Source organism: Prunus persica, chromosome G3 (assembly GCF_000346465.2).
Source record: "Prunus persica cultivar Lovell chromosome G3, Prunus_persica_NCBIv2, whole genome shotgun sequence".
NCBI lineage: Eukaryota > Viridiplantae > Streptophyta > Magnoliopsida > Rosales > Rosaceae > Prunus > Prunus persica.
Window position 1 is genome coordinate 17741542 of NC_034011.1, and position 53442 is coordinate 17794983.

The 53442-nt window shown below is 36.3% G+C and overlaps 4 protein-coding genes across 5 annotated transcripts; 1 reads left to right on the forward strand and 3 right to left on the reverse strand.

The window, feature by feature from the left end:
• LOC18782556 (uncharacterized protein At1g66480) lies at nucleotides 22-2768 on the forward strand. Its single transcript, XM_007216380.2, has 2 exons — nucleotides 22-748; nucleotides 2446-2768. The coding sequence occupies exons 1-2, from the start codon at nucleotides 140-142 to the stop codon at nucleotides 2506-2508; spliced, it is 672 nt and encodes a 223-aa protein (XP_007216442.2). The 5' UTR covers nucleotides 22-139; the 3' UTR covers nucleotides 2509-2768.
• Nucleotides 14800-15605, reverse strand: LOC18783089. The gene has a single exon (XM_007217284.2). The coding sequence runs from the start codon at nucleotides 15396-15398 to the stop codon at nucleotides 14952-14954; it is 447 nt and encodes a 148-aa protein (XP_007217346.2). The 5' UTR covers nucleotides 15399-15605; the 3' UTR covers nucleotides 14800-14951.
• Nucleotides 16583-17093, reverse strand: LOC18783979. Its single transcript, XM_007215153.2, has one exon. It carries the CDS (start codon nucleotides 16963-16965, stop codon nucleotides 16741-16743), a length of 225 nt encoding a protein of 74 aa, XP_007215215.1. The 5' UTR covers nucleotides 16966-17093; the 3' UTR covers nucleotides 16583-16740.
• On the reverse strand, nucleotides 24117-40112 carry LOC18783207 (phosphatidylinositol 4-kinase beta 1). Of its 2 annotated transcripts, XM_007217588.2 has the most exons (17): nucleotides 39809-40109; nucleotides 37951-39432; nucleotides 35965-36156; nucleotides 34975-35023; nucleotides 33688-33820; nucleotides 33046-33511; nucleotides 31912-31992; nucleotides 31701-31820; nucleotides 30745-30814; nucleotides 28813-28910; nucleotides 28626-28730; nucleotides 27302-27355; nucleotides 26179-26322; nucleotides 25976-26029; nucleotides 25819-25893; nucleotides 25025-25108; nucleotides 24117-24936 (listed from the first exon to the last, which is right to left on the reverse strand). In XM_007217588.2, the coding sequence occupies exons 2-17, from the start codon at nucleotides 39394-39396 to the stop codon at nucleotides 24835-24837; spliced, it is 3273 nt and encodes a 1090-aa protein (XP_007217650.1). In that variant the 5' UTR covers nucleotides 39397-39432; nucleotides 39809-40109; the 3' UTR covers nucleotides 24117-24834. The 2 variants fall into 2 exon arrangements, with proteins under 2 accessions (XP_007217650.1, XP_020414819.1); XM_020559230.1 differs by lacking the exons at nucleotides 24117-24936; nucleotides 25025-25108; nucleotides 25819-25893; ... (2 more) ...; nucleotides 27302-27355; nucleotides 28626-28730 and having other exon boundaries at nucleotides 28880-28968; nucleotides 39809-40112.

Below are 53442 nucleotides of genomic sequence, written 5' to 3' on the forward strand. Positions count from 1 at the left end.
CCACACAAACCCAATAGAGGAATCTCATTTAATTCCCCATTTTCACACCATAATTTAACTTAACACACACACACACACACACATATATATATAAAGAATTAATCTTATCTTACATTAAGAGATATCTCAAACTAATAACATGGGGAACACAATTGGAGGAAGAAACAAAGCAAAGGTGATGAAGATCAGTGGGGAAACCTTCAAGGTCAAAACCCCAATAAGAGCAAGGGATGTGGTGAAGGACTATCCAGGCCATGTGCTTTTGAACTCAGAAGCTGTAAAGCACTTTGGTGTGAGAGCAAAGCCATTGGAACCGCAACAAGACCTAAGGCCCAAGAAAATATACTTCCTAGTACAACTGCCAAAGTTTCCAGAGGAAGAGAAACAAGTGCCGAGAAGAGTGCGTTCTGGCATTCAAGTGAGTGCCAAGGACAGGCTTGAGTGCCTGATGCTGTCTCGAAGGTCAGTTTCGGACCTTACGAGTGTCCGAGCCGCGTCGGCCGGCTCGGAAGGTCCGGTTAGGATGAAGGTTAGGGTGCCGAGGGCTCAAATGGTAAAATTGGTTGAAGAGAGCAATGATGATGCGGAAATTGCTGAGAGGATTATAGAGCTTTATATGGCTAATAATGGTGGGAAGGTGGAAGCGGACATGGCGGAGGAGGAGGGCGAACAAGGTGTTTTGCGGCAGCGGAAACCGGCCGGCCACGGTGGCATCAGAGTCAAAGAGAACCTCAAGCCGCGGCATGAGGTATTATCTTTTTCCTCATTTGTCTGCTTCCTTTCCTTCAACAAAAAAACAAAGAAGATATTTAAGTTACTTTTTTCTATTTTTTAGTGGGGAAAACCACTCGATTCACGTGATGCACTTGCTAAATAGAAGCACTTACTAAAAATCTGCTTAATTAGAAGCACTTCCTAAATACCAATTTTTTTTTTCATAAAGTGTTGTCTGAATAGGCATCTAAAAGCTTTATAAATTTTTAATCCTCAAATTTGATGGGGTGATAAAGTTAAGAGTAATTTTGTATAGAATGAGCTTTAGGAGGAGGATATTAACAAGTGAAACATTATAATCACACATCAATTCTTTAATACCAATAATACTTCAACAAGTACATGGAAAACGTCACAAGAATATATGGCATTGTTCCTTCTTCCTACCCTAATTAGTTTTTAATACACTCAGATTAGATGGAACTCAAATTTGACTTATGAGGGCTTGTACAATTTTCTATTTTTGTCAACTCTGCCGTTATGAGAGATATGGAGCTTTACTAATTTCTTTATTGTAAAATATATAATAGATTATTAAATAAAAGTTTCTATGTCGTATATAGGGTGGCACCACATTAGAAAAGTGGGTCAATCTCTTTTCCTCCCTTTAAGTACATTCGGATTCGATTCACGTAGGAGACAATCTTGAGGTAATCCAATATAATATTTCCCCTCCCCCTCCCTAGCGAATGACAAAAAAATAAGCCTCTATATCAAAGCCTTAGAATGTAATTAAATGGGAATGTACACATGTGGATAAGTACGTGAAATTTCTCTTTTGGGGTTGCTATAGACAAATGGTTAGGTGACTCAGAGTTTTTTTAAATATTTGATCTCTTTTAAGGGTATCCTACACTTGATGACTCTAATATTGTAGTGAAGGCGTCTAGAGGAGGGGTCTTTACACTAGGAGGAGCCCTGCAATGAGAAGGGGAAGGGAAACATGGATCCCCAGGAAAAAAAAAACAAAAACAAAAAAAAACAAGAGGGGGTTGGGGGTGGGGCGGGAGAGGGAGAAGTTGGTCACTCCAAATAGCATTATTCTATCTCACTCGGCAATTTATGCCAACCACAAATGTTTTGGTAGTTGTACAATGCACCGACATGCTCATAACCTCCCACAAAAATGGTCAAATGTTTTTTTTAATTGGCCGGTAAAATGGTCAAATATTTGATATATTCCCGATCGTTAACAAATACCAGTCACAATTGTCTACGTAGTCTCTTGCTTTATGACATTTTTGGAAAGTACTTGTCTGCAGATTGTTCTACTAAATAAATATTAAATACAATGTCATGGAAGCAAAGTAGCCATGGGGGAAAGAGCAGTACATTACATCATGGAGTCGATTATTCTTGTTGGATCTTTTCTGCCTAAAATTTACCATCTAAAATTCAAACTATTTTTTTAAAATGCATATGTTATATTTTATACTCGTGGCATAATATTATTGAATTTGTGAGCTCCTCGTACGTGCTACTTCTGCAAATTGAAAAATTCTTTGACGGAATCCATCAGCAGAGACAAATATAGTTATTTGTGACTGCTACATTCATACATTTTCTTTCTTTCCAGATACAATCATACTTTTTATGGTTTTATATGAGTAGTTTACTACATCATATTGTTGCAGACAATATATCTTACATGAATTACATATGAATTTGCAGAAGCGAGTGAGTTTTGTTCCTGTGGAAGAAGGAGAAATTCGTTTAGATACAGCTCCTCAATAGCAGCCAATCAGAAAGTCACAAAAATTGCAATCTACCTTCACCAGGCCTTCTTTACTGGTGCCCTTAATTTGTATATATATGAAACATACTTTCTTTTTGCATATATAGTATGATATTATTAGCTCCTGTAAAATTATTACTTTGTTAACATCTAGTGGCTCTTTTATGGAAGACAGGTTTTCTGTCTCAAAAGAGCTTCTCATGTTGGTGGGGATGTATAAATTATAATTTGCCCAATTCAAAGTGATTCTCAACTCAAATGTGTTCCCGCATTTTTTGTGTAGTGAAAGGGCGATTAGAGAACATGCATACACAACATATCAGTGTTCCAAAATATATGTATTTACGCATTTTACGTTGTATGCCATCTCCATTAATATATAGAGAGGAATAGAGCCGGTCTTGAGTTTTCTAGGATTTGGGGTGAAAATCTAAATTGTGCACCTCTATTATAAAAAATAAAAAATAAAAAAAAAATCAGTGACATTCAAATAGGAACTGACCATAAATTTAAAAAACCAAGATTAATTCAAATCAAAAAACAAAATAACATACCTACGTAGAGACTATAGAATCAGATAGAACTTTAACCTGCTAGTCTCAAACATGTGACATGTATATAATAAAAAAATAACCAATAAACTAGAATTAGTTCCTCTAAAATTGTAGCTGCACTCTAATAGTTTTAAAGTTAGTAAGTCAACGGGGTCTAACCTAGTAGAAAAGGGCCTTGATTTGCAAACAAGAAGTCTCATGTTCGAATTCTCATGACATCTTAGTTGTGTGTGTGTGTGTGTGAGAAATCTATCTTCCCTTTAGTTTAGACTATCGCTTGTATTAAAAAAAAATTAGTAAGACCCGTGAATGAACAATGCCCTTGGAACTATATATGTGAATGACAAATTTATCATTAATATGGTTTAACCAATGTAATTTTTGTATCATTTTCATATATTTTTCAATAAAAGTACTCTTCATAGAATCAATGAGTGCTAAATTTAATTAATTAATATTACTTAAGGAAATATTTATATTTGATTAATAGAGGGTGAGAGAATATGTATTCATTATCATAGCCTTAACTACCCATGATACCATTTGGAAACGAACGCATCCATAGGTACCCTCCACTCCCCATCCATCTCTCCCTGCTCAGCACACCTCATCACTGGCCCAGTTTCTCTCTTTCCTCCCTCATTCCAACATTAATCCATGTTCACACCTAATCGCCCTAAACGCTCCCGTATTTCTCGAAAGGTATGTAGAGTTTTGACTAGGATGCTTACATTGCACCGCCTACGTTCATGTTGGTTTATGTTGGCTTTGTTGGTTGTGGGCTGGTTGTTGGCTTTGTGGTTGCAGTCTCTTTGGTGCGATTTTGGGTTCCATCAGTGTGAAGTGGGCTCTTTTGGGGATTTCTAGCTTTTTTGCATGTTCAGTTTTAGGGTTTTGCGTTGGTTGATTTGGGGCTTTTTTGCATGTGGGGCAACCACACTTTCATTGCTTCATGCCAGAATTTGCTAGAATTTGGGCTTTCTGTTTTGTTTTGGGTCATGTTTTGACATTTTCGTTGTTCGACTTTGTTTCTATGCTGGCTAAGTCTTTTGGATTAGAACATCTCCACGTATAAGTTCTTTTCTCTTTCAAGGGAGTAGGCATTCAAGTAGGAAAAAATTTCATATGTTGCCTACTTAAAAAGCAATAGGTATAATATACTGCATTGCAAACTCCCACACAACTATACTTTGGTGCATTGCAAACTCCCTTGAAGTGACAAATTTTTTGATAAGGCAAATCGGTAAGATGCATGTCACCTAACAAGGGCGGAATCATGAATTTTTCAATTGGTGGGCTAGCTAAATTTTTTAACTAAAATAAAACTTTGCATTAAATCATATAAACCATGCTAATAACATATAGTAAATCAAATAAAAGTATAAACCACGCAAAGTATGCATTAAATAATATGTTCAACAACATAATTAAAAGTGTAACTTATTGAAGTTGTGCCCTGCAATCCTTGAGAGAATTGAAATCTTTTGTTATTACATCTGAATTGATATTGTTAGCAAGTTCTTTTTCAATGTAGAGAACCATAGAATATGCTAGAAACTCATTCTCCATCATGCTGCAAAGCGTTGTTTTAACAAGTTTCATAGCTGAAAAAGCTCGTTCAGTAGTTGTCGTAGAAACAAAGAGAGTTAGCACAAGACGGATCAACCTATCAATCAAATGATATTTTTTTACCTTTTTTTTTTTTGTGGTTACAATATGTTTTTTACCTTTTTGTTTCAACTAATCCCCGACATAATTCAGAGAGTGTAGACACTTTTTGAAGTACAAGATGATGATGTACATCTACCTCGTAAAGTTTCAAGTGGCATCTCAAAATATGTAACTATTTTTGGAGTGAAATCTTGATGATAAAAACTCTCTGCAAGGCTGCAAATTTTATCAATGTTAAATGATTTAAAAGACTCACTAAGGTCTAAAGCTGAACTAAGAATAAGAAGTTCCATTGCCCCTTCACTGACCTACTTGTAAGTGTAAGGATTTTGTAATTTTCTTTTGGCTTCCCTTGACAATTTTGTAATAGGACAATTATTGTATTTCCTCAAGCTCTAGTTTAGATTAAGAATTACATCTCTAGGTGTTCTTATATGGCTGCATTATGATGGACAACAATGTGTTTGACAAAGGTAAGTTTTGCATTGCATTACAGTGCATTAACTAAATTCCTGAAAATTATGACTAGTCATCTTTCTTTCGTATGACTAGTCAACTTTTGTATTGTTAGAATTTCTAGCTCACTGTTTCCAGCTGGACCCTACCCTTTTGTATTTTGTCCTATTCTGCGAAATTCTCTACTGCTCTGTACGATTCTAACCTAGGAATTTTGGTGTAAAAACAAGTGCATTCCTCCTTTGGCAGCTGTCACTTTGGTAGGCAAGTTTTGAAAAGTTTCTTTGCAAACTTTCTCTTCTTCCTCAAGAGTAACCTTCATATTTTTCATCTTTGAGTTTTCCAAATTGTTTTTTTTCTGAAAACTACATTTGAAATATGAAAACCTCATCTTGCTAGATCAAACATTCTCTCATATATATCTAGGTCAGATTCAAAATTGATTTCTTCAGGAGTATGGTTTCTTGAAGAAATTGGTCATTCTCCCTTTGAATCCAAATTTCATTTTTGTTTGAGTTGAAGCTAGCCAACTGGTGCCATGGGATGAAAGAGCTGAAGAAGGAGCTGCCATTGCCATGAAGACCTAAGCTGCTGGTTTTGCTAAGCTGAAGAAGAAGATTGCACAAATGAGGTAAAGCTCATCTTCCTAGATACACCTATGATTTCTTGAGCTTGCTAGTGTTTCTTTGTAAGAATCTTTTTGCTTAGTGGATTGCCTGGTCGGTTGATGATCCCCAGTTTTTCCCAATGGTGGGTTTCTGGGTGAACAATTTCTGGTTTGCATCTCTGTAATTTTCTGGGTTTGTGTTCTTGATAGTTGACTAGTCATCGCATGATGTTCATGTATTTCTAGGTTTGTGTTCTTGCGGTTGACTAGTCATCATTTCCTGCTGTTTGGTGTTTACTTGATTACGATGTCTTCACACACTTTCACCATAGTTGTTGCTAGCACAAGGGATGCCTAGATTGACGGGTCCTTCTGAGTGCCTAGGTTGTCACTAGTAATTGTCTAGGCTTGCAGGTACATCTTGGTATGCTCTGTGTATGTTCTTGGTTGTGGTAATTCATCTATGATAGTTGACTAGTCATAAGAGTATCTAGTCAAAGTCTAAAGTATGTGAAGTTTGTTGTGTCTTACTTGAATATCATTTAAATCCCAAACCTAGGTCGGAATGGACTGAAGCAGAATCTTAGTTACTGCCCTATCTAGCAACAGTTTTCACACCTCCAACACATTCCTAAGGCTAAATAGGCTTGGGACAAACTAAGGGTTGTTCATGAAGGGGATGACCAAGTTTGAATACTTAAACTTCAAATGGTGCTTGCACAATTTGAAGAACTTAAGATGTCTGAAACTGAGTCTATCTCTGATTTCTATGGAAGAGTTGAGATGATCACAAATGAAGCTATGAGTCTTAGTCAACCTATTGATGAACTTCTTGTTGTTCAGAAGATTCTACGTGTTCTTCCTTCTAGATTTAGAGCAAAGAAACCCGCAATCATGGAAGTCCAAAATTTGAATGAAATTAAACTTAGCAAACATATAGGCAAACTGAAAACCTATGAGATGGAGTTGAATATGGAAGAAAATGTCACTAAAAAATCAAAGAGTGTTGCACTTCAAGAAGTCAATGATTCCCCAATTAAGGGTGGAGAAAAATCCTTAGCTTTCAAGGATGAGATGGCCTTGTTTGTCAAAAAATTTAGAAGAATTCTCAAGAATAAGGGGAAGTTTGCTAGAGAGGAGAGCTCTGGTAGTGAGAGAAAGTTTAGACCATCAACTAATCGGTTTAATGAACGGAACAAGGATGTCAAATCATTCACTAAAGATTTTAGAAAATCTGTCAAATGCTTCACATGTGGAGGCATTGGGCATTATGTTGTCGATTGTGCAAACAACCAGAAAAAATACTCCAAAGGAAAGGACAAAGCCATGAAAGTGAGCTGGAGTGAGAGTTAAAGTGATGTGTCTCAAGGGGATTCATCATCCTCTGGGAATTAGAAATCAAACCAAGAAGCTAAATAAAGCCCGGGCCTTTTTAGCAGATTGTGAATATAGCCCTAGTCTAAAAATATAAAATACCATTATTGGCCATTTTTAGAAAAAAAAAAAAAAAAATCTCACTCTACCCAAGGAAAAAGCAAGTTAGCAGATCTTTCTAAAAATAGGTTTCTCTCAAGAAATCCCATGTGACTTTCTGACCTTGGAAAAGGTCAAAATTTTCAACTATCACAGAGGAGGTGATAGGGAGTTAATGAAGGCAGGTCTTACAGGAGGACTTCTCCATTTTTTGCAGCCAAGAAACGAATCAAATCCCCTTTTCATATATAGAGAAGCTCTGCACCAAAGCAAGTTACCTTTTAAAGAGATAAGCAGGCTACGTTTTCAAGAGATAAGTAGGGAGCAAGGAGGTTGCTCACCAGAAAAAGCAAACTGACTATCATCACAGACTGTATTCTTTTTTATAAAGAACAAACAAGGAACAAAAGAGAGTTGGTTTTCTTTCAGAAAAAGCAAGGAAAAGACCACCATGAAAGTTGATTGTTGATAGTTCTACTCTGCCAAAATAAATAAACTTCCCTCTTTTATGGCATTGAGAAAGGAAGATCTTTTGAAAGATCTGCAGCCCATTATTAAATATTAGAAACCCCACTCTAGCATTTCCTATAAATATGAGAGGAGGTGAACAGATCAAAAGACAGCCAAAAAATCAATCAAGACAAAAACTCTCAAAGTCACAACTGACAAATCCAAAAAGATCAACTGATCTCAAAAGCTTTCAGACACTAAAGCAACCAAAGCTCTTTGATCCACAAGAAACAAATCAGCTAGAATTCAAATCTCTGATTTTAGTTCAGCTCAAAGAAACAGTTTTACAAAATGAGTCTTCTCTCGTTACAAATTTGGTTCAACACAAGCCAAGTCAAGCAGAGTTCGGGTTTTTACAATGTGAAAACCTCAGCAAATTTACAGAAAGCCTTAGTCAAGCAGAACAGGTACCATAGCACAGTTCCAGCTCAGTAACCATCAATCCAGCCACTTATGTCCTCTTTAGACTAAAGAGGCCTTAATTCTGCCCGTTTAACAAGCCTTCCATGGTTCGAAATAAATTGAAGCTCTGCCAAACTCAAACGTTGGTATCGATTTCCAACTGAAACTCATTAGTTGAATGTGTTGACGATTCAATCCAACATAGACGTATCCAGTCCAGCCTAGTTTAGAGGCAGCTACCCAGGCAGAAATCGAAGTCCAACGTTCTGTTGTCTTTTTGGGAGTTGCCATTTCTCTCTTGAGTCCTATAATAGGCAGTTCTGCCTAGACAGTTTGTCTTTTTATTTTTATCAATTCTAGCCAGAACTACCAGTTTTGTACTGTGAAAAATTATGAATTCCTCAGTAGTCTAAGGCAAGAAAAGAACTTACTTGAGAGATATTCCTCACCCAAATTCACAATTGATTGTTTACGATCAGTCACTTGGGCGCAAGTTATCTACTTTTTAGAAGTCTGCTAGGATTTTAAACTGCTAGCAGTGGCACGCTCACATACAAAAGAAAATTGACTTGTTGACCACCAATGGTTGTCAAGCCAATGGGAAACTTTACCCTACCATCACAGGACTAAATCAAAACGGGTGAACACAACAAATTCCCATCGTTGCATATGTACAACTGTTGTCTAATGATTCTACTTCTTATTCAGATGACCAGTCATACGAGTCTTTAGGTAGAAAATATAATTGCTTGTTCAAAGAGACTTTTTCCTTAAAAGAGGAAAATCTCAAACTTGAGGCTAATAACCATGAACTCCAACATGAAGTTCTCATTTTAAAAGAAACCAAAAAGGAGTTGAGGGACAAATTTAAGTCCCTAGAGAATGAAATTGTTGAGCTTCTGTCAATTAGGAGAAATCTAGAAAATCAAGTAAATGTTCTCAAGGAAAGCAACATTGGTTTCCTCAAGTCAAACAAACAACTCTTAAGTGAATTGAATGAGGCAAAAAGTAAGATTATATCTATGACCATTGGTGCCTCAAAAATTGACAAAATGTTGAATATGGGAACATTTCATGGGGACAAATGTGGTTTTGGATTTAATCATTTTGATTCTTGTGCTTATAGTTCTACCACTAAGTTTGTCAAATCTACTATTCCACCCATTGCACCTCTTGTTGTACAGCTGGTAGTCAAGAAACCAAAGTTTGTTCCAACTTGTCACAGGTGTGGGTTAACTGGTCATATTTGGCCAGTATGTCATATGAACAAAAGATATTAGACCAGAAAATTGTATTCCAAATCTAAAAGGAATTCCAGATCTTTACAAGATCAGGTTGATCATTTGCTAAATGAAGTAACTAAGATTGCCAAACTTGTCTCTCTTAAAATGAACTCACCCACTGTGCCTAAATCTACTTGGATTGCAAAAGGTCAAACCAAAAGTCTTATTGTACTAAATGCCTTTGCTGCTTCAAATACCAACTCATGGTACATTGATAGTGGCTGCTCCAAACATATGTCTGGTGATAAGAGTGTTTTCTCATCCCTCGGTCCTTTTGATGGAGACACTGTGTCTTTTGGGAGAGGTCACAAGTCTCAAGTAGTGGGAAAAGGCAATGTGTGCATCCCTGGTCTACTCGAGCTTAAGAATGTTAGATTTGTTGAGGGTCACACATCCAATCTCATTAGTGTGAGTCAGTTGTGTGATGATGGAGTGGTAGGAGTTAGATTTTCCACGCATTGCTGCAAAATTGTTCGAAAAGAAGGTAATGAGATTGTAAGTGTGACAAGATCAAGATACAATTGCTATTGCATCGATGGAAGTGATGATGCCAAAGATGTGGTTTGCAATAAGTTAGTGAATGAAACTAATGTCTTGTGGCATCAAAGACTTGGACACGTGAACTTTAAAGACTTGCACAAATTGTCCAAAAGAGAGTTAGTGAGTGGTCTGCCAAAGCTTGACAAACTGATCAACATGTTTGTGAAGGATGTCAACTGGGCAAACAAGTTAGAGTGTCACACAAGAAGGTCAAACACATTCAAACCAAAGTATGTCTAGAACTTGTTCACATGAACCTTGTTGGTCCCATTCAAACCTTGTCCATTTGTGGCAAGAAATATATTCTGGTCATTGTTGATGATTTCTCTAGGTACACTTGGGTCTCATTCTTACGTAAGAAATCTGAAATATTTCAAATGTTTAAATCTGTCTGTCATCTTTTGCAAAAAGAGAAGATGGCTAGTCATCTGCCTCTTATTAGAATTAGAACAGATCATGGTTCTGAGTTTGAAAATTCTTAGTTTCTGAAATTTTATGAGGAGATGGGGATCAAGCATGAGTTCTCTGCACCTATTACACCTCAGCAAAATGGTGTTGTGGAGAGAAAGAATAGAGTTCTTGTTGAGATGGCTAGGGTGATGCTTAACAGTAAAAATCTTACCAAACATTTTTTGGCTAAAGCTGTAAATACAGCTTGTTACATCTCAAATAGGGGGCTTTTGAGGTCTGGTACCAAACAAACTCCCTATGAGCTTTGGAAAGGCAAGAAACCAAATGTGTCTTAGATTAGAGTCTTTGGTAGCACATGTTATATCTTAAGAGACAGGGAACACCTTGCTAAGTTTGACTCTAAAAGTGACAAGGGAATATTTCTTGGGTATTCCACTTCAAGCCGAGACTATAGAGTGTACAATTATAGGACCGAAACCATCATTGAGTCCATAAATATCAGTATTGATGATTTTGTTGCCTCTACTGAGATGGCATCAGATGAGGATGGTCTCTTGTCAACGTTTAGTAAACTAGTTGACCTTTTAACTCTTGACAATTCAGGTCCAGTTGACCTGTCAACTCGTCATAATCAACCTCAGAATCCCAGCTCATCTGTCCATGTTGAAAACTCTTGAGCTGATTATAGTCCCATAACTCAAACAGAGAGTGTCATTATTAGTCATCTGAATCAGGGAGTGAGAACTAGAAAACAACTCTCTAAGGAAATTAGCCATGTGTGTTATGTCTAAAGGAAGAACCTAAGAATGTGAAAGAGGCTTTGAACCGTGGAGAATGGTTTCTTGCAATGCAAGAGGAGTTAAATCAGTTTGTTCGCAATGATGTTTGGAACCTTGTCCCTAAACCAACCAACACCAATGTTACAGGCACTAAGTGGATTTTCAAGAACAAAACTGATGAACAAGGTAATGTTGTTAGAAACAAGGCTAGATTGGTTGCTCAAGGTTACACTCAAATAGAAGGTATTGACTTTGATGAAACCTTTGCCCCTGTTGCAATTGCCCCTGTTGCAAGGTTAGAATCAGTGAGATTACTACTTGCCATTGCTTGTCACTTGAAGTTTAAACTTTATCAAATGGATGTCAAAATTGCATTTTTGAATGGTATATTGCATGAGGAGGTCTATGTTGAGCAACCAAAGGGCTTCGAAGATCCACATCATCCTAATGATGTGTTTCGATTGAAGAAGGCACTCTATGGCTTGAAACAATCTCTTAGAGCATGGTATGAGAGGCTCTCTTCTTCCCTTCTAAGAAATGGTTATGTTAGAAGGTCGGTTGACAAAACATTGTTTGTAAAAAAGTTCAAAATTGATGTTTTGATTGCTCAAGTGTATATTGATGATATTGTGGTTGATTCTACCTCTAACTTGCATGTTCAAGAATTCATACATGTCATGACTAGTGAATTTGAAATGAGTCTTGTCGGCGAGCTTAATTACTTCTTAGGTCTTCAAATCAAACAACACCATGACGGGATCTTTGTTTCTCAATCTAAATATGCAAAAAATCTTGTGAAAAAATTTGGTTTGGAGGCTGCAAAATTTGCAAGAACTCCAATGAGCACTAGTGCTAAAATTCATAGAGACTTACATGGGAAAAGTGTCAACCAAACTCCCTATCGAAGCATGATAGGAAGCCTCCTCTACTTGACTGCTAGTAGACCTGACATTTCTTATAATGTAGGAGTTTGTGCTAGATTCCAAAGTGATCCCAAAGAGTCTCATTTTTTTGCTGTCAAAAGAGTCATAAAATATGTGAATGGAACCATTGATTTTGGTTTGTGGTATACCTATAACACTAGTGTCAATCTTGTTGGGTATAGTGATGCCGATTGGGCTGGGTGTAATGATGATAGGAAGAGCATTTCTGGGGGAGTCTTTTATGTTGGCAACAATCTTGTTGCTTGGCATAGCAAAAAACAAAACTCAGTGTCATTGTCTATACTGAGGTTGAGTATGTTGCAGCTGGAAGTTGCTGCACACAACTCCTCTGGATGAAGCAGATGTTGGAAGACTATGGTCTTTCTCAATCATCCTTCCTCATCTACTGTGATAACATGAGTGCAATCAATATTTCCAAAAATCCAATTCAACATTCCAGAACAAAGCATATAGACATTAGATATCATTTTATTAGAGATCTTGTGGAAGACAACATTTTAACTTTAGAGTTTGTTCCTTCTGAGAAACAACTAACAGACATACTCACCAAGGCCTTGGACTTTCAAAAACATGTCACCCTTAGACAGTCTATTGGCCTTTGCTCAATTGATTGATTAGTATGTTTGTTCCTTGTCTTCAGCACATTCCAAAACAGTTGACTAGTCATCTTGCATATAGTTGACTAGTCAAGTCCAATTTTAAATTTAAATGATATTCAAGCAAGACACAACAAACTTCACACAAGCGGGCTCGCATAACATAAATTGTACACATATACTAATTTAGTAAACTACTGAGATATTAATTGTTCATTCTTAGCTATTTCATAAAAAATATTATTTATATAAAAATAAATATAAAAATATATATATATTATAAAGAATATTTCCAAAAATATTGGATATTTGAATATTAAATTTCGATCTATTTCTCAAATATATGTTTATCAATAATTAATATTTTAATTAGCTTAATTAAATAGTAAGATTTTTTTTTTTTACTATTCTATAGTACTATGTTTTTTTGATATTTTATTATATGAAATATATTTTATTTAGAATTATCTTCTAATTATAAATTAACGGAATGATTGTTTATAGCCATTTTATTAGTTATGGCTAGTAATTAAATTTTAAATTAATAATACTCAGACCTTGACCAGATACTCTTATGACTAGTCAACTGTCATAGATGAATTACCACAACCAAAAACATACACAAAGCATACCAAGATGTACCTACAAACCTAGAGAATTACTAGTGACAACCTAGGCACTCATAAGAACCCATCAATTTAGGCATCTCCTGTGCTAGCAACAACTATGGTGAAAGTGTGTGAAGACATCATAATCAAGTAAGCACCAAACAACAGGAAATGATGACTAGTCAACCGCAAGAACACAAACCCATAAATACATGAAAATCATGCGATGACTAGTCAACTATCAAGAACACAAACCCAGAAAATTACAGAGATGCAAACCATAAATTATTCACCAAGAAACCCGCCATTAGGAAAAATTTGGGGTCATCAACCGACCAGGCAATCTACTAAGCAAAACGATTCTTACAAAGAAACACTAGCAAGCTCAAAAAATCCTATGTCTATTTAGGAAGATGAGCTTTACTTCCTTTCTGCAATCTTCTCTGCCAATAGAAATTCTATTGCATCATTGAATATGTCAAAGTGATAATGATGCTAAAATGTAATATTGTCCTTTTGCTAACAAGAACGACCTATTCTCACTTTATATTGAGCATTCATATAAGGCTAGGATACTTTATTGAATGGGAAACTAGGATACTTTATTGAATAGGAAATTAGGACCACACAAGCAATAGACATTGAAAAAAATAATAATAAATTAATAAAAAGAAACAGCCAGAATAACACTGGACCACATAAACACAACAGCCAGCCACCAATTCCTTGGCCACGTAACTCCCACAAGCCCTCATAAACACAATAGCCTCTAATCGCTAGGCTAGAGCCCACTCTAGCCCATATGCTGGTTCCGCCCCTGCCACCTAAGTTGTTAAAATATAATTTTACCTCACCACTCTCATTAATATTGTTTAACCAATGTAATATCATTTTCATATATTTTTCAATAAAAGTACTCTTCATAGAAACAATGAGCGCTAAATTTAATTAATTAATATTACTTAAGGAAATATTTCTATTTGATTAAAAGAGGGTGATAATATCTATTCATTATCATAGCCTTAACTACCCATGATACCGTTTTGATAGTTTTTTTTTTTTCTTCTTCCTTGAAGTTAGGAAGGAGATATGCGTTCCCACACACACAACTAATATGTCATGAGAATTTGAACTTGAAATCACTTGTCTACAAGTCAATGTCATTTTTCCCTAGCTTAAACCTTATTGGCCGTTTTGATAGTCTGATAAGACATATCCCTTGTTTATAAGTCTTATAGCAAGAACAGGCGTTCACACTTTCTCTCGAAACTGAAAGATTATGATTTGCCTTTACTAATGAGGACGGCGTTAATTAATCTATGACTATACTTTGATTAGTATCTCATGATCTACCAATATGCAACTCATGCACTAAAACATTGAAGGTTTTGTGCATCTATATGCAAGTGTGTTCAAGGATTCATGCAAAACTAAATTTAGAATGATGAAAAAGAAATTGAGTCAGAAAATTAAGGGCATATATATAAATACCGAAATTCATTCTAACATGACACAAAGAAGCAAAAATATTTGTGCGATTAAAAAACCTCAGTAGCTGAGTATTTTCAAGAGAGAAGTAGCCATTTGCAAAACAAGGGAGAAACAAGATTAGTGATTTCGGTCAGGCGATTCGGGCTGCAGGTTTCCATCAGAATCATAATCAATTTTCCCTGAAAAATTCAGTGGAGCACAACGTTCTCCCATAATTATGCTTTTCCTCCAAACTGCTTCATCACTATGATCATCATCATCATCATCTTTTTGATCTTCTTCTCCTGCCTCCATCTTCCTCCAAGAAACCATCTTCGCCATCGCCAGAGCTTTGCTACTAATCTTGCTGTTTAACTTGGCAATGAACTTTACATCTTTCGACTCGGAGTTTGTGATCGCTTCCTCCTTTTTCTCGTGTGATTTTTTACTCTTGCGGGAAGTGCAGAGAAATATTACGAGAGAAAACATGGAGAAAAATACAATGAGGGCGAAGAGAAAATGTGATTGGTGTTGAAACAAGTGGTGAGAGGCCATGGAGAAGCTTGGAGCAAGAGGCCTTGCCATGGCTACAAGGAGGAGAGGAGGGATGGATGAGGAAATAAAATTGGAGTTTAATTTATGATTTGCATGAGCTCTTAAAGAGTGCAGAAAGTGATGAAAATTAATACATACTCCGGTTGTCCCGGTGACAAAGTGGGGGCCATCCGGGCTCCCCGTGTTATACAAGGCTACATGGACTTGACCTATTGACTTAAGAGTCCCTCTTTACAAGGTTTTGGAGCCATTGGCCTCTTCTGCATCCATAGGTCCATTTATACAAGGCGACATGGACTTGACCTATTGACTTAAGAGTACCTCTTTACAAGGTTTTGGAGCCATTGGCCTCTTCTGCATCCATAGGTCCATTTTGGCTTCTTTTAAAAAATATCTCTTCTTTTGTTTTTTTCAAAGTCTCTCTAAGTTATATACCCATTCTTAGCACGAGTGATATAGATAAATCATACATCATTTAATTTATATAAACAAATAAAAAAAAATTCAAAAAATGACAACTAACCCTATTAAATTACTTTAATACTTTATTGAGTATTTTTTTTATTTAAAAATACCCTTCTTCTTTTTATTATTATTATTATTTTTTTATCTGGGCCTTACTTTGCTTTGGTTTGAATAGGAAGGAAGAAGTTGGATAGGCTTCTAAGCAAAACCATATTACCAAATAAAAATATTGAAAGGAACAGTGGTGGGGATGTACATCTGCAACATGTTAACTACATAAAATTTATGTTATTACCAGATGATTTTATTATAGTTCATCATCATCTGCATATCAATGTAGGAAAATGTAGGGCACAATGTTGGGTTGGGGTGGGGCATGAGTTGCAAGACCAAAAATGCCCATGGCAGATGTTGGCTTATTATCTTTCAAGAATTCCAAAAAGAAGCTGCAGGTCAATTACCATTTGTTCTCACATTGGAATTTACGAAAAATTCTAACAAAGTACAACTAGGATAGGAGGATCTTATTTTCCAAACATTTCAAATAAAAGAACGGAATAAAGTATTGGATTTCCAACCCCAGTTTATAGGATACGCGAGTTATGCCAGTCGGTTAAGACAGTGATTCTCCAGAAAAATTAAATTAATTATTGCTTGTATTAAAAAAACGAAACACTAACTATTATACATTGTCATATTGCTGGTAATCAATGTTAGAAAACAGATAACAGATAGAGAGCTAGAATTTAGAAGAAAATGATGAGTTTCAATACAGATTAGGAAATCAACTGTGTTGTTATTAATGATAAGCAGATTAAAACTGCAGACATAGACAAAGCTTACACATACAAACTAAGATTAAGCAAAAGCAACCAATTAACCAAAAAAATTTGGATTAATTTTTGCATCAAATTGGAATGGCATTAGAGACCTTCGGATAAACAACAGTGGCCGGATGAGCCATGATTCTTCTCCCCTTGACGTGCTTGAACAAGTAAACACAAGCCCCAATAGGCCATTCAATAATGGCAGCTCCAAGAAAGCATAAACACCCTAAGGTAGGCCCCACCACCTTGCACCTACATGGGTTGCTACGTGTGCCACACTGCACACATCCAATTCCACCAGTCATGATGATGATGTGCTAGGAATCGGATCAACGGAAACTCCAAAGCAGCGGTCGATCGATCAAAAGATTTTGATGGCTGTTTGTTCTGGTTTTAATGGAGATGGGGAGCTTGGTTTTTATAGGGATACAAATTTCCAACTGTTCAAGCATATTTTATGAGCATTGGTAGGGTCGATGAGAGAAGAATATATAAATACGTGTTATGTTCAGCAAAGGCATGTGCGACACGTGTCCTCTGTTTGGACAGGTGTCTTGATTTCATAGTTTGTTATGTCGGTATTATCCAACTGGGTCCAATCAAAACATGACACCGATCGTTTATCGTATATGGAACTATTTGCGATCTTTATTTACTCTCTTAGTATCCATTCTTGGTTTTGGTGGGGCCCTCTGGTGGGATTTTTTCAAAATATCTACTCATCGTGCTTTTGTCGACTTCGGAGGGTTCTTGGGCTCATCCAATCGGGCTTTGTGGAATTGGGTCAACAGCCGACATATGTCGGGTTGAGTCCCTTATCATTTGGGATTCAAATACGAGATTTCAAATGTATACGTAATTGTTCTTAACTAATTTAGCTATAAGTTTAATGTTAATGTACGCGCCTTTTTAGTTTTAATTTAGGGTGAAACAAGGGAGCTAATTTTCTAATTCTTATTTTTTCCATTCACACTCCCTTTTACTTTTTAACATTTTTTAATTAAATTTGTTCTTTCTCTTTCCTATTCTACCATTATATTAGATTAATTTCTTAGCTCTTGAGAAATGTGTCTACTCTTGTATGGTTGAATTTTCTTAGCCACCAAACATGTTTTTTTCTTTTTTTGAGCAACTCATGTTGTATTAAATCTTCTTTTGTATTTGTTATTGAAGTTTTGGTTTTAATTTGAGTTCTAGTATTGAGTATATGAAGATTTTGTTCAATTTAGTTACTCTTTCTTTGTTTTTTGTTTCTTTGTGGCCATTTGGCTATCTATGTATTTTTATTGTCTTTTGCATTAAATTTTGTTTCCTTCTCCCAAAAAATAAATAAATAAAAAACTATGGTTGCAAGGTTTATTCATGGGGAATGACTTTTTGCAGCAGGTGCACCATATAATTTTGCATAGACAAATATATAGTGTCAATTATTTCTTACTTGATTAGTGTGTTACATTGCTAAAGCTAATAAAGCTCCAAGAAAAAGACAATATTAAAAAAAAGTGAAGTAAAAAGAAATTAATGTAGATCTAGTAAGGGTAGAATAGGAAAGAGAAAGAACAAAAAAGAACAAAATTGATTAAAAAAATTATAAAGTAAAAAGGAGTGTAAGTGGAGAAAAGAGGAGTCGAAAAATCAGCTTCCTTAAATAATTAACTAATTAAATGGGAACACTTGACATATTGTGGTTGTACCAAGTGATCAACTATATAGAATTATCGATGTAGGGGCCTTTTTCTTCTGGCAGCTACAAATGGGCTGGGTTGCCGTAAGAAGCGAACTGATGAAATTATCCCCTGTGCCTGAGTTCAGAAATCAAGCCCCAAGAATGCTTCGAAAGGACAGTAGGGCCTTCGGAAACACCTTGGTTATCTTCACCAACAAAAATAATAATAGCTTACAAATGAATTCTTAGTGCTTACATGTAGAATCTTAGCTTGGCATAAGAGGCTTGTGGCATGGGAGCAAAGTTGTCATGAGTTTAGCCTTAAAGGGAAAGAGCTGTGAGTTTCTATGAAAAACCAGAGTTCTAAGGAAAATGAGGAAAGGATTATAAGATGTTTTGGCTGAGAAAAGGAGAGAGGCTAGGCAATGGGTGGCTTAAGTGTTTTTCCGACAGCTCGACAGAGGTGCTGTCAAGTATCAGACGATCTGCTAAGAGGAAAAACAAGGGGGAGAAGGATGAACTGAGCACGAAATTGCTGGGTTTTTGAGGTAAGAGAGGAAGCTTGCTCTCTAGATGTGGTTGTTCCTTTGTTGGGTAGAAGAGGCCTTATTTATAGCTGCTGGAAGCTATTCTTTTCAAAGAAACCCTAATGGTTTCTATCCAATTTGGCCAAACTTTTCCCTTTCTTTCTTCTCCCTTCCTTTGACTTATCTTATAATGGTGAAAATCCCCTCTGCCCAATCTCACAAAATCAGGGATTTTTGGGAGCTCAATGCTCTTCTCACAGCTACCTTAGTGAAGAACTCTTATTCTCAGCCATCCCTTTTCCTTTCTTTCCTTCCTTCTTTCATAGCCAGATCTGATGAAGGAAAGAAATGGGTATACATGCTGGTTTGAAGGGTGGCTTCCTTCCTAGCAAGCTGCGCCCCAATATCTCTTGGTCCCTTGGATGTTTTTGCTTGAAAACTTATTCCTTCCCATGTGCTGGAGCCTCCCAGCAGCCCTGCGCATGTGGTCTTCCAAGCTTCCTTCATGGTTTTGTCTTCCAGCCAAGTGCTGGGGCGTTTGCTGCTTCTCATTTCTAATTGTATGAGCCTTCTAAGATAGCAAGTTAATTTACCAAACAAATGGGTTAACCTCATCAAGTGTTGGGCTATATTGGTTAAGTTAATGGGTCATTTTTGGCTGAGGTAATGGGTTATTTTCTCCTTCGTTCTTACCCACATATTTGGGCCTAAGAAATGGGCTTGGGTTCTGAGGCTCCCAAGCAACCCGGGACCTCCATTTCTGGTCCATCAATGGGTCTCATGACAACTTATTACCTTCCATGCCACAAGCCACTCAAGCAAGCTATGGGCATTCGAGTGGCTTGGGTCCACTTAGGCTTGTAGCGTGGTTGGGCGTGAAACAATAATTTCCTGCTTGACGTGGCATGTTGCTTGTCACGCTATAATTTTATTGTCCTTAAAGAAGAACACGGTGCTTATTTTAGCATGGGCTTGTATTTTATAACCTTATCTCAGTTCCTGGCATGACAAATTATTTATTTAGCATGGCACGTGGGCTGCGACTTGTATATGAATGACCTTCATATACTATGATATGTGACTTTTCTTAATAAATTATCATATTTGGGCCGGAAATTTATTTGAGCCTAACCATGGACTTTTTTGGACCTCAACAATCTCTTACTCTTCAAGTAGGTTAAAGAATTCTTGAATCCTATATACAAGAGGTTGATCACTACATTGCTTATAAGAATAATCTGAATTACAAGATAGATTGAGTATATATACTCAGAAGACTAAAGCTATAACACAGATGACTGCATTGCTTAACAACTAAGCAACCCCCTTAACAATTGACTAACTACTTAATAGAACAACTGACTGGCACATAATTGAGTAGCATGTGAACAAATGGTCTACACTTGAATTTTCCGACCTCTAATTTTGGCTCTCCCCGTTTTGCCTAGCCGGCGCAGGGGAGGGAGGAGGAAAGACGTAGACGACCGCACTTCTATTATAGTGTGACATCTACAATTGAAGATTCTGGCCTGTACTTTTAGCACTCCACGTTTATACCCTTTGCCATTCAAATGTACTTTACAATTTGTTTGGTGTTAATGGTGATGAAATGCATAAAACTCTAGCCTTTAAAAACTGAAAGTGGTTTGGCTGTCCTAGACATGTGACGGTCATCTAGTTTTCATCCTGTTAAAAGAATTCTACTTTTCTTTCAATTCTGCATTGCTTAAAAAGAACAAAAAAGCTAGAGGCATTGTCTTTTTAATCGATCGTTTGCCAGGGCATATGATTCCATTCTTTGTTAATGAACTGTAACCATAGCCTGAGAGTGCTGCTTTTGGAATCCACTTTCAATGCTTAGCATATTGGAATGCGATCTTGATCAAAACTTCACTACAAACTTTTTGGCAGATGGAACATATATTGTAATTGTGAAACATTATATATAATAACAATAATGCTATTTGTACTATTTTTACTGACCATCTCTCACCCCATTAGTGTATGCGAGACTCACCTGTATTAGAGAGGAGGTCAGCAATGTGGTCGATAAAGGCGGTACAAATAACAATACCCATATAATAATAGTTAAATTGTCGAGAGTGGCAAAAGTGGAAGAATAATGCCATTGCCAGCCATAGACTTTATTCGAAGGGCATGGAAGCATTCTTGCTGGAGAGATATATAAAGCAATCTTAACTATCAAAATGCCTAAAGAAAGTTAATATGCTTGACAAATCCCTAAAGTAAGTTAATTTGAATGTCCCCTTTAAGCAGAGCATGCTAATTAAGTTACTTGGATTTGTTAATTAATTCATTAAATTAATTATATACCCATATTTAATTAATTGTAGAGCTAATGATTGGAAACACTTGCTAATTAATCCATTTGTTTAAATTAAATTAAATTATGTATGTGAATGATTCAAAAGGTAGTTGTTGACATAATAAATAAAGTCACCTCATGCATTTACAACATCCACATGCTATTCGCTTTCAAAACATTTCAACACAACATCTAAAGCGGGGTCCCAAATGGAGCGCCCCTGCTCTCCCCCCCAATTAGGGGTTCCCGGAAAATATATAAGTAACCTGAAGGCCCGTGCCCTTTTTTTTTTCCCCTTTTGTAGAAAAAAAAGGAGACCCCCACCCCCCCCTGCAGAGGTAAGGCCCCTCAGGTGGATTTTTTTTTTTTTTCTTTTGAGGGGGGGGGGGGGGGGGACCCCCACTAAAAAAAAAAAAATTAACGCCCAAGGCAAAGGGGCCCAAAAAAAATTTAAAAAAATTTTTTTTCCTACCCCTTTTTTTTTTTTTTTTTTTTTAAAAAAAAAGCCCTTTAATTTTTTTTTTTTTCCCCCCCCCCCCCCCCCCCCCCCCCCCAAATCTCTCAAACCCCAGCCGTATTTTCACTCAATCTTTCTTGAAGTTAATGGCATTGCATCCACATCAAACACTTCTTTTCATCATGCTTTTGATTTGGTCTTCAAAGAGTGTCATGACCACTTCTGATCATGAAAACCAAAATGATCATCATCAACAAACACTGGTATCTCAGAAACAAGAAGTTGATACGGGAATAAAATGCGGATCATGCCCTTGTGTGAACCCATGTGAGCAGCAGCAGGTGCTTCCACCTCCGCCACCGCCGCCTCCTTGTCCTCCTCCTCCTCCTCCTCCAAAGGCTCCAACAACAACAACTCAAGATTGCCCGCCAAACCCATATGTACCGCCACCTCCTCCAAGGTTTGTTTACGTGACAGGTCTGCCAGGGGATGTGTATCAGTACCAAACAGATGCATATGCATATTACTCACCTGCTCCACGTCATCTCTATAACTTGTGGCTGCTGCTTTTGGTGACATTTATTTGGCCAGGATTTCAATATATATTACTTCTATAAGTGCTTATGATACGAAGGCTGCCTAATTCGATCCAATTATATATTAATTAGGTCTGTTGTTAGAGATTATGCTGTTATTAGTAACTACTGTTGCTCTAATTCTCTTGTCTTGTTCATTTCTATATATCTTTTATTCCGCTTCTACTGCCCAAATTAATAAAAATTTTTTTTCTTTCTGAATTACTGTTTAATTACAGCCCATCCAACTTCCTCTCTTTAGATTAAACATTTATTAGTAGAACTTTTTTATCTTTTTTTTTTTTTATAGGACATTTCCTATTGAAATGGGCGATAGCATATTAAACTCACACACAAAACACGGATGCTACGACTCGAACCCAGGATCTTGCCTAAGGGAGTAAATATTCCATGTGTTTTCTAAAATGCTTTGTAATTTAAAATATTTACTTTATAGTAGTTTATTTTCATGATAATAAATTGTGGTTTATTGGAAATTAGACAAGTATAATATTTTTAGTAAATTTCTCTCTCCTTTGGCCTCTTTTAAAAAATCTCTCACTCCTTTAGCTTTTTCCAAAATCTCCCTATTTTTTAGGATTTGAATATTTCGTCAAACTTCCCTACTCCCTCGAAAATCGTTATCTCATTCCTCTTTTTTTTTAATATAATTAATTTAGACACATTAATTAGTTGTCCCACTTCAACTTTTCTAGCTATATTGCAATAGTTGACGGCTTTTCTGTTTAGTCTAAGCTTTTATTAAAGAGTTAATTACACTAACATTCATGAGTTTTTTAGTGTTTTCACAAAATTTATTGAGGTTTTATAAATTACACGAATATTCTTTGAGATTTTAAATTATTTTCACAAAAACCCCTTTTATCAAGTGTTCGTCCAAAAAATTGATGATTTTATATATAAAAAAAAATCTATGCAAATGACAAATTAACCTCTATGAATGTATGTGTAATCTAATCTCAAAGGCTAACTTTGTCATTTAGATAATATTTTTTTTGGGGATAATTTTCCAACTTCTCTTTTATCTACTTACACTTCCTTGTATGTTATAGTAAAAAGTATTAAAAAACAAAAATGAGTATAAGTAAACAAAAGGAGAGTGGGAAAATCTTCACCTTTTTTATATATATAAAATCATCAATCTTTGGACAAAAAATCAACGAAAAGATTTTGTGAAAGCAATTTAAAACCTCAGGGAATGTTCGTGTAATTTATGAAATCTCAAGGAGCTTTGTTAAAAAAACATAAAACCTCAAGGAATTTTAGTGCAAATAACTCTTTATTAAAAGTAATTAGGGTTTAGACGTGGTGATGGTGCTAGAGATGCGGTGATGGTGATGGTGATGGTGGTCCACCCTTATGTATAAGAGAGTGTGAGGAATTGACAAATGTCAAGACATGGTAACTATGGCTTGGGAACGTGACACCTCACACGTACAAATGTCTTTTTCTTTTTTCTTTTTTCTTTTTTTATAACAATCGATGGGATGTAAACATACCCGTAATAAAACTACATCATTGTAGGGTTAGCCAAAATTTATGTAAATGTCTATCAAGTTAACACCTACCATTAAACCAAAGGCTACTTGGTACATGTACAAATTGTCTTTGCATTCTAATTGACACCCAAATGAACTTGTGTTGTTGGCCTTCTAATTGACTAAATAATTATACGTGTAAGTCCACACCACACCATAAAAACCGAGTATTTTATCTTCCCTCAACTTGGTTTTTTTCCTAACACCCATCTGAATGGTTTGCTTTCAGCCCCTATGAGGCTAAATCCAAATAGCTTCCTTTAACCTTGCATGCCTGATGGAAACTTAATAGACGCGTTGAGCTGTCACAGAGCTACCAATACGTTCAATCCAACGATACACGAACTGCAGGCAAACTTCAATGCCACGAAAACTCCATTAATATGATGAAACTGGAATCTACAGATTTCACTATGTAAATGGGATCAGTTACACATGATACAATCGCATACAGAAGATTCTCAAGCATTTTGCTAACAAAGCTTTCTGATACAAGAATATGGAAAAATCAGACTCATGTATGGATGCCACCCAGCTGAGCCAAGTCACGGAGATTGAAACCCGACCACACTTTGAAAATGGAAGATTTACAAAACGAATAATGCTGGCTCATCTGGATCACAAACCAGTGTAAAATATGTTGCAATGGCACTCAGTAGTAAATATGGCTGTCATACCATTGGATTTCTACTCTGTCCTCAATTGCAATCACTCTGTACAGTATGAGTCGTCCAACGAACGGGAGGAGGGTCCGTAGGGTAGAACATGTTCCCGCAAGAATAAGTGAATTCCCACCAGCCAGCAGAGTCTCATATTACATGAAACAAGGGGAACAATGAATATACCCTTCTGAATTAATTTTAGCCTTCTAGATGCTGAATATGTATTTTTGCCGATACAATTACAAATTCCTCACCCAGAAAAAACAGGCCAAAACCACTATAAACAATCCCCTTTTTCACCTCCGAGGAAAACACAGCCAGCTCGCATATGCACTTTTTGACCAACACTTACTGAGCTGGCTTTTCCAAACAAAACCATGTGATTATCAATGAATTCTAACCTCACAATATTCCATTCAAAACCCTTTGATAATAATCATACTGTCTTGTTCGCCATGCATCCAAGCTGCTGCTGATCAAAGAAAGCACCAAGGACACACATTGCTGATGGAAAATATCAAGCAACACTGTTACAACCATAGCAATGAAACATAATACAGTTCAAGAACAAAACAAGAAAACAAAATCAAACCTCCTCTGTCAAACTCAGGTGAAATCGTTTCCGTAGGTTCTGTATTGTCCGTGTACCACCTTTAAAGCATGGGAAACCAGAGTCCTGGTCCAAAAACATTTTCAAACAGTAGCCTGAGTCAGCCAGCCATAAAAGGAGGCATTTTTAAGATTCTTATTCTTTTTGAGAAGAGATTAGCCATCAATAGACTAGCACATGCACAACTTTGGGTTTCGTCTCTTTTTTTTAATGAAACATTTTATTGAATTAAAAAAACCAAAACCAGTGCATCCATCAGTGGTCAAGATGTCCACTACAAACAGTATAACATACTAAACAAAGCTCAAACACCAATCTTCAAGAATATGGTAAAATAGTAATTCCTGAAATTCTGAAGCCACTGAGAGGCCCATAATAATATATAATTATCCATTGTCTGGTTGGGTATACAGGACACCCACATTACCCTGATATAACATAATGGGTCCAAAATTAGAACTAGGGAATACTCTCTCTCTCCAAAAGTAGGGAGAGAGAGAGAGAGCAGGGGCAGGAGAGCTAGGGGATTACTAAACCGTCCTAGCACCTAACATAAGAAGGCTGCGCCCAAACATTATGTCCAATAAGAGTCATTAGGGGCCGGTCCAAAAAAGAGTTCTGCACTAAACATCCAGACCAAAACTATGAGACCATAACAGAAACTGGCCATCTCGCTACAACAGGAATATTTGGGCCACAAATACGCTTAACATTACATCCAACGGTCATAAAATATTTATATATATGAGTTCATTGACAGCTAAAGTTGGTGTTACCTGCAACATCTCAACAAGAAGAATAATGCGCTCCGCATGCTTCCGACATGTAAGGAATCCTTGAATGCACAAAACCTGAAGACAAAAAAAGAGATTTACAAGACATCTAAAGACATACATCTTTACAAAAATTTAAAAAATACACATAAGTGTTTACCTTAAAATAATCAAAGAACTCGCTCGGAACTCCCTCGGCATCAGAGTCCATGACCTAGCATAATCAGAATAGTCCATTAAATTCCACATTTAAAACTTAAAAGGCAAAATGATTCACCCTAAAATGTTCAATACAAGCAGCAAGGAAGACTGTTGCACACAATATGGCAAGAAAGATAAACAAAGCCAGCCTCCATCTCTTACCTCAAGAAGTTCACGTGTTAATTTGAATGGAGCACTCTCAAAATTTACACCCCCAGGTGAATTGGAGAGCATGAAGCCAAAATCAATATGTATAATATGACCCTCTTCGTCCATTAAGAGATTTCCATTGTGCCTATCCTTTATCTAAACAACAAACACGTAGATGGAAAACAATTACACCTCCTTCAAAGACTAAACCAGGAGAAACTAAGGATAGAAAGTACATGAGAAACTAAATGTCTCTCTAGCACATGCTTCTGAAAATGAGAACAAATGTAAAATATTTAGATGTATTTCAATCTGCATCATCATATATGATTTTTTCACACACATCTATATCACATATGGCAGATGCCGGTATTAACTTAAAAGACTCTCTCATGCAAATAATTACCAATTCCACACTATTACTTCTCATGCACGTCAATATTAGATTAATGTTCAGGAAATAAATAACTTTATTGTGAGAATCAAAGTACTGAAATTTTAGGGATTACAATCTTGCGTACAAATACCAGCATACATTTGTTGTCAGAAAGCCAAGTAATTCTTAATTACGTTGTTATTAAAACCGGTATACCCTTGTACCAGTGACATAAATGATTTTTCTAACAAAAAGGAGTTTGCTACATTTGAAGTACAAGTTAATAAGCAACTAACATGAACAATTTTTTACCAATTCCAAATTTCTCTAAACATATTAAATCAAGAACTGATAAACGTAATGGTTGACTAGCCAAGCAGCAGTGACATGCATCTGAGATCACATATAGCCAAAGTGGGATAAACATAACATACAATATATATATATATATATATCAGATGTTCTCCTATGCGGATGGCCGGACATTATTATCGTGTGGACGCCATGTATTTTCTACTACCCCTCCCTGCTTTCCTCCCTGTTTACAATGGCGTTCGCGTCCACAGGAGAATATATATATATATATATACACAACAAGCCATTTCTGAAACTAACATTTGCTTTGAAGCTTAATTTCATTTGAGTTGCCCTCTACACAACCCCATAACAGTAATATCACATTAACATGCTTTTGTTATACAGTTGAAAAAAGGAGGGGGAGAGAGAGAGAGAGAGAGAGAGAGAGAGAGAGAGACATACTTGCAGAAGGTAGCACACCAGGGAATATCCGGCCATACTTTCAACAAAATTCCTCTGCGGAAAAAATAGAAAGAAAGTTCAATCCAAGCCTCTTTGTTCACTAAGAACGTTAGGTTTCACTGAAACTAACTATAACTAACTAAATGTAACCCAGCGGCATGATAAAATTGGCTCTGAGCTGTTGCAGTTCTTGGATCTGCACATTTTTTCCCACATGTGTGAACTTTTTTCTTTAGATTCATTTAGATGACCAAAAAACTGGTTGGGTTATTTAACTTGATATGAGACTCGGTAATCTGGTACTTGAAAAAGAACTGAGAATACCTAAGATTTAATTTATATACAGACCAAGATGAAAAACCTATTTCAACATTTGGCCACATCACAGCGTCTGAAGTTCTTTTCTGTCAAGACTAATCAAAATCTGACAGAATAGGAGCAGATGCAGACTTTCCACAACTTACATATGAAAATAGACCATCAACCCAAACTTATAATAGTGATCCATCTCATCAATATCAAATAAGCCGTTATTAGTATGTCAAAAGCTGTACACAAGTCATCCAGAAGTAACGATAAAGCTTTTTAGAATGGACAGGGTAAAGGCATGTATATGGCAAAAACTTCGAAAAGAATACATGGCTTCAGATACTGCCGAAAGAGCCTCAAACAGATATACATTTCCTGTAAGTCAGGTAATTGAACAAATGACATTACAAGAGCCACTACAATTTGAGACCATATGACATGCTCTAGAGATTAAATATCTACAGTTTATAGGTAAAAAGGGCATTCAAATGATACCTCAATGTGAATTACATTTCTTATTTTCATTGTAAATGCTATGCTTCAGCAACCAATTGATCCAAGTCCTACAATGTCATCTAAGGTACAAACAACCTGAATCTGGACAACTCTCTATTCTCAGGACCTTTCGGAATCTATGGTCAAATAATTAAACGCTACTTTATTTGTTGAAGAACGGCGTAGTGACCATGCTTAATATAAAGATCTTTCCACCCACAGATATACCATCATTTCACTTCTGGAGTTGCGAACAAATAACCATAATAAGAGAGGAGAGAGAGTGATTAAAGGCAATTCTTAAAGTTCCCAATTCCACTGAGAGTTTCCAAATTCTTCCTATCAGTACTTCTAAATTTTAAATCTTCCTATCAGTACTTCTAAATTTTAAAATAAATAAAATAAGAAACGCAGCAGGCATTCCCCCATTGCAATAGATTGCAAAGAATCATGATGAGGATAAAGCTGACTTAATCAGAAGACATTTTTAAAGCAACCTGCTACATCGGGTTGAGATTACCTGGGCAAGTTTAAAACTGGGAGAATTTTCTTGATACTTAGCAACAAAGAAGTCTCGCAAGCTCGTGATGTCAGGATATCTACTTTTGATAGAATGAAGTGAAGCCTATAATACAACAAAGGACATTATGAAAGAGGTGGTGAAGTTTTGAAATTATTAGTTCACTTACACAAGGGTACAGGATTACCGTATCTGGAATTGTTTCAATGAGAGCTGTGTAGGAAGAAGTAACTAAGACTTCATAAGGGCGCAACCAGAGGGGAAGACCAGCTTCTTGGAATATATCTGCCATCAAATCCAATGATTATAGTCTTCAACTAGTTTTGATGAGTGGGTTCAACTACTGTGAAACAAAATGCAACAACGAAATGATTTGGATAAATTTGGAAACATACATAACAAGCAGTAATCAACTACTATTGCCAACTAGTCTAATTTATGTCTAATGTGGGACCACTAGAGATAATTAATTGAACAAATATGTAAGTACTGAGGTTGATGGAAATAATAGTGGTCATATGAACGAAAATATCAACGAACATATCAACATTGGTTGAACAGAAACGACAGATTTGGTTATGTTTTTTTTTTTTGAGAAGAAACAAAATTTATTGAAGCAAAGGCAAAAACACAGATTTGGTTATGTTAAATCACTCAATTAACACATCAGTTGAACTATTTCATATAATAACATATCTATAATAAGGCTGGACCTCAACTGGCCTTTTATAGCCGATCGAGTTCCATAACTACCTATTTGCATCCCACTCCAACAGCTTTTTTTTCCCTCTTAGTATCTTGTTCTATTTTAAGTGTTTAAAAAGAAAATAAATTGGGTTTAGGAGTTCTATGTGAAATTGGACAGTGTGATCTCTGTCTTAAGCCCCAAAAATCTGTGGTAGCCAACTCAATTTAATAAGGAGTCAAAACAAAGGGGCAACTCTCATCCATGGATTACACAACACAAACTATGAGCATTTCCTGAAACACTGGGTGCCCAGTAGAGAGTTACACAATCAAACCTATTGGAATGGTTGGTCCTCAACCTGGAATATCTGAGCAGGAGCTAACTCATTCATTATAGTGCAGTTGAGGAGACATGAAATCTGAATTGACACTAAAGAAAGAAAGAAAAAATTGCCAATCTGATAATACTTAAAAAGATACTCCATGTTCTTGTAGGGTGAACTGAAGCACTACACTACGAGAGTACAGATCAACAAAATATGGAAGAGAAACTGGAGTCAAAGTGAAAATAGGGTGGTACGAGAAGATTCTGAGTAATATCTGTTTATCATATAAATTCAATGTGAAAGTGAAGGAGAAACTGTTAAAATATTGCGTTTTTTTATTATGTTACTGGGTACTTGTGTGTCTCAGATGGTAGTATCTGAGTAATAACTGTTTATCATATAAATTCATCGTGAAGGAGCTGATTTTATCAAACCGTAAGCCTACTCCCTAAACTCTTACTCTCTAATCTATCTCACTCCTCTATCTAACCTTAGCCTTAGATTAACAAACTCTACCTGGAAGCAGAAACAAATCAATCCAGAAAGTTGTCCAGAAATTTGTAAACAAAAGAAAGGAAAAAAGCATACAATTATGTGAAGGTGAAATCAGCATGACATTATCATCACAGTGACATGGTTTTTTGTACTGAGTTTTATGGGGATCTTTTGGAATTTGAAAATCATACAATGCGTTTTTCTAGTCTTGACCTAATTTTGCACCCGTTTTTCAGTTGATTTTCTTGGCATGAACTAGACCTAGAGGTGCCAACTAGCTTTCTTCAAGTGGATTTCGACTGATTCTCCACAAACAACTCCAAGAGAAAGAAACAAGAGACAGAGTCTTTATCATCACCTGGTCATAGTGCAACACAAGTAACAAAGAGGACACTCAGAAAGGCACTTTATCTAGGCGCACTGTCCAGTTCAATGTTTCTACAATGCATCTGTTTACCTAATGGGTTTAAAGAAAGTATATTGTTTGACCTAATCAAACCAAAGATTGAGCAGTAATAGAGAGAGAGAGAGAGAGAGAGAGAGAGAGAGAGAGAGAGAGAGAGAGAACTACCATCCCCAAAACAAAAAATACTTAGAAAAAGGACACCTACCATAAAAGTGAGAAATAAGTTGCACGGCAAGATGCTCCTGCCTACAATCATCACCACTCTTCACAATAACCTGCACAAAGTACAGATGAAGCTAAATACAATATGATACCTAACTTACACTTATACAACTGATAGAATGGCAGAGAATGTACACAAAACAAAAAAACCAAGGCCATTAAAACTTAATAGTTACATGGCTAAAACATAATACACCTCAAGCATTCATGAAAAGGAAATGACAAGTGACCAAAAGCCAACCACAATTAAAATTTCCACCCATTCAAAGGATGACTAAGTTAGTTTAACATACATTATTGTTTTATTTCCAAACAGCCAAAGCTTTTCAGGTCCACTAGTAGTCCAATATGGAATTGAATCACTTGTTCCAAAAGTCCTGTGATCTAAACTCTCATTCCCAATCCCCAAGTTTGCAAGGTATACAGTGGGGCTGCAAACATATGCTTCTCTCTCGAGTCATTTACAGCTGCACTACTCTTAAATCCCATGAAATCATATTAAAAATCAATTCAAAAATTTTGGTATTAAAAAAGATCAACATGCCGCTAAAAATCCAAAAAGACAATAATAGTTTTGTCTTAACCAGCTTGATCAGAAAACCAGAAGATAAATTTAAGAACGGTATAATTTGTCAAAATCATGTTTCAACGTAAACTCATTCGAGTGGGACAGGGGTAGCCATTGAATTTCCAATTTCCCTCAACTTTACCAGAAATCTTGTTCATGAATGAAACCTTTCCTTCACTATCTTGATGAGACTTTAAGTTAGTAATGCACACTCAGAATAACATAACACATGAGCATTTTTTTTTTTTCTATAAGGCACTCCCTTGCATGCATATATCAAGCTTCCACTACCAAAAACATGATTAATACTTGTTCACTGTGCTTGAAAGCATACAAACACCACAGAGAGAGAGAAGCAGGTTAATACTCACAGAGCGCAAGTCCCAACCAGGTAGTTTTCCATGAACTGAAGCTTTGCGTATCCTCTCCTTCTTTACCTCCCAAAGTTCGCCAGACAAGGCGTTGCTGGCCTCGGGAGTACTGCCATTAGCCTGGTGAAAAATGTGAATGTCATCAGACAATAGAATTCAGCATCTACATGAGATAACTTCTAACACAATTTCAATTTTCATGAATTTTCACCATTGGCCGTGCATCTGACGAATCCTGACCAGCCCCTTTCAGAGGGAGTCCAGGAGGAGCTTCTCCTTTCGCTGCAGCAGCCTGAAGAAAGTAAAATTTAATGAACAAGGCAAGAAATTAGAAACTAAGTTCAAGATTAAAATAATAATAGCCATACACCATAAAAAGAAAATGCAAATTATACAGATACAGAAGTTATTTCAAAAGCACCATTTTGTCATTTGTTTAACTCGAGGCTTCTTCAACCAAAAAAATAAAATAATAACTCGAGGCTTCAATACCATTACTTTTAATCTGTGCATAGAAAGTATCTAGATTCAGGCTAGCATATTACTTAAGGATTATGCTTGTTCTTCAATAATGTGGGATTTGTTAGCAGCTGTGAAGCGAGATTAGAATTCTTCGTTTAGTGAGCATGTCCTGTTTTACATCCTTTTGATTTGTACTTTCTTGTTTTTACTTCTTTCCAAGATTGTGGATTCCTTATCCACTCTTTGTAATTAGCTTTCCTACTTTAATAAAATCATGTTTCTTTTCCACACAAAAAACGACAATAGAACTTTCATGCTACAGCAATATCAATTTATGGGTTAAGAAATTGACATAATTTGTTCTCTAATAAAACTTATATAGAAAAAATATATATATAAATAAAAATATAAAATTCTCAGTCGTTCAAATCAAATGTAGATGACTAAAATACATTGTGTGTAATCATCCCTTACTTCAGCACCTCATTAAAAAATCGGTAATGTTCAGACAATCTACAGGGCTACACATTCAGACAAGACAATGATTCAAATACATGTTCAGACAATCTACAAGGCTACACATTCATACAAGACAATGATTCAAATACAAATTTTCAATATACAAAATAGCAGACTGACTGGCAAGAGAGCATTGCCCCTTAGAAAATGACTATATGTATGTGTTTGTGCGTGTGTACATATATTCTTATCGGTCTATTGATATTGGCAAATGGAGAAACTAGACAAGTCCCTCTAGAAACAATTCCATCAACATTGGAAGATAACTTACAAAAAGCAACAATAATAAATTACTTGTTTTCATTCAGAAATCAATAAATGCCAAATTAACATCAATAAGTGCTGATGACCAAACAAAACCTACCTTTACTTCCTCTATAGCCACTGTACTTGGAACACGACGATGTTCCTTCCGTCGAGGGGGTCCTTGATCCTCAATGTCCTCCATTCTAACACCAGGATCTGCAGTAAGCACTACCCTTACCCACTCCAAATCACTCCCTTGCGCTACTTTTGATGCAGTTAGAGCCTCTCCACGTTGACAACTCCCTGATATATTCTCTGCTTTCACTGTCTGGCCGTGCAATTTCTTCTCCACAGATATTTTAACAGTAACAAATTTCACTTTTGCCTCTGACGTATGTGACATTGCCTGGTCAATTGCTTGAGCAGTAGAGCTCGACATCCTATCATTACTATTACGATAGACCTCCTGGACAGTCCACAATGGATACGCCCAGGGAGGTGGTCTTGTCAGAAGTGCATCCCCATTTGCTAAAGGAATTCCTCCTCGAGAAAGCTTTTGAGAACCAGATATGTCCTTTGGATTGCTTAAATAAGTTTTCACAAAATAAAATTAAAAAAACAAAAGAAATGAAATGAAATGTCTCAGTTTCAAACAGATAACAAGGACCCCTGCTTCCATTATCTAACAATGAAACTTGTTTGAATAAGAGGAAAAACTATATCATAGTCAAATGCACAAATTAAGCAACTGTAAGCGTACCCTGGAATTTCACTTTTCAAGACTTCAACACAGATTAGATAAGGTGCCTTTTCCCTAGAATTCAAAAGAACAGCTTCATCTTCCGGAATATAAACCACGCGATACATCCCCTTCCCCATTGGAAAGCAAACTCCTAACATTATAATCAGCAATATTAAATTAAAGTATGGAGATAACTGTTGATATAAATGCCATAAATGTCATAACTTTATATCGACAACGCATAGAAAAGCTGCAGAATATGATAACTGAAAGGGTAAAATACAATTCAGAACAGTAGGTGACAGAATCCCTCAATTTTTTTATGCATTGGTTGTATATGCACATGCATTATCTGTGCAATCAAATTTCACACCTTGAAAAGAAATCTAATAAATATGATTTAGTTTAAAAGAGGTTGACTCTTAACTAGGATCATCAAGTTCAATAAGAAATTTTCACTTTCAAGCTTTGATGAAAAGGAAACTGAATTTTATTGCAAAATGACAATAAATAAAATATGGCCAAGATGGCCACAAAAGAAAACTAAACAGCGAAATAGCAGTTAGACCAAGCAACACAAAAAACTTCTAGCAAAAGAACAAAAACTCAAAATAAACTTTTGACAGGAAAGCTAGCGGATGGCTGCATTCCAATCCCAACAAATGCTCCTAAAGGACATATCTATAAAGTCTGTAGAAGTCGAAGCCCATAGTGAGGAGCAACATATATGTGCCCCAGACCTTGTTAATAATCCATTTTTTAAGTTCAAAACAACATTAATAGAAAAGACAAAAATATTTATACGTGTTTTAGAGTTATTGAGGGGTGAGAGGAGGGGAAAGATGAAAAACAGTTTTGGAGGAACTGGAAATGAAAGAACAAAACAAAATTTTGAGGAATAAAACAAAATACTATCCATAAACCGCAGAAGAGAATCAAAAAGATCAGTTATAACTTATATACTACATGATTCTCAGACAAAAAGATGCAATGCCAGATATTGCAAACTGACATACAGAACACATTTTGCAAACCATTTCCAATATCTTGGAAACAATATATATCGAGAACCAATATCTTGATAAGTAGTGTACAATAAGTTTTTAAAATGAGTCAGAAATCATATACATAGAAGCAGGCAAAACATTTCTGACATTTTTAGAACCTAAATTTCTGCAATCTTCTCAATTCCCAAAAAATACTTTGGTACATATAACACAGAGTGCCCTGAAAAGCATTTGTCTTCAGAATATAAGATGTAACTTGAGAAACCATTTCACATGAGAATATTGACTAAAGAAATACCTCCACTATTTTGAGCCTCATCAATGTGCAAATTGATCTCTGCAAGTGACTAGAAATGCAAGAATAACAAACACATGTCAGAAAAGAAAAAAGAAACATGCACATGTATTTATGATATCCAAAAAAAAAATTATGTTAGATTACTTGTATTAGGTTAGTTAGGTTCCATTTAAAATTTTCACTTTTTTAGCATTTAGACCAATGGTCTAGACTTATCATTTTTCATATATTGATTACAATTTTAGATCAAATTACATATTAGAAAACGAAAAGAATCTATAGAAAAATAAAAATAAAAACTGATTTCTGAACAAAAAGTCTACGGCTACAAAGTAACATCCAGCTGTGGACAAGAGGTCCAACCATCTACACAAGTTGACCTTTTACTTCTATCATAAATTACTAATAAATTTACAACAGTTAATGAAAAGTTTATTAAATTATGCATTATAGTGAACATTTTTTAATGAATTTTGTGAATATGAAAACCTGAAGAACCTAACTGTATCTACATCTACGTACATAGACACACAGATACTCAAGGGGCATGCTAAACTGGCATCAGCATAAAACTAGCAAGTTTATACTGCTTAATAACTTTTTTATAGCAGTTCTTTTCAGCGACACTGACAGCTAGATCTAGTGCTTTAATAATGCACACAATGTTACCAAATTCAAGCTGACATGATATAGGCAGCCATTCCATCAACAAGACTCAATTTCTACTTTTAATATCAAATTTAGAAGAAAAATTACTAATTCCAATACCATATAGATACACTGGATTGACTTGAAATTTTATACACATGGTTAGCAGGATTAGAGCATTAATCAACCGGAGGACTGATGAAAAAGAAAATCTGTAAATAAAATAAAAATAAAAATAAAACCACTAGTTTTATATCGGTGTCAACCATGCGATCTTCAATTGGAAATATATGCTATGTGTGTGCAGAGTTAATCTAAATGATAAGCCAGATGAGCATAAACCTCACGAAGAGCACTCTTGCGATCTTCAATTGGAAATATATCCACTAAACCATACGACGTCTCACATAGTGACTGCACAAAGTCCAACGACTCATGATAAGCCCCTTTACGGTATTGGGATGCTGTATTATTTGGAAGTGGGGGTTTTGCACTTGACTTTTCATTTTGTTGCTTTGGAGAACCAGGGCGTTTCTGTCAAATCAAACAGTGGACAGATTCAGTACATGAAATAAGTTATGCATCTTTTCAAAAAGAAATTCAACCACTATGAATAAAATAGATGTAACTATTGCCTATAATCCCTTCATCTTGCACATGAGCGTAGTCTAGGAGGCTATGTTGGTAGGATTAGAGATACTATCATGTCAATGCATCACTAAATTATCAGAAAATTTAATATTAAACTATTAAAATAATATAATTAACAGCTCGTCTGCTACTGAAAGTTTGGGGTGATAACTTCTCTTCCAACCAGTTAAACTAGGGAAAAGACTCCAAAATGACCTATACACCTGTCGAAGTTCATATTTGAACACCTCTACAGCTGATGCAGTATATCCATATACATGTTTAAAACTTTTAACTTAATATGGAGAGCTTAAGTTAATCTAACTCACTACTTTCTAAGCTTCCTTCCCCACGAATATATGGAGATCATCATACAGCTTTAAGTTACTCACTACCTTCTAAGCTTCCTCTCCACGATTCTGAATCATTCAAAGTTCCATGTCTTTAAATATTATCATCCCACAAAAAAGTTTCGTTAAGAGCCCTTTCCATTCCTATACTCTATCAGTCATTTGGCTACTGATCTAACAGAATCAACCACCTTATCAACATAATATTACTTTCTTCCATGATAATTTTCCTTCACTTCTCATCTCATTTCTTCAAACAATAATTTTCAGCTTCTAGTCCCACATCTACTTATTGGAATCCTGCACCCAATTCCCTTTCTGTGATACATTTTTTATTTGAATGTTTTTTTCTCAGGGATCAGTCTCTCATCTGAAATCTCCTTCTTACCTCTTGTCTTTTCTACATCAGAGTATATATATATTTATCATCCATATGATGCACCTTTAAAATAACCAAATACTTATCACTCTTTTTTGAAACATGCATATGTTGTTATGAGGCTATATAAACACCTTAAACCATAATTGGAAAAACTTAATGATAAATATAAGAATAAACTAGGAAATCTTTATGTGTTTGCACATGTGTATATATCAAAACTACACCGCATATGAACGTATTTATCAAAGCCACAGTACGAGCCATGTAAATCAGTATTTACAACTTCACTCAAACAGATTATGCATTTCAATCTGTCATCTCAACCTACTACACTGCATATGAACGTATATATCAAAGCCACAGTACAACCCCCATAAATAAGTAAATACAACTTCATCATTCAAACAGGTTATGCATTTCAATCCATCATCTTAGCCTACTTATTTACGCTAACTTCTATATACCTATCCAATAAGTAAAGAAAACTCAATATCCACAACTACAAGTGGCCACAACATCTGCAACTGGAACTTATACACGAGAATGCATAATTTCAGTGGCCTTTTAGAACTGCAAAGCCAATAGCAGGGCCCATATGACCGAAACTGACAATCTAATGTTTGGTAACTTTCAAGAGAATGAATTACCAAAATCTAAAAATCAAAAACTAAATTGAACAGATTATACTGGATTACATACAACATTGAAAGAAACAAAAGACATTGTAGTGTAATTCAAGAATTTCGAAGTTGACAGAATCCCTCAAAAAATCATCTAAGAATTTACAACAAATCATTACTAAATATTTAGCACATGTTGCACAAAATCTAACAAAACTGCAGGAAAAGGCAGCCTCATTAATAATTTAATTAATTATGTAGTAGGGGAAAGAGCCGGCACTGCATAACGAAGGCCATACTTACACTACCAGCGAAGCAACAGATAGATAAGTAGATGCAAGCTTACCTCTTTGTGTTTTTTTGAACCAAATAGCTCCGAGTCTTCAACTGAACGGTCACGATCTCTAAACAATTTGCGGAAAAAATTCTCAGTCCCTGGACTACTTTCTAACAAGCCACCATTATTGCTGTTTTCAGTGGCAGCAGTACTTTTCGCATCTTCAGGGTGCACACGGAACAATCTTCGGAACAATGAAAAGTCAGAAGGCTCTTCTTCCTCTCCATTGGCACTCCCTTCCTCAGTTTTATCATTCCCGTCTTTCTTGTCGTCAAACTTATCCCTGAAGAGTTTTCGGAAGAAACCCTCTTTTTCATCATCTTCAGCTGATCTTGAACATCTTTCTTCAGAGTACGGTGCATCCTCATCTATATTCTTATCAATTCGATCTTTTTTGTCCTCAAATTTATCTTTGAAAAACTTCCGAAAGAACCCATCTTTTTCTTCATCTTCCACTGATTTAGAAATTGATTTATCATCAGAATCACTCTTACTATCACGAAACAATCTCTTAAAAAATCCCTCTGAGCTCGATGTTAATTCCTCATCATCACCTCTACTATCCCTTAATAGCCTCTTAAAGAACCCATCCTTTTCTGCATCATCATCGTCCTTCTCTGACGACTTCCTGAAAAGCAAAGAATCTCTAATCTTAGAACCCATCTCATCATCACCTCTACTGTCCCTTAAAAGCCTCTTAAAGAACCCTTCTTTTTCGGAGTCATCCTCATCTTTCTCCACCGACTTCCTAAAGAGCAATGCATCTCGAACCTTTGGCCCTGGTATGAATTTTTTAAATATTTTGTTCTCGTCAGGAGAGAACAGACCACCATCCTCTTGCAGATTGTTCCCTGATGAAGGCGAGAAAGAAAAAGACCTCTGAGCAGGTGGGGAAGACGTTAGTGACAACAACTTCTGTTTTGATGACAATATTTTATTCAATACCTGGTTCTTGCTCCCAGGGCTGGCCGACTCACTTTGAGGACGTATCAAAGGCGGCCACTCACCCATCAAAGTGGCCGCAATCTGACACTTCTCTTGAATCCTACTAATTCCTTCATTATCATCAGAGTCTTCAAGCTCCGCCAATAAAAACCAATGCACCTTCAGGGCTATCTTAAGCGACTTAGAGCACATATCAATCACAAACTTATCCAAAGACGGGCTAGGCTTGTGCACTGACATATAACATATTTGAAACAAGTAGCTCTCAATACCCGATAAGGGAAGAGTGTACATTCGATTACAAAGGTAGTCACGTACCCCCGAGTGCTCATGCTTGTATAGGTAGCTAACAGCGATCCACTCGCAGAAAAATGCTGAGTCAAAGAACCGAATGAGCCACCCATTCTCACCGGTGTCACTCGACAGGTTGCTGCGGGAGGTGATCTCTCGAGGCGAATCTCCCTGAGCTTTGGAGAATCCAAGGCGGAACTTTAAAATGGGGCCATCCATTCACATTCACTTTAAATTTAATTTTCTGGTAATTACCTACAAAAATTCAAGCAAAACAGTTTCAAACTACAAACCTAGAAGAAGCAATGAGGTCAGATTATTAAATTGAATTTCCTCAACTGATAAACCTACACATTATACCTACTAATTTACAAAAATTAATTTACTGTGTACTACCATTCGAATTAAGGCGTGAAATTAGTACTGTATATGATTCTTTAAAAAGAAAAGAAATTGGTACTATATATAATGGTATAATAATCCAATTCAATCTGCTACTTAATACTTAATTGGTGAGTACATAGTTGCCTAATTCGCTCATCCCCTCCGAATTTCGATCTGGATCGAGCGTACGGTATCGATCTGGAAAGAAAGATTTAACGAATCAGATTTCTCGATGAGAGAACAGTACCTGGATGATCAACGTCGCTGCCAAAACTCCGGTCGTTCCAAGTGCAATCTGGTCACCACCGCCGAGAGCAGACGAGCAATAGAGGGAGAGTGCCGCGAAAAAGGATATCGGTGGAGAGAGCCATGGACAGAGCAGACGAGCAATAGAGGGAGAGGGAGAGGGAGAGTGCGATAGCTGAGCCCACGTTTAATTCTTGCGTGTACGATCTTTGGCAACGTAGGAGGTGGAGCGATAAATGGAGAGGCATAAGGGGGAAGATATTGGGTTCGAAGAGCCTGGATGGGTCTTTCAACATAAAAACAGCAACCCGCCCAACCAAGGGATTAAAAATGAGAACCTGTGAGTACGGCCTACATTAAAAAACGTCACTTCTGCTCCCTATCTATCTTTACTCAAAACTAATCCTAATTATTTAAAATTCTGGCAGTTTGATATCCATTTCAATCTTTAGTTTTTAATTTTTTAATTTTTAATTTTTAAAAAATAAAACTTATTTGGTAACTAAATTTCAGTTTTTTAAAAAAAAGTGATTACTAAAAATGCATATTACAAAAAGTTCATAGAATTTTTTGGTAAATTTTTTGAAATTAGGATGATTTTTTTTTGTGAATTTTGGATTTGAAGGTTCCCGAGCTTGAATTGAGTCTGTTACCGAACGCAAGAATGGAGCGGTCGAGTCCAAATCGGGATGTCCCAAATACAAGTTTTGGTAGCTAGAGTACATTTCATGTGTGGAGATGTAAAAATAATGAATGAAAAACGAGCGCAAACAAAGTGAAAACGAAAATATATTTTCAGTTTTCAAAAAAAAAATGAAAATGAAATGGTTATCAAACAACCTCTAATTTTTTTGGGGGGGTTAGAATAATTAGAGTTTGTCTGGGTAGGATAGGAGTTTTTATAAAAACTAGCCAAAATTACTCCTTACTTTCATAAATTTCAGTTTTTATAAAACTTTTGAAAATAGCTAAAAACTCACATAAATAGACTTTAATGCGCTTAAAAGTAAAACTCGCATAAATAAATAAAAGAAAGTGAGAGAGAGAGAGAGAGAGACTGATTCTTTGAGCAACAATGGAGTTCAAGGGGCTCTCACGCAATAACTAAGAAAACAAGGCTAAGCTAAAACCAAAGACATAATTGAGAAGAGGAAGGCTATGGATGCACTAATAAAAGTAGCGTCTGCCGAAAAGCACCATCTTTCTGCGTTCCTTGCCTTCAACAATTACCAAACAAGCGGCCTGTTTGCATTCTTGGAATCCGAAGCGGGGACAAGCTTTCATCTTCTCCTCAAGGCCCACATGAAGGGGTCGTATAGATCTGAGTGGCTAGTGGAAGAGAAGGTGAAGCACAAGGCAAGTTCAAGTGAATTCTTAACATATGAACTAGAAAATATCGTAGCTAATTGGGTAGAGAAGAGAGGGCCCATAGTTGGGTTTGTGCATTTTCGCTTTGTCACAGAGGAAGAATTGCATGCTCTTTATGTGTGTATAAATTGCAACTCGAGCCTCACGTATAAAGGAAATGTCAAAATTACAAGAGGAAGCCTTTAGGGAACACATGCCCAAGAGGTCGAAATAAAAGAAACTTACTACAGATAATGGGATCCTATTCTCCCACAAACAGGAGGGATTGAGATCATGTCCTAGACTAGCAACAAAATCCGCAATGAAATTGGCCTCCTTGAAAAACATGACGAAATTGGACCTCATCACAGAAAGAGCATAATAAAGCGGATATCCGAAATGAATATATGTAAGGCCCAAGGAGGCTCCACCTTAGCACATAAGTAGTCAATAACTATTTTATTGTCGCCCTCAACCTGAATCTTTTGCTAACCTTTGTTCAGTGCAAAAGCTAGGCTATCACGAAGAGCAAGACATTTCGCCACATTATTGGAAATTTTGCCAACCTTCTTATGAACATGACTGATCAGTGCATAATTACATATCATTTTGTACCTTTTTAGCTTATGATTTCATTATGTTTTTTAGTTAAACTTGTACTTTTAATCTCTTTTATGTTTGTTTCAATGTTTTAAGCTTTAGGACTCATTTAATGCATTTTGGATTCAAGTTAGCTCAAAACTGTGTTTGTATATCAGTCAACTTCATGGATTGGATTGTACATGCTCAGGAAGAACCAGCTAATGGGCCATACACCATTGGAAAGATGTGGAAGTCTATTTTCTGTATCATTTTACGGTTCATGATTCCTGGTCTTCTAGAGGAAGTTATGCAAGTTTTGGCAACTTAAGGTCAAATTCAGCAGCATCTACGTTAATATCCCAAAAATGATATTTGAAGGTCTTGCCGATTTTTCCTTGAGCTGGATACATATGGTTGGAAAGATAAGACAAATAGCTTCAAGACCCATATTTTTCCAGAATTTTAACAATGGAGAAAAAGGCCAAAACAAGCCTACAAGTAGACTGCAATGCATTGTCACGCATGACATATGCATCAGCTAATTGTTTTTTTGTGGGGAAGTTAGGTAAAGTTGGTGAAGGGGGTGTTGTAGATAGATGCAATACTCAAATCAGATTTTTACTTCCCTTAGGCCTATAAATAGTGAGGTTCTCCAAGCTCTCAAACACACCCCAAGGAGGGGAGCTCTCAAACACCTCTCTAGAGCTCATCTCCCTTCTCTATCTTAAATTCTCTAAATTCTCAAACATACCCCAAGGGGGGAGCTCTCAAACACCTCTCTAGAGATCCTCTCCCTTCTCTTTCTCAAATTCTCTAAATTCTCAAACATACCCCAAGTGGAGATCTAAAACACCTCTCTAGAGCTCATCTCCCTTCTTTTTCTCAAATGCTCTAAATTCTCAAACACACCCTAAATGAGGGAGCTCTCAAACACCTCTCTAGAGCTCCTCTCCCTTCTCTTCCTCAAATTCTCTTAGTTCTCAAACAAATTCCAAGGGGGGAGCTCTCAAACACCTCTCTAGAACTCCTCTCCCTTCTCTTCCTCAAATTCTCTAAGTTCTCAAACACACCCCAAGATGGGGTTCTCAAACACCTCTCTAGAGCTCCTCTCCCTTCTCTTTATCAAATTCTCTTAATTTTTCTTTTAAATTCTCAATTGTTGTAACAAAACCCTTTTGCTATATTTTCCTTTATGTTTTTCTTAGTTGTACTTTCTTTTTCATTATCATGTAATTTCTTATTTTAAGTTTTCAAGTTTGATTAGTTTCCAAGTTTTAATTTTAGTTCTTGTTCTTATTCATTATGCTTATCAGTTGATAATCTTGTGTGAATGTTTTATCAGCATTTAAACTTGTATGTTAGCTATTTTTGTTGGAATTAAGAGTAGACACCATATGCTTTAATTCGAATTGAACTATGAATAGGAAGAATATGTATGGACATTCGACAACAAGCATTAGATACAAGCTTGGTTGTTTAAAACATTCTTCTATGCTTAATGGATTTCTAATGCTTAATCATACTTTAGCTAGAATCAATATGAGAATTTGAATTGAACTTGGTAACTTATTTGCTTGAGTTAGTTATTTTCTTTCTTTCTTGTTTTCAATCCTTGTACTTTTCACAATCATCTTTAAATCTTATTTCATTTCTGTTTTGTACAGGGATTCAAATTGAATCAATTTATCATCAATCCTCATGGGATCGACCTCGCACTTACATATGCTATCCTACCAAACGGCTCATGCACTTGCGAGTATCATAAGTTGAGGATACAATGAATCAATTTTGGGGCAACTAAATCTAACAACAACAATGACCATCCTCATCACTAATAAATATATCGATATTGTTAATTAGGTACAAAATAATAACTTTCAGAGCATTTTTCATATTTAAATATTGTTTATTATTTACCTCTTCATCAACCTATGAAACCCAAAAATTGCCACTTGATGAGGGCACCATCTACAGCACACTAGTGCATTTGTTTTTAATTATTTATTTGAGTTTAAAATAAAAAGAAGGGAAACCAGCTATTATAGGGAGACTGTCACTTGCATCCTATTAAAAAAAAAGAAAAAAAAAAGAACCCAATGGGAGAAATACAATAGAGCCATTTAGTGAAAACATATAACCCAAACTAGGGTTTCTCACCCAGACAATCGGAGAACAACGCTTCAACTCCTAGTCACTTCAACACTTCTGGCCCATCATCAATCACCCGCGAGAGAGATGTGCAAAACACTGGGTATTTAACGTGCAAAGCTTCTAACTTGAATATTTCTTCCCTTCTTTTGAAATCATATGTGTTGCTAAACTTAGACAAAGAAAAGTTAATGCTCAACTGCGGTGAAGATTTCTCCATTGATTGTTAGCTATTTCCATAAGGTTTAAAGCACTAGGTTTGAAGTTTTGTAAGGTTAGTATTGAGAAATCTCACTTTATCTCTTGATAAACCCTAACCTTTGGTAAAATTAGTATCGAGTAATCTAACCTATGTTTTGCTAAACCCTAACCTCACATCTTTAAGTTAATTTATGTTTGGTTAAATGTTAATCTCACATAATTTTTTAAAACCTAATATGAATTTAATTTCTTTGGGTGAGTCACCTTGTTCAAAATTGTAAAATTGTCATTAAAGTTAATAGGCTGAGAACAAGCATTAAAATAGTTTTGTAATGCCTGAGAATTCTATTGGATACGTAAACGGTGATATATTGGAGCATGAAAATGTAATTGCCTAGGGGTAATGCAATTTCATACCACCTATTTGACAATTGACATATGAGACATGTAATTTTTCGATTGAGTTCATTTGATATGACTAAATATTATTTTTATTAATATGTTGTATTCTTGGATATTCTACTATGGAATGAGTTGAAAGATTTTAAAAAAATAATGGGTGGTAACCTAATATGAATTTAATTTCGTTAACATATTAGTAAAAATTGTAAAATTGCCATGAAGGTCGATAGCATGAGAACAAGCATTGAAATAGTTTTGAGATGTTTGAGAATTGTGTTGGATATATAGAAGGAGATATTTGGAGCACAAACATGCAATGATGTAGAACAGATGGCGGAAGCAATCGAAGAGGAGTTGGAGGGACCCGCGCACAAAGGCAAATCGAGTAAACTACATATTTGGGCTTCAAGCTCAAAATCGGACCCATGACCCGTCGATTCGAAGAGAATGGTATCATGAGTAAAACACATCACTTTGCTATGATGTATGAGCTTTTGGGGACATCTGAGATCATTTAGTAGCCCGAAATCCAATTTTAAAATTTTTACAGTTTCTAGAAACTTTGTTATTTTTCTAGGGTTTCTAAGTATGACACCCCGACCCAATTTTAACCATATATTTAATCTATTTAATTTAATTAGTTGTGAAAATTACAATTTTACCCTTGGAATAAGATGAAGTTAGTCACTTTTCGATCCGTAAGGATTTTTGGGAATTGAGTGGCATCGTTGCATAGAAATCATCGATACGAGTTTGTAGACACATAGTAAGCCCAAATCGAAGTTTTAACGAAGAAGTTACAGTCAACGGAAGTGCAGTGGCACAACCGTAAATAGTTCAAAGTCGGATTTTTAAAAACCAATCGGCTTTCTCTCTCTCTCTCTCTCTCTCTCTCTCTCTCTCTCTCTCTCTCTCTCTCTCTCTCTCTCTCTCTCTTTCTCTCTCTCTCTCTTTCTCTCTCTCTCTCCCTCCCCCCTCTCGTTTTGAACAGCTGGCCACTGTTTGGCTGGCAGCTTCCTTCTCTGACCACTGTCGATTACGAAACCACTACCGAAAAGACTGGCCCGGCTCCCTATCTCCGATCCTCCCATTCTCCAACGAAACCACCGCCTCCCTTGCCGACGGTAGCTCGAAAACAGGTCGGTTTCCTTCAAAAATTTCTGGCATCGTTTTCGACGACTCCGATGACGGAATTTTTCGATCCATGTATGTTTTCTTACCTACTCAATGTGATTTAGCTGATGGTTGAGTTGGTTAGGATCGATTTCGAAGTTTTGAAACTCAATCTAGAACTTAAGTTTTGAAGCTTAATCTACAACCTAAGTTTTGACCGGTTGTTGGCTTGATTTTTTGGCAAGCTCCGGCCACTTTTTGTCCGTGGTCCAAGAACAAAAGTTGCTCCCGTAGTTGTCATGAACACGTTGGTATAGGTATTGTTGGGTGATTTGAGAAATTTTCGTAGTAAAAAATTTCTCAAGCCACCCACTCGCTGCTGGCGCGTGGGCCATGGGGTGGTGGCCCATTGTGTTCCAAAATGTTCCTCATGTTCCAAAATGTTCCCTATGTCGTCCTAACTAAAAATGGGAAGTTGACCAAACCGTTGACCATGGGTCTTTTGAGACCGTCATGTCCTTTAGAAAGTACTAGAATAGCCTTAGGACTTTTCTAAGGTGGCGGGTCTCTGTTAAGTTCCGGGAACTAGTGTTTGGTTTTAAATGTGCGGTTGAGGCCGTATAACGAGTATTGAGGATTCTGCTGTGCCTGTTGGGAGTCCAGTCCCCCGGTTGGATGGCTCGTCCTTGACCACAGGGTTGTTGAGGATTCCTCTGTTTGGTTCAGTTCCATGGTACATGATGCGCATGATGTGCACTATGATATATACCTCTCCAGGACTTGGATACTTGGATATGGATACTCGGATATGGATACTTGGATATGTCTGAACCCGAGCACCCTTGACGGGGTATTTTGTAGACCCTTAGCGTGGTAGTCTACGTGCGTAGGACTTGTCACAGGCGCACGAGTATTGAGAATTCTATTGTGCGTGCTAGGAGGCCAATCCCCCGATTGGACTGCTCGTCCCTAGCCAAATGGTTATTGAGGATTCCTCCATGTGGTCTAGTCAAATGATCCCTGGGTTAGATTGTTTTTCCTTGGTACATGATGATAGTGTGAGGTATATATATACATACATATTAAATATATATATGTGGATTCGTTTTCAGATTGAGATTCTTAAACTTTTGCTTCGTGAGTACTCTGCACAAGTATGAACATTTGATTTATGGTTTTGAAAGGGTTGTTCGGCAACATACGTCTTGGATAGGGTATAGTTGCGAGAAAGAACTAATAAAAGGAAAGGAACTTGTAAAGTGTTCAGTGTGTGCCTTGTCAAATTTAATGTTGTAAATGAATCTAAATTTAATCTTTGGTATTACTTTAAATAATCGTATATTATATGAATCGTGATTGTTTACTTAAGAACTACGTGGGGCTTGATCCCTCACAAAGGGGTACGTAAGCAGCCTGGGGTTTAACTTGGGTGCAGCCGCAAAATAAACTGTTTGAACTGTGCTTGTATCGTTCTAAATGTGGAAATGAATTTTGGAAGAAGAAAGGTCTTCTCTGATTACTGTTACGATATGTGTTACGGATATATGGATTTATAAATGAGTTCAAAAGCAAGAACATTTTAGAAAAAAAAAAAAAGCAAAAAGGAACATAACCTCCGATACTATGAACGGAATAAAACCATATCGAAGTCCTAATTGTACAACTTTGGTATGATGTCCTTCCAACGTGGATTCACGTAGAACATCGCGCCACCATACGAACATGGTATATAGGATAAATATGAGGCCCAAATTTGTTATGATGCCAAAGGCCTGTTTGTTTGTTGTGTGTACTTTGTGCATGCTGAAGTTTGGTGATTATTAAACTGCATTTTTGATAGGTTGAAAAATTTAGTAAAGTTCGTTTTTCAGAGGAGACCCTGCCGAAATTTCAGTAGAAGTCTCGGCCCTCTTTTCCTTTGTTTTAGGGGAAGAAGATGTTTGAAACTAGTAAGTGGGCCCGGTATTGGTAGGATGTAGGAAAAACCACAAGATCTGTCACGGATTCTGAGAAATTCAGGCCAAGTCTTGTCACTAAGAGTATTTAAGCATATTGTACCCACGGTTAGGGTTATGTTTTGTTATTCTAATTTTATTAATAAACTTTGAGGTTTCCTAATATCTTACTCATGGATTCCAAAGTTACATGTTTTAGGCTAAGGTTTAGCCAATCAATTGTCACGCTGCGTCATGCAATACCTAGAGGTCCTGCAATTTCATATATCATGTTTGACAATTGCATATGAGTTGAAATGTTATTTTCCCATTGAGTTTGTTTGATATAGTTTGGCAATTTGTATATGAGTTGACATGTTATTTTCAATTGAGTTTATTTGATATAAAAAAATATTTCTCTTATTTAATGCAGATTCATCATTAATTGGAATTATAAATTGGTGAGAAAAGTGATGACATAATAAGGATAAAAAGTAAAAAACAACAAAAGACCAGTCAAAAACGGTGATTGGTCCGGTTATGTTAACTACCTCTAAGTGTTAAACATATTTTTCAGTATATTAAGTATTTTTGTTATAGAACTAACTAAATGTGAATGTTTTAAATAAGAAATTCAAGGGCGATGAAATGAAGCAACACAAATTAGTGGAGAAGGTGGATACTAAGATAATAAATTGGTAAGAATACATTTAAATAGAGACGTTACAACTCACAACTTATAATGATTTAATTGAAGTATATTTTTTTTCTTCATCAGATAAAGAAGGAAATCGCTGAAATGTGGCAACAGTTGGATGCTACTCAGAAAGCCGAGTATGAACCTAAAAAAACCTTATACAAATGCCTTGAACAAGAGTTGTTTGGAGATATCCACGCGATGTAGTCCGAATGATGTAAATGACACTATAGATGTTTTAAGTGATGAGAAAAAATAACCATTCAAGAAATGAGATTTGTTTCATTGTTTGAAATGAAGTGCGGAAAACTCTTATTCAATGTAGTCTACTTGTGGATAGGTATATGCTACCACTCGCTGTGTGCGGAAAAGTAGAGATCGAAAAAATAAAGAAGTAGCTAAAAAAAAGATGGGGGTTTTAAGGTGACAAGGTAGTTGTTATTAAAGCTAAATATGGAGGTCTCGGAGATTATGCTAAAACAATGACTCACTGTGCTGAAGAGTTGAGTTCAATAAAAAGGATATGGCAACTTTAGTAGTCACTGTTGCTTGTATGAATGAATCACTCTCCAAGGTTAAAATTGATATTTATGAGTTAGCATCAAAAAATGAGGATAATGATAGAATATTACACACTCCACACCCCCATCAACATGAAGTTAAACTAAATGAGGAACATGATAATATATTTGATTTGGGGTGTGATGAGGGGCAAATAGACCTTGAAAATGCTAAAGCTCCAAAAAGTAGGCAAGATAAATAAGACGTAACTCACAACGAGCAAGATGACATCGTTAAAAGATTTGGAAGCATGAAAAACACGGAAAATAACCTCATAATGAGGTATGATGAGTAGTAGTTGTAGCTTGTTTGTATGTGTTTTAATAATTCGAGTTGTCAATTTACATGTTTGGATGATGACAATCATCGAGTATTTAATTTGCAAAAACCATTGTACTATGGATTATGTTGTAGTTTTATTTTATTTTCTCTTGATTTAATAACGAAATTGGATTTCCTTATTTTGTCCAGGATCATTGTTTTGTTTCACTTAAATTGATTTGTAAATGTCATTTTGTAACGTTATACAAAAACTAGGATAAAATGAGTCACAACGATGTAAGAAGTTAATTCATAGAGAATTGTGATTCTACTTCGACAAAGGATCAGATGGTGACTCATGCAACAACAGATAGAAAGCCAGGTCCTCACAAGAGAACTCCTTATGAAGACTTCAATGCATTGAAAGTTTAGGTAAATGCAAACACCCAACAAGGAATTGCACATAAACGGATTATGAAGAGATTGAATATTGGTCCATTCCAGATGACCAACAATATTTCCGGAGATAATAGAGATCTACTAAGTTTTGCATTTTGTTGCAATTCGTTAGATCCAAAACCTGGCAACAAAGATAGGACTAAGCAAACGAAGAAGAAATACAGAGAGAATGTAAACTGATTTTTGTATTGATTTTTTCCCGCCATGAAAACTAGAGGCATTTCGACCACCATGAAAAGAGGCATTCCGACCACCATGACAATGTCCTCGACCAGAATTATTAAAAGTATATGAGCGTGAACCAGAGCTAGAGACATGAGCATCAGTTGTGGCACCAAACAAAGCAGCTTGAGATAGAGACATAAAAGGAGTTGGCAACAAACCAGAACTTGTTGCTATGGAAGATGCACCTTGAGAATTAGAAACAAGTGGTTGATTAACATACAAACCTGAGTAACTCACAGTACGTGCCTCAGCTGTTTGATCAGCAGCCAAGAGTTGTGCCCTAAAATCTTTCAGTGAAAGAGGAGTCTCACAAGCAAACAAAATTGTGTGAATCATGTCATATTCGCTTGGCAAACCATTCAATGCAGATATGATCACATCATCATCAGAGATTGTTACACCAGCAACACGTAATTGATCACGAATATATTTGAGGCGAAGAAGAAAACGTTCAACTGTGTCACCTCCTTTCTAAGCAGTGTGAAACTTAGTTTTCAGTGATTGATGCGAGCATGAGAAACCAAAGCATAGCAATCAGAGAGGTTGATCAAAGCCTCTCGAGTAGTTTGACAGCCAATGACGTATTCAATTGCATCATCCAACAATGAGGCGATGAGCAACCCAATAGAGCTTTGTCAGTTCGAATCTATTCTGTGTATGCAATAGTGAGCTCATAGGTAACACTCTCCTTATCAGCAATGGCAAATTTTGGTGGCGAAATAGCAGATCCATCAAATTGTAGAAATCAAAGAAGAAAGAGGATGAGATTGTGTAGAAGAAGAAAAGATCGAAAGAGTACAGTGGAAGAGAAGGAATAGAAGAATAGAGCGGTGGACTCAAACCACGACGGGCGTTGATACCGTGACAACAAAGATAGGACTAAGCAAACGAAGAAAAAATACAGAGGGAATGTAAATTGATTTTTGTATTGATTTCTTACTTAATGAATATTGATATAGTAGAAGCTAAGCTTATATACTAAACAGAACAGCTAACCATTCTACAAACACAAGTGCTCTCCATGTGCTAAACTAACTTACTCAAATGACCTATATAACTATTTTGTACAGTCATCAAAAACTTGGAGGCATATGCTAAACCAAATTTGGGAAAAAAAAATATTATATCACTTGTCTCCACACACACACACACACACAGACTTCTATCACAATATGCATTATGTTATGTCATATCCCGAAAAGCACAATATTGTCTGCTTTGGGCCCCTGCCCTCACGGTTTTGTTTCTAGGAACTCACGAGCAACTTCCCAGTGGGTCACCCATCCTAAGATTGCTCTAGCCCCAACTCGCTTAACTTCGGAGTTCCCATGACTCCGAAGCCAGTGAGCTCCCAAAAGGCATCGTGCTAGATGAAGGTGGGCATGTACATATAAGACACATCACCCCCTCTCCGTTGGTCGATTTGAGATATTACATGTCATCATAATGACATAAGAAAAATTGATTACAAGACTCAATTTATTTGTTTTGCAATGAATTACTCGTTGACACAAGTGCTATAACTACGCTCATGGGTCGCCTCTCTTTGATGATGTAAGGACTATGAATCCAATACATATTTGACTACTCATCAATATATATTTAGAATGTTGGTAGTATGATGCTAACAATCATGTCTTATCTTGTACTAGGTAATCAATGTAACGATAGAATATTTATACGATAGAACCTCCACAAAGTGGTTCCTACCTACATATTTTTTGTTGGTAAGTAAATTGATAAGATTAAATAAGGAGATTTTTTTTTTTGGTTAAAGCTGATCTTATAAAATGGAGGAAGGCGCCAAGTCGGTACATCGTGGTGATCGTATAAAGTTATGTGCTAGTACACGAAAGCTTTGTCATTTGACAAAATTTGATAGGCGATTGGAGGAATGCATTTTCAGATATATTACTCAAAATAATCGACACAATACGCCTGATCAATTGGAATTGAGAAAATTCTATCCATGTTGTTATAAACATACGATTCATGGGGAGATAAAGAAATAGATCGAACCGACCGCTCATGTGTCAGTCTTCCAAGGAAGCATGTGGGTTTCATGTACAAAGTTAAATTTTGTGAATTATTGGTGATAATGTATATACCACTTTTATGCAGATATATATTCCAATGCACGACATTGTATTTAGTCATTGGTATCTTTTTGTTTGTGATATTTTTTCATAAGAAAGCATAAATTTGAGATAGTTTACCTGATCCGCGTCATAGTAAGAAACGCGTGAAAGATTGCCGACTTAATGTAAGTGGAGAAGCTTTTGTTGAATGCGCTTATAAGTTTTTCTTTTGTTCAATTTGGTTATGTTGACTATGTTGTTTATGTAACAATTTTTGTATCTAGACTCCATTTTCCAGGATGACATCTTCTTATTATTTGAGGTGGGATGGACATTCTACTCATTTTCTCTTGTGGCCCAATTAGATTCCAATCTTGTCTAACCTAATGGTGTGGACTATGACATTTTTTACATAAGACATGCAATATTATCGTCAATTGTGGCATGACTGAATATGCATTCTGCATATGCCATTTTTTGGGTAAAAATATTTTATAGGGCTAATGACAAAAGACACCTTGCTGGTTTAGGGTTATTCTCGAATTGGACCCCACAGTATCAATTTTCTCAATTTACGCCCTGACGTTTTGAACATCGTCCAATTTCATCCTTCCGTTAAGTTGACAAGACGGTCAATCGTTAACTGCTGACGTGGCACCCGTGGGACCCTCCCCACCAGCGATTTGACCATTCCTCTCAAGCCATTTGAAGGGCAGTTTTGGGTTTCTACAAATTTTTTTTTTAAATAAAAAAAACTGAACATCGGGCCCGAAATTGGGCACGTTGATCATTGAAGTAAAAGCTCCAAACCGTCGTTTGTCCTCAACCTCAGTTTAACCTCGAAGAGAAAGCCCCAAATTTGTCCTAAACCCTAACTTAAATCCTAAATTTCCATAACTGAGAGCTCAAATATACGATTTCGAAGAAGTGAACCACCCAATTGTATTGGATCCTTAACCCAGAAAACGAAGGAGAAATGGAGCATCAGGCGATGGTGTGTTGGTGTGGTAAGAATGCGAGAATCCAAACTTCGTGTACAATTTCGAATCCTGAGCGGCAATTCGTTGTGTGTGCAAAGGTAAAAAACTGGATTTGGTGCAAAATATTAGAATTTGAATTGTAGCAGGTGCAAATGTTAATTTACAGAGTGGGGTTTTTGCAGGGTAGAAGAGGTTGTGATTTCTGGGTTTGGTATGATGTGGAAATGTGTAAAAAGTCTAAAGTTGTGATTTCGGGGTTGCTAAAATTGCGGGATAAGTTGGAGAATTCACTAGCAATGGCTAGATGCAGAGAGAGTTTTTTGGGCAGCATTGGTGGTGTCGTGGATGCTTGTTGCAATCTCCTTCTTTGGACGGAATGGTGGATCAGATGGACCGAAGCTGAAGACTTTGGAATTGGCATGAAATGGGGAGTTTTAGGGATGCACTGTGTTTTTGGTATGGAAAGTACTGTGCTTTTAGTTAGGTCTGCACTGTGCCTTTGGTATGGAAAGCAGTGTGGTTTTGGTTATGTAATGGGAATGAACATTTTGCATTTTGGTTATGTAATGGGAATGGCTATGTAATCTGCATACAGTGTGAAATTTTGGTAATGCAATGGCCTGTTCATTCCAATAACTTGTGTGTAC

Bases quoted from the DNA above. Each gene is read 5' to 3' on its own strand.
- LOC18782556 (XM_007216380.2), top strand. From the start codon at position 140: ATGGGGAACACAATTGGAGGAAGAAACAAAGCAAAGGTGATGAAGATC. The intron at 749-2,445 runs GTATTATCTTTT...ATGAATTTGCAG, and splicing joins ACCTCAAGCCGCGGCATGAG to AAGCGAGTGAGTTTTGTTCC.
- LOC18783089 (XM_007217284.2), bottom strand. From the start codon at position 15,398: ATGGCAAGGCCTCTTGCTCCAAGCTTCTCCATGGCCTCTCACCACTTG.
- LOC18783979 (XM_007215153.2), bottom strand. From the start codon at position 16,965: ATGACTGGTGGAATTGGATGTGTGCAGTGTGGCACACGTAGCAACCCA.
- LOC18783207 (XM_007217588.2), bottom strand. From the start codon at position 39,396: ATGGATGGCCCCATTTTAAAGTTCCGCCTTGGATTCTCCAAAGCTCAG. The intron at 30,815-31,700 runs GTGAGTATTAAC...TACTTTGTGCAG, and splicing joins CTGGTTGGGACTTGCGCTCT to GTTATTGTGAAGAGTGGTGA. The intron at 26,323-27,301 runs GTATGTCTCTCT...TTTGTTGTTTAG, and splicing joins TGGTGTGCTACCTTCTGCAA to ATAAAGGATAGGCACAATGG.